Source organism: Microtus oregoni, unplaced genomic scaffold (assembly GCF_018167655.1).
Source record: "Microtus oregoni isolate MIOR12 unplaced genomic scaffold, Mior012 000015F_ref0000493, whole genome shotgun sequence".
Taxonomy (NCBI): Eukaryota; Metazoa; Chordata; class Mammalia; order Rodentia; family Cricetidae; genus Microtus; species Microtus oregoni.
Genome location: NW_024543074.1, coordinates 15,718 through 86,701, shown reverse-complemented (window position 1 = coordinate 86,701; position 70,984 = coordinate 15,718). Strand labels below are relative to the sequence as shown.

The 70,984-nt window shown below is 44.8% G+C and overlaps 3 protein-coding genes across 6 annotated transcripts in view; 1 reads left to right on the top strand and 2 right to left on the bottom strand.

The window, feature by feature from the left end:
* Nucleotides 1-2,871, top strand: part of LOC121456676 (retinoic acid receptor alpha) — a 46,572-nt gene extending 43,701 nt beyond the window's left edge. For all 4 annotated transcript variants that reach the window (XM_041665055.1, XM_041665054.1, XM_041665053.1 and 1 more), the window contains 3 exons: nt 1-64; nt 758-916; nt 1,389-2,871. The exon at nt 1-64 is cut by the window's left edge and continues 141 nt beyond it. In XM_041665055.1, coding sequence (XP_041520989.1) covers nt 1-64; nt 758-916; nt 1,389-1,606 — 441 coding nt within the window. In that variant the 3' untranslated portion in view covers nt 1,607-2,871. The remainder of the gene's footprint in view (nt 65-757; nt 917-1,388) is intronic.
* Nucleotides 2,872-13,369: 10,498 nt separating this feature from the next.
* LOC121456088 (gap junction delta-3 protein) lies at nt 13,370-14,203 on the bottom strand. Its single transcript, XM_041663906.1, has one exon. The coding sequence runs from the start codon at nt 14,201-14,203 to the stop codon at nt 13,370-13,372; it is 834 nt and encodes a 277-aa protein (XP_041519840.1).
* A 13,227-nt stretch (nt 14,204-27,430) lies between these two features.
* Nucleotides 27,431-60,560, bottom strand: LOC121456855 (DNA topoisomerase 2-alpha). Its single transcript, XM_041665343.1, has 35 exons — nt 60,403-60,560; nt 59,139-59,291; nt 58,697-58,787; nt 57,426-57,489; nt 55,109-55,254; nt 54,040-54,137; nt 53,636-53,848; nt 51,048-51,221; nt 50,818-50,919; nt 50,572-50,709; nt 48,273-48,411; nt 46,080-46,237; nt 45,510-45,635; nt 45,084-45,194; nt 44,849-44,954; nt 44,645-44,754; nt 44,329-44,421; nt 43,324-43,438; nt 43,098-43,219; nt 42,499-42,647; nt 40,082-40,313; nt 39,587-39,721; nt 39,283-39,483; nt 38,452-38,647; nt 36,081-36,172; nt 35,730-35,882; nt 35,527-35,610; nt 33,754-33,936; nt 32,809-32,905; nt 31,782-31,934; nt 30,727-30,850; nt 30,552-30,595; nt 30,085-30,219; nt 28,665-28,867; nt 27,431-28,393 (listed from the first exon to the last, which is right to left on the bottom strand). The coding sequence occupies exons 1-35, from the start codon at nt 60,421-60,423 to the stop codon at nt 28,265-28,267; spliced, it is 4,590 nt and encodes a 1,529-aa protein (XP_041521277.1). The 5' UTR covers nt 60,424-60,560; the 3' UTR covers nt 27,431-28,264.
* Nucleotides 60,561-70,984: the final 10,424 nt, after the last annotated feature.

Below are 70,984 nucleotides of genomic sequence, written 5' to 3'. Positions count from 1 at the left end.
CTGCCCCTGGAGATGGACGATGCGGAGACTGGATTGCTCAGTGCCATCTGCCTCATCTGTGGAGGTGGGTGAGGTTCAGGTGGCTCTCTGGAGGCTGGCTGCGGCCTGGAGGGGCAGGTCTGGTCTCGGGGCACTTACTCTCTCCCAGGTGACACTCCTCTACAGCATCAAGAGTGAGACCCAGCTAATATTGGTTGTTATTTTACTGTTCTTCCGTGCTACACTGATAAAGACTATATCAGTCATAGTAATGATGGCCGTGAGAGGAGAAGCTGCAGGGAAGTCCTTGCTTTGTATGGGGAGAGCTCCCCGTGTTAGCGGTTGGGCTTCCCATCTCCACCAACACAGCTACTGTGGAGAGCTTCAAACAGCCCACACCCCACTTCCTTTTAGAGTTTAAAAGCCCTGTGCTGCTGCCGGTCATTGGTGGCGCACGCCTTTAATCCCAGCACTCTGTGAGTTCGAGGCCAGCCTGGTCTACAAGAGCTAGTTCTAGGACAGGTTTCCATAGAGAAACTCTGTCTCGAAAAATCCGAAAAAAAAAAAAAAAAAAAAAGCCCTGTGCTGTCTGCCAGTCCAGAGATCCTCTCAGGCCTACCTTGCGGCCAGCCTTCTGCCCTCTGTGGCTTGGGCAGACCCGCCCCCAAGTGGCCACATCTGGGAATGCATCTGTATGCCTGCTTGGTGGAGTGGGTTTGGGTGTGGGGTTGGGGGGGGGGATGAGGGTGTGCCTGCTCAGGGGCGGTTTTATGCTCAGACCGGCAGGACCTGGAGCAGCCAGACAAGGTGGACATGCTGCAGGAGCCGCTGCTGGAGGCACTGAAGGTCTACGTCCGGAAACGGAGGCCCAGCCGTCCCCACATGTTCCCCAAGATGCTGATGAAGATCACAGATCTTCGGAGCATCAGCGCCAAGGGTGAGTCCTTCGCGTGGAAGAAGGCTCAGGACTGAGTCAGGCTGTGTGTCTTCCTCACTGAAGCTAGTCTGTCCCCGTCTGTGTCTAGGTTATGGCTCTTGCTGTCACTTTTCCATGGTAGTCCAAGGCCTGCCTCTGTAAGAGGTCATGTGGGTATAGACTGGCGGGCAGGCCTCTTGCCAGCTCCGAACCTCAGCTTCCTGTGAGGAAGGGAGCGGTGATGGTGTTTGGCAGTGCCTGCTGGGCAGTCCATGACTTGAGGCTTAGGGCCAAACCCAGACAGGCAGAAGCCTCACATTCAAAATGCTTTATCCAGTTGCCACACTGCGGGCTCGAGAGAGCTGGCTTTTGTATCAAGTCACTGAGCCCTGGATGCGGTGCATGGTAGATGCCCATATGGGTGGCATTGGTCTCCTCACCCTGTGATGCCCCCTTCTGGGCAAGTCTCTGACCTCCTCCTTCGTCCCCACAGGAGCGGAGCGAGTGATCACCCTGAAGATGGAGATTCCCGGCTCCATGCCTCCTCTTATCCAGGAAATGCTGGAGAACTCTGAGGGCTTGGACACTCTAAGCGGACAGTCGGGGGGCGGAACCCGAGATGGGGGTGGCCTGGCCCCCCCTCCGGGTAGCTGTAGCCCCAGCCTCAGCCCCAGCTCCCACAGAAGCAGCCCTGCCACCCAGTCCCCATGACCTCCACATGGACGATCCTCAACCCTGCCCTGGCTTTCTCTGCCTTCCTACTGGCCACATGACCCATCAGCCCTGCCCCGCCTCTTCCTCCCAGACAGAACTGGGAACCTTCTGCGGGGACAGGAGGGAGGAGGCAGTGACTCTGTGGACAGAGGCCTGGACCCAAGATGGACTGCCCTCTTCCGGCAGCCTGGGCTGGCATCAGGGGCCAGGCATTGAGCCATGTGAGGACCTGGGCCTGAGCCCCAACGCACCTTGCCACGTCTTTATCACCAGCAAATGCCGGGACCTGGCTTCCTGTCCTCCGAACTCAAGCCATCTCTCCCCCGTTGGGGAACTTCCCCCTGCTTCAGATGGTGACAGAGGGGGTGTCCAGGGTGGGGGAGATCCCCTGTACATATCCTGCGTACCAACCCCCCAGATATTAATTCTCGCTGGTTTCGTTTTTATTTTAATTTTTTTTTGTTTTGATTTTTTTAATAAGAATTTTCATTTTAAGCACATTTATACTGAAGGAATTTGTGCTGTGTATTGGGGGAGCTGGATCTAGAGCTGAAGGGGTGGGTCCTTGGGATGGGCAGGGCTCTGAAGGGCTCCCCTCTCCTGGATGCGCCCCACCCCGCAGCCTGTCATCCTCCCGTTCTCTCTAATACTGTGAAATACTAACTTTCCAAGGCCGCCTTCTCCTGACCTGTGCGGGAAGCAGCTTCCCTTCTCCCTCTGCCCAGCACTGGGTGTGGGCGTCCCAGGCAGCTACCCCTGGGAGGAAGGGATCCTGGCTTTGGCTTCTGCCTTTGACCACCAAGAAGTAGGGGGAGGGTAAAGCTAGGGCCCCTCGGATGAGTAGGATGCTACTCCTCACTGCCCATCAGAGCTCACTTCATCCAAGCCTCAGCCCCACTGTGAAGGGGCTGGCTAAGGGGTCCAAGTTACCCCTGCCCCCAGCCTCATAGCCACCAGCACCCCATGGGGCCCTCCAACACACACACACACACACACACACACACACACACACACACACACTTGGCCTGAGTTCCTTCATTTCCCTGGCCTCCCCCCAATCCCTCTGTGCCCCCTCCTTGCCCCGCAGGACGGGACTCCAGGGGGTCCCCTCCCTCCCCCTACACCCCTGGGCTGGGGGAGCAGGCTTACCCTGCCCTCCTGCCTGGGTGGGGTCTCACCCCGGAGCCCACTGGTATACTTGTTACTGCTGGGTTTCCACTGAATTCTACTGGAGAAAGAATAAAGTTCTATTTATTCTACAATGCCTCTGCCTCTCTGCCTCCACCCTCTCCTCTCCATATCCAGCCTGGGGCTTCGAGATGGGGGCTTTTTGCAGGCTCTGGGCCCCAGGGACTAAGCACAAGCGCTAACTGCCAAGGGCTTAGCCAGTGTCAAAGTTGCCCTGTGGCAGGGTTCAGGTCTCATAGGTCCAGTCTGGCAGTGCCCTCAAACTGGGGCTGGGAAGAATCTCTCATCCACAGCAGGGGACTCACCCTGGGAAGGAGGAGCAGGAGGACAAATGGCTCTTGCCACAGTCTGAGAAAGGAAGCCAGCCCTTGACCTCAGAGCCCCTAGACACTGAAGCTACCCAGCGAAAGACAAGTGGCTACAGATGGATGTTCCCGCAGTTGCTGGAGCCGGGCTCCCAATGCCCTAACAACAGGAGAGTGGGGAGCCTGTGGGAGCCGGAAGAGAGTGTCCTGTCCCCTTTGAGGCCCTTTGGGCAGCAGCAGAGCTTGGAGCATGAGCCTTCTGTGTCTTACTGTGGTAGTCTTTGCTGAGAGGCTGGTCGGTGTCCTTGCCCAGGGCCAGACAGTGGCAGGTTGGGGAGCGGGGTCAACACTCGGGGCTCCTGCTCAACCCAGGGTTCTCTATTGGGTTCCAGAGACTCCAGAAGCTTCACACACCCCAAGGTGATGATGCTTGCAGGTGGGCTCCCATTTCCAACACACACCAGCCTCACACTCATATTCTCTCTCTCTCTCTCTCTCTCTCTCTCCCTCCCTCCCTCCCTCCCTCTCTCTCTCTCACACCTGCCTCACACTCGTACCCCTGCCTTAGCAAGGGAGAACCAAAGGGTTCTTTCCCTGGAGGCCCTACCCATTTCTAGGTTAGCCACTAGGTGGCAGCAGCTGCTCACTTCAGTGTCTCAGAGGGGCCTTGGACACTATCTCTTCCTAGTAATTTTCTAACTTGGTTACTTAGCTGAAGTAAATGTAACATATGTGTTCATAGGTTTCCAAGAACCAATAGGCACTTGGGAAGCAATAGGAGAATTACCTACAACAAGTTCAAGGCAAGCCTAGCCCGCAACACAGCAAGATCCAGACTAGCCTGGGCTATATAATAAAACTTTGTTCTAGACCATCAAAATCCCAGCAAAATTCTTTAAAGACCTCGAAACAACGGTACTTAACTTCATTTGGAAAAGCAAAGAACCCAGGATATCCAAAACAATCCTATGTAATAAAAGAACTTCTGGAGGCATCACAATCCCTGACTTCAAACTCTACTACACAGCTACAGTACTAAAAACAGTCTGGTATTGGCATAAAAACAGACAGGAGGACCAATGGAACCAAATAGAAGACCCAGATATCAATCCACACATCTTCGAACACCTGATCTTTGATTTAAAAAAAAAAAAAGCAGCCGGGCAGTGGTGGCGCACGCCTTTAATCCCAGCACTCTGGAGGCAGAGGCAGGCAGATCTCTGGGAGTCCGAGGCCAGCCTGGTCTACAAGAGCTAGTTCTGGGACAGGCACCAAAAGCTACAGAGAAACCCTGTCTCGAAAAACCAAAAAAAAAAAAAAAAAGCAAAAAATATCAAATGGAAAAAAGAAAGCATAATTAACAAGTGGTGCTGGCATAACTGGATATCAAAATGTAGAAAAATGAAACTAGACCCATATCTATCACCATGCACAAAACTCAAGTCCAAATGGATCAAAGACCTCAACATAAAGCCAGCCACACTGAACCTTATAGAAGAGAAAGTGGAAAGTACACTTGAACATATTGGCACAGGGAACCACTTCCTAAATAGAACCCCAGCAGCACAGACACTGAGAGAAACAATAAATGGGACCTCCTGAAATTGAAAAGCTTCTGTAAAGCAAAGGACACGGTCAACAAGACAAAACGACAGCCTACAGAATGGGAAAAGATATTCACTAACCCCACATGAGACAGAGGGCTGATCTCCAAAATATACAAAGAACTCAAGAAATTGGACACCAAAAGATGACATAATCCAATTAAAAAAATGGAATACAGACCTAAACAGAAAATTCTCAACAGAGGAATCTAAAATGGCTGAAAGACACTTAAGGAAATGTTCAACATCCTTAGTCATCAGAGAAATGCAAATCAAAACAACTCTGAGATTCCATCTTACACCTGTAAGAATGGCCAAAATCACAAGCACTGATGACAAATTATGCTGGGGAGGTTGTGGGGAAAAGGGAACACTCCTGCATTGTTGGTGGGAATGCAAGCTGGTACAACCCCTTTGGATGTCAGTGTGGTGATTTCTCAGAAAATTAGGAAACAATCTTCCTTCAGACCCAGTAATGCCACTTTTGGGTATATATCCAAAGGATGCTCAATTTGTGTCACAAGGACATGTGCTCAACTATGTTCATAGCAGCTTTGTTTGTCATAGCCAGAACCTGGAAACACCCTAAATGCCCCTCAATCAAAGAATGGATAAGGAAAATGTGGTACATTTACACAACGGAGTACTACACAGCAGAAAGAAATAATGATAGCTTGAATTTTGCAGGAAAATGGATGGAGCTAGAACACATTATTTTGAGTGAGGTAACCCAGACCCAGAAAGACAATTATCACATGTAGTCACTCATAGGTGTTTTTTAAACATAAAGCAAAGAAAGCCAACCTACAAACCACAATCCCAGAGAACTTAGACAACAATGCAGACACTAAGGAGACTCACAAAGATCTAATTTACATGGGAAGTAGAAAGTAGAAAAAGACAAGATCTTCTGAGTAAATTGGGAGCATGGGGACCTTGGGGGAGGACTGAAGGGGGAAGAGGAGAGGCAGGGAGGGGAGCTGAAAAAAATGTAGAGCTCAATAAATATCAATAAAATAAAAAAAAAGAAAAAAAAAACAACAAAAAACTGCCCTAAAAAAAAAAAGCCGGGGGGGGGGAGGCGCTGGAGAGATGGCTCAGTGGTTAAGAGCATTGCCTGCTCTTCCAAAGGTCCTGAGTTCAATTCCCAGCAACCACATGGTGGCTCACAACCGTCTGTAATGAGGCCTGCAGGAAGAATACTGTATACATGATAATCAAATAAATAAATATTAAAAAAAAAAGCTGGTAGGCAATGGTGACACATGCCTTTAATCCCAGCACTTGGGAGGCAGAGGCAGGCGGATCTCTGTGAGTTGAACGCCAACCTGGTCTACAGAGCAAGTTCCAGAACATGCTCCAAAGCGACAACAGAGAAACCCTGTCTCAAAAAACAAAACAAAACAAAAATAAACAAATAAAAAGTAGATAGGAGACACATCTAGTGTCCCCAAACAGACCACAAACAAACACATTTTACAGTTTGATTCTTTTATTTCCCTTATGTGTCAGTGAGTCTGTTTGTATGTGTGTGCAGATATCTCCTTATGTGTCGGTGAGTCTGTGTGTATGTGTGTGCAGATATCTCCTTATGTGTTGGTGAGTCTGTGTATGTGTGTGTGCAGATATCTCCTTATGTGTTGGTGAGTCTGTGTATGTGTGTGTGCAGACATCTCCTTATGTGTTGGTGAGTCTGTGTGTATGTGTGTGTGCAGATATCTCTTTATGTGTTGGTAAGTCTGTGTGTGTGTGTGTGTGTGTGCAGATATCTCCTTATGTGTTGGTGAGTCTATGTGTATGTGTGCAGATATCTCCTTATGTGTTGGTGAGTCTGTGTGTACGTGTGTGTGCAGATATCTCCTTATGTGTCGGTGAGTCTGTGTGTATGTGTGTGTGTGCAGATATCTCCTTATGTGTCAGTGAGTCTGTGTGTGTGTGTGTGTGCAGATATCTCCTTATGTGTCGGTGAGTCTGTGTATGTGTGTGTGCAGACATCTCCTTATGTGTCGGTGAGTCTGTGTATGTATGTGTGTGCAGATATCTCCTTATGTGTCGGTGAGTCTGTGTATGTGTGTGTGCAGATATCTCCTTATGTGTCGGTGAGTCTGTGTATGTGTGTGTGCAGATATCTCCTTATGTGTCGGTGAGTCTGTGTATGTGTGTGTGCAGATATCTCCTTATGTGTCGGTGAGTCTGTGTGTATGTGTGTGCAGATATCTCCTTATGTGTTGGTGAGTCTGTGTATGTGTGTGTGCAGATATCTCCTTATGTGTTGGTGAGTCTGTGTATGTGTGTGTGCAGACATCTCCTTATGTGTTGGTGAGTCTGTGTGTATGTGTGTGTGCAGATATCTCTTTATGTGTTGGTAAGTCTGTGTGTGTGTGTGTGTGTGTGTGTGTGTGCAGATATCTCCTTATGTGTTGGTGAGTCTGTGTGTATGTGTGCAGATATCTCCTTATGTGTTGGTGAGTCTGTGTGTACGTGTGTGTGCAGATATCTCTTTATGTGTTGGTAAGTCTGTGTGTGTGTGTGTGTGTGTGCAGATATCTCCTTATGTGTTGGTGAGTCTGTGTGTATGTGTGCAGACATCTCCTTATGTGTTGGTGAGTCTGTGTGTACGTGTGTGTGCAGATATCTCCTTATGTGTCGGTGAGTCTGTGTATGTGTGTGTGCAGATATCTCCTTATGTGTCGGTGAGTCTGTGTGTATGTGTGTGTGCAGATATCTCCTTATGTGTCGGTGAGTCTGTGTATGTGTGTGTGCAGATATCTCCTTATGTGTTGGTGAGTCTGTGTATGTGTGTGTGCAGATATCTCCTTATGTGTCGGTGAGTCTGTGTATGTGTGTGCAGACATCTCCAGAAGCTAGAAAAGGGTGCCAGATCCCCTGGAGATGGAGTTAGGTGCCATTGTGAATTTCCTGACGTGGGTGTTGGGAACTGAACTTGAGTCCTGGAAGAACAGGATGGATTCTAAACTCCCAAGCCATCTCTCCAGCCTCACAAAGTGATTTTCCACTATGTGAATGTCCAATGGAACATTCCCAAAGGTTTGTGTGGGCTGGCGAGACGGCCGAGCTAGCAAAGGAGCTTGCACGAACCTCACAACCTGCGTCTGAGCCCCGATCCACCTGATCCACATGAAGGAAAGAGAACCGATTTCCACAAGTTGTCCTCTGACCGCTACATTTGTCGCATGGACACGCTTACACAAACACACACGTGTGTAACAAGACATTTAAAAGTTTGTGTGACAGTTTTGTGTATATTTGTAGTCTCCAACTTCTTTCCACCTTTATTTTTTGTTTGAGAATTTCATACTTGCAGCTGGGCTGTGGTGGAACATGCCTTTAATCCTAGCCTTCTGCAGGTGGGTCTCCGTGAGTTTGAGGCCAGCCTGGTCTCCACAGTGAGTTCCAGGATAGCCAGAGCTATGCAGAGAAACCCTGTCTCACAAAATAAATAAATAAATAAATAAATAAATAAAACAAAACATGAAAACAAAAAAAGAGAATTTCGTACTTGCAAATAATGACTTTTGATCAGATCTACTCCCCATTCCCACCCCTCCGGTCCCTTCCTGTAACACCCCCACCTCCAACATCATGTGCTCTTTAAAAACCCACTGTGTCTACTCTGTGCAGCCTGTGTGTATGCACACCTACTGAAACATCCCTGAAGAAAACTCCCTCCCTCTCCACGATGCTGCTAACCACCAATACTAGGGGTGGGACCTGGTGACCCCTTCCCAACCCATGCTGGGATTTTATCTGACTTGACTGGACTCCATCTTTTAGGTTGGGTCTCTAACTGATCTCGAAACTCCCAAACGTGGCTAAACTGGCTGGCCAGGAAGCCATAGGAATCCCCCTGCCTCTGTATGCTCCAGCACTGGGACTGCAGGTGTGCACCAGCAGGCCATTGTTTTCAGGAGGATGCTGAGGATCTGATCCGGGTTCTTGTGTCCACGTACCAAACACTTTCCCACAGACCAGACCATCTCCCTAGCCCCTGTGACTTATCATTTTTTTAAACTGCAGGAAGATATCTTGAGGGTCATAGTTCCTGTCCACAGAGTGCTAGCAGGAAGTCACTGACAATCTAGAAGAGGCCCGTCCATTGACGAGGAGCTGTTGACAGGGTACCCTCCCTGTGGTGAATTGCTGGACATGAGCTGTCTTCACGGATCCTCAGTTCATCGCTGTGAAGCAGTTTCTCAAGCTCTGGCACGAATGACATTTTTTTTTCCTTTCTTTTTTTGAGACAGGGGTTTCACTACGTAGCCCTAGTAGTGACATTTTGGGTGGGGGATATATATATATATATATATATATATATATATATATATATATATATATATATATTGTATTTTCCCTTCTGTGAGAGTTGTCCGGAGTACTCAACAATGGTTACCAGCTATTCTCTAGTCTTTGTTGGTCTTGCTGTGTAGCCCAGGCAAGTGTCGAATTTGAGATTCTCTTGCATTAGCCTCCCAAATTCTGAGATTACAGTTGTGTGTTTCCACACCTAGTTCACTCCACCACACCCACCCCTCTGTTTTTGGACAGGGTCTCAGGTATCCCAGGACAGCCTTAAGTTCACTATATAACTGAGGATGACCATGCCTCTCCACGCCCGCCACAATCTCTAACCTTGGAGGGCACCAGGGGTCAGAGATGTTGTGGGGTTCAATGAGGTAATGTCTGAGTGTGAGGTTAGTAGGTATGGGATCCCTTCATCTGGGCGTAAAGGGGTGCTGAGGCGGGATTCCTCTGCACCCCCGCCCAGGCTTGCTTGGCTAGACCCTGTGATCTCTCAGATTCTAGGTTGTTCTGCAGGGACAGCTCCTGCCTGGCTCTTTGTGCCGGGATGATCTCTAGGAGTCAGTCCAGTGTCCCCAAACAAACAAACAACAAACACATTTTACAGTTTGACTTTTTATTTCCCTTATGTGTTAATGAGTCTGTGTGTGTGTGTGTGTGCAGACATCTCCTTAAGTGTCGGTGAGTCTGTGTGTGTGTGTGTGTGCAGACATCTTTTTATGTGTTGGTGAGTCTGTGTGTATGTGTGTGTGCAGATATCTCCTTATGTGTCGGTGAGTCTGTGTATGTGTGTGTGCAGACATCTCCAGAAGCTAGAAGAGGGTACTGGATCCCCTGGAGATGGAGTTAGGTGCCATTGTGAATTTCCTGGCGTGGGTGTTGGGAACTGAACTTGAGTCCTGGAAGAACAGGATGGATTCTAAACTCCCGAGCCATCTCTCCAGCCTCACAAAGTGATTTTCCACTATGTGAATGTCCAACGGAACATTCCCAAAGGTGTGTGTGGGCTGGTGAGATGGCATCTTCCTGCCTCCATCCTCCAAGTGCTGGGATTACAGCCTTTTATCACCACGCTAGGGTATCAAGCCCACAGTTCCTGCATGCTCCGCAAGCACTTGGCCAAACTGAACTCCCTCAGCCGCCTCGACTCTTTGAATGCTCATAATGCTATTTGGAGGACTGTGGCCATGTCCCCTGGGGTCAGGGGAGCTCTGCCCTGTTCCATGGTCTATCCTCCATAAGCAGAGGGACTCAGGAGGTTAAGGAACCCCAGTCAGAAGTGTCTCCCCATTGAGACTCGGGAGGGAATCTTTGTGGGTGAGCGCTTGCCCACCCCTGCAGGACCTTGATGAGGTATGGGGATAATGAGGTGGCTAGGCATGATCAGAATTTATCAGCAACTCAGGTCTAGTTGTGAGAGCCAATATGGAGACAGCAAGGCTGCAGAGGCCGGGACAGGGGCCACAGCAGCAGGATTTGACCCTGAAGGGAGATTTAAGCCAGCAAGACAGGCCCTTCAGATGGAGCTAGCAGGGCCTCCTGAACAGATGCTGTGGAGGAGCACTAGGCACAGCTGACCCTGGGTAGATCAGGAGGTGATGATGATGTAGCAAAGCGAGAGGTGTGGGTGAACTGTTTCTAGTTGGTTGGCCCCACCACAGGGCCATTGCTCACTCAACTCCAGTCACTCTAGTGTCTTTGTTGGCTGTGGCACTTGCCACCTGCATGCTATTCTTTTTTTTTTTTTTGGTTTTTCGAGACAGGGGACAGGGTTTCTCTGTGGCTTTGCTTTGGAGCCTGTCCTGGAACTAGCTCTTATAGACCAGGCTGGTCTCGAACTCACAGAGATCCGCCTGCCTCTGCCTCCCGAGTGCTGGGATTAAAGGCGTGCGCCACCATCGCCCGGCCTGCATGCTATTCTTGAAAGAGCTTTACAACTGGCCTCTGGGGTGTCACCTCCTCAGGGACATCACTTTCCCCTTACCTTTTTTGTGATGTCTTTTCCACCAGAAGGCAGGCTCTGAGAGCAGAGATGCCGACCTGCAGCCCAACATCTGGATCTGTGCTGCATGTGGTAGCCACTAAGCCATGTGTGCTGAATGGGCCTACTTGACCTGGCGTGTACTTTATGTGTAAAGCTCACACAAGATTTCTGAGAAAGAATGGGAAATATCTCTGTAATACTTCTAAATATTGATGATGTTCTGGAATGGAGATGTTTTTGGGTAAAGCAGGTTAGAGAAAATACCACTTACATCCGTCTCAGCTGTTTCGTTTTTTTTTTTTCTTTTAATGTGGCTACAGGAAAATTTGAAATTACATTGCAGATTGGATGCAGTGGCCCAGGCCTTTAATTCCAGCGTTCAGAAAACAGAGAGAGGCAGACTTGGTGATTTTTGAGGCAGCCTGATCTACATAGTTCCAGGACAGCCTGGGCTATGTAGAGAGACCCCCGTCTCAAAAACCAAAACCAACCAACCAACCAAACAAAAATTACATTATGCCTCATGTACAATTGTACTGAAAGATGCTGACCTTGAACAGTATTTGTTGAGTGCCTTGTTCTCTGGAAAACAGCTGGACAGCCACATCTGTGCTTGTGTGGAGGGGTCTAGGCTGTAGCCAGATGTATCCACTGGGAGCATAGACATGAGCATACTGACGGCGAGGGCCCCCGGTAACTCTTCATTTTCTCTCCCAAAATAGCGACCACATGGAGTCTGTGCGACCATCCAGCAGAAGGGCTGGGACATGGGGTGCTGACTCCAGCTGGGGGGGGGGGGCAGGGAGAGCCCCTGCTGGAGGCACTTGCTTCCTTCAACTGAGCCCAAAGGGCAAAGGCAGGCAGCCTCGGGGGCAGGGCTTCAGAAAGAGACGACACCCGAGAGTGTGTCTAAAACTGGCGTCCGAAGTGGGTGTGAGCAAAACTTCAGCCTGGTGTGACAGACGGCAAGATGGCCATCTCGGAGGCCTAACCAAGGGAGCCCAACGTGCAGGAAGCTTGAGGGAAAGGGCTGGCTGTGTCTGAATGACAGGAATCCCCCGGGGGCTAAGGCAGAAAGCCCTCAGGCGGGTGATGGCATATTTTGGGGTGCGGTGGCTAAAGGTACGACCGGCAGCATGTCTAATGGAGCCTGAGGTTCCGGGGAGGGGCAGCCCTGCTCTGTCAGGACTTCTTACTTGGTCCTGGTGTATCCAGAGTGGCCACACGGGCGATGGAGGAAGGCAGGTGAGGAAAGCCAGGAAAGGATGAGTTAGCCATGGGGCAACTCTTTCAAAGTCTGTGATAGACGAAGGCTGGTTGCAAGGGAATGGGGACCCAGGAACAAATCTGTTTCGGGGCAGCTTTCCCTAAGGATGGAAAGACCTCAACCACATTTACAGACTATAGGGACGACGGCGGGTGGGAAGAGTAGAGATGGAAGCCAAAAGAACAACACTGCCTGCTGTATCTTCCAGCCCACTCCCAGTGAGGCTTGCAGAGCGTGGATGGCGGCATAAACCTACAAGATGACAGCTGGACAGGACTTTCCTCTCCCTCTGTTAGGGACGGGGACGGGGGCACCGATGGCCTCACAGGTGGCTGGGTTAGATCAGTAGGGAGAAAGCCATTATGGCCCCCACTGGCATTGGGTTCCAGTAGAAAATGACAGTGTTAGCAGATGCACACACAGAATGTGTGTGTATAGGTGTGCCCACAAAGCTTACGTAGGATGCATGCACACATGCTTGCACACAGAGCCCACAAGGACATCTATGTGCATGTCTGTGCATGCATGCGTGAACACAGGTCTGTACCTCTTGTGAGGTGTATACAAGTGTGCACATGCATGTGTGGACTGACCTCTCAGAGGGTGTACGCATGCAAGCACACACACAGCCCACGGAGGTTTAATGTGCACGAGCACCCAACCCATCGCAGCGTATCCAGGTGTGCATTATGTGTGCACAGAAAGCCCACTGGGAAAAGGACTTCTCTGACCAAGCAGGGGGCCTGGGAATGCTGCCATCGTTGCTGATTTTGCCCCCGGTAGAACAATCAGATCACTCATTGCCCTTGGCCTGTTTGCTTCCTCTCAAGGTCCCTGGCATCCTCCCTTTCCGCTGGGATCACAGCCTCCCCGATTCAAAGCAATCCCAGCACGCTGGTGCAACCAACATTAGGAAGTGCGACGCTACCCCGACCCGAACCCCGGTGGTCCCGCATCTTCTGCTCCGGGGGTGGGGGTGTACCCCTCTTCCCATCGTCAGCTCAGGCAGGGTCCTACGCAGCGAGAAGCCACTTCTCCCTTCTGCCTCCAAGGACCCCAGTGCTACTGAAGGTTCGGCCTCGGACCTCGCCGCTAGATGGCCAGGTCCTGACGCACGGTGGCCAGCGAAGCCTTGCTGTGGCCGCTGTCGCCCTCGCCCTCGCTGTCGCCGGCCGGTGCGCGGTGCGCGTAGGCGGGCGGGCCGAAGGGGTCGGGGTCCGCTCGCTGCGAAGGCAGAGAGGGCGGTGGCGGCGGCGGGAGCAGCTTCGCGCGCTGGCGACCCTTCCAAAGCAGGTGGCCCAGCTCGGCTACGCTGAGCAGCGCCGAGAGCAGCCCGACGGCGAAGTAGAAGACCACGAAGACCGTCTTCTCGGTGGGCCGGCTCACGAAGCAATCGACGATGTGCGGGCAAGGCGGGCCGGCGCACGCGTAGTGCGGGGCCACGCGGAAGCCGTAGAGCAGCGCCTGGCCACCCAGGAAGGCCAGCTCGGCGAGCAGGCGCAGAGCCACGCTCAGCAGGTAGCAGCGACGCGCGCGGCGGGCGCGCAGGGAGCACGGGGCACACGGGGCCTCGGGACGCCCGCGCGTGCACGGCGTGGCCGGCTGCGCACCACCCGCCTCCTTGCTGGCCTGGTGCATGGAGTAGATGACGAACAGCACCGGCGGCGCCGACAGCAGTAGGATGTGGAAGAGCCAGAAGCGGTAGTGGGACACCGGGAAGGCGCGGTCGTAGCAAGTCTGGCGACAGCCGGGCTGTAACGTGTTACACACGAACTCCTCCTGCTCGTCCTCGAACACGGCACCTCCCACCGTGGCCAGCACCAGAATGCGGAAGATGAGCATGATCACCAGCCAAAGGCGACCCACGAGTGGCGACTGCAGCTGCACCGCGTCCAGCAGGGAACCTAGGAACGCCCACTCCCCCATGACGCTGGGGACAAGGGAAGGGAGTAATCAGAGGCTGGAATGGACCGGACCCCCGCCCCTCCACGTCCACCACAATTTCTAACCTAGGAGGGCACCAGGGATCAGAGGTGTTGTGGGGTTCAATGAAATGAGTCTGAGTGTGAGGATAGTAGGTGAGTCCGTCCTCAGCTATGGGATCCCTTCACCTGGGCTTAAAGGGGTGCTGAGGCGGGATTCCTCCGCACCCCCGCCCGGGCCTGCTTGGCTAGACCCTGTGATCTCTCAGATTCTAGGTTGTTCTGCAGGGACAGCCCCTGCCTGGCTCTTTGCGCCAGGATGATCTCTAGGAGTCAGAGCGACTGCTGGAGTCCGGAATTCCTCATTCCGTTTGAGACTCCTGGGAGCAAGGGGAAGGCCAGGACGGGTGAGCCCCCACTGTCTCCTTTCTTTTCTTCCTCACCGTTAGAGGCTGAGACAGAAACCTGCTTTAGGAATTTCTCGCGGTTAATCTGCCCTTTCCTCGCTCTCCTACCTCGGGCCAAGGGGAATGGGAACAGCGCCTCCCGTAGCCCCCAAGCAGTTGTCAAGCATCTCCTGTAAGCCTCCCCTGACATACAGAACACACCATGTCCCCGTAGACCCTTGGTGGCCTCTGGATTCCTCCCGATTCTACTTACCCTGGGGCCTATGCTTAGAGCTGAGAGCAGGACCTTGGGAGACAGCTGGGACCTGTTCCTCTTGATCCCTCTTTCATTTTCCTTTTAGGATTTGGCTGGGGTGGATGACAGGACAGGATGGCTGAGAGGGGCTAGCTCTCCCCCTTCTCTTAAAGGGACAGGGTGACCCTGCTGTCTGGCTCCACCCTGGGATCAGACCCGGGACCACACCCCTTGCTGGGTCCTCCCTTTCCATCCTTCACCCCCTCCCATGCCCCCGTCCCGTAGCCGTCTGGTGATGGACTGAGGTCAGCTGGAGCCACATCTTTTGTTGAGGGAGCAGGGGAATCATGGAAACCCTCCCGACAGACTCCCCAAACTCAGAACAAGGTCCGCACAACTAACTGACCCCTTTTGAAAGAGTCAGAGGGAGATACCGTGGTTTTTTAGGAGGCAACGAATATCCGACGGCTTTTGACTTCGGCTCTAGGGCACTCCACCTTGGATGAACCATTTTGGTCACGTGGGTCAGAATCTCTTGGTCACCTGAGACAGCAAAGTGCCAAGATGCATCTTACTTTGCTCTGAGACAGAATCTCAGTGTAGTTCAAGCTGGCCTGGGCTCGGCTGACTGACTGTATAGGCCAGGCTGCCCTGGAAGTGTTGATCCTCCTGCCTCAGCCTCCTAAGTGCCAAGACATTAGGTATACACCACCACACCCAGCTTAGGTGCCCATCCAAGTTCAGGTTTCAGTTATGTTATGGAAGCTCAGAGCTTGGTGCCTGGAAGAAGGGGAGGACGGCATGAAGGTGCGGAAAGTGGCTGGCTCCCGTGGTTAAGCAAAGGCTCTGAGCTCTCTCCTTTCCAGAAACTTCTAGATTTCCTATGAAGAGTATGGCGCTTCATAAGGCCGACAGCAGTCAGAGCTTCCACCAAGGCTTCTCCACTGAGTGTCTTCCAACACCTAGGAGCAGGGGTGTGCTGTTCCGAGGAGAAGAGTTAGGAAAATCCTGAGGGGGAGCTGAGTGGGTGAGGATAAGACAGTTCAGGCTGAAATGTTCTCTTTGCCCCTCCTCTCTAGTACAGTCTTCAGCAACCCAGGTAGGGGACACTGTTTACAGCCGGGGATCCTTAGTCATAGATGCTCAGTCAGGGAACGGCAGATCCTGCTCTCGCTGGGCCTTAGCTTTCTGCACAAGTATAACACACCAGGGGACTATCCTCGCTCCCTAACCAGGCCGGCCTTCCCCAGGGTCTTGTGTGGGGCTGAGGGTGCCGGCTGCCACTGGAGGTGGCTATGCTTATCCCTGCGAAGGGGAAGGTCGTTAGTCACCCTGTTCTCTGTGATATTGCTCCCCCCAATCAGGCACGAAGGCCTGCACGGGTTTCTGTCTGTCAACAGGGGGTCCCCTGATGGGAAATGTGTTCTCTTTCCATTGGTTCAGGCAAGGGTCTAGCCCAATCTGAAAAAAACCTTTGGTTTAACTCCAGCACGGGTGTGCCCTTGACTGTTTCCACCCTCCTGCAGGGTCCGGTAGAAACAGGTCTGGGTGTGGGGGTGCTGCCCTGGATAAAATCCAAGAAAATAGCACGTGCCAGAGCCCCACATTTGGCAAACAGGATGTGAGGTGGGGTGCTCACGGTGACCTCTGCCGCTGGCTTCTGTTCTCAGCCGTGGAGGCTCGGGGTCACGTCTCATCTCTCCTAACTGTCCGGGAATGGTCCCAGCCCATCCCTGTCGCTCCTGCTTCATCAGCCTGGAAAAAACCTACCAGACCCCACCCCGCCCCACTCTGTGTGCCTGCAGGGAGGGGAAACACGTGCTAGAGCAGCGGTTAGGGTGGGGAGCCCATGGTCACCCTGCCCCGTCCTCCCACCCCCAAGCTCCTGATGCCAGAGGAGACTCTACAATCTCCAGGACCCAGGCCCCTGCCCAGATAGCACTGGGCAGGCTGGGAGGTGTTGCTGACAATACCCAGCCCTAGTGGCACTGGCCCTTCTGGGCCCTGCTTGAAGAACTGGGCTGAGGAGCTCTGTGTCCCAGACACCTCAGCCTGGCTATCGGGCTGTGGTGCCAGAGCCCTGCCACAGCCGCTCATGGTCATACACAGGGGCATGCATGCGTCTGTAACTGGCAAGTTCACGGCAGTACTGTAGCCCATACATGGCAATATTTGGAAAATGAAACAAACAAGTCACAAGCGGCTGCACAGAGTTGTTCCTGGACACAAGGCCTTCTCAGTGGCGTCGCTGTGTTCGAACTTAATTCCTATTTCCCATCCCTCCCCGCCTTTCTCCTCTGCACCAGTCCTCTGTTCAGCTAAACATGGAAGCAATGTTAGTGATGGGACTTGGGGTGCTTCCTTCCACGTCACCCCCAGCACCTAGAACACTTGGGGCCACGGTAGATGCTCTGAAATAGCCGCTGGCTGGATAAGGGGCAGCGAGAGGGACGGCAGCAAGCTTGTAGCGTCCTGGTTCCATGCCAGCTGCTTGCTCTGTTCTCCTGGGCTTCAGTCCAGTAAGCGCCCCGTTCGGTATCTGATTAGCTTGCAAAATGTACAGGCCCGGGTGGAGGGTTGGCACCCAAGTGGGGAAGGGGCTCGGGTGGGGAAGAGGTGGGTGTTCTCCGGTCCTTCTCTAGCCACCTTCCAACCTGCACAGCTCCTGAGCCTTTGAACCTTTCCCACAGCCTAGCTTCTCCCTCCTCCCAAGGTACCTCATACTTGACCTTGGCTTCCACACTCTTGGGTGCTGTATTGTATGTAGTTCTTACAGAACCCACCCCTCTCCCCTGCTTGGATACCTCCTTTGGCTCTGGAATTCTTTTTCTTCTCTCTCTCTCTCTCTCTCTCTCTCTCTCTCTCTCTCTCTCTCTTTTTGAGACAGGCTTTCTCTGTGTAGCTTTGGTGCCTGTCCTGGAACTTGCTCTGTAGACCAGGCTGGCCTTGAACTCAGAGATCCACCTGCCTCTGCCTCCCAAGTGCTGGGATTAAATGTGTGCCCCACCACCTGGATCTGGAGTTCTTTACTGTTTGGTTTTGTAGCAGCAAGAATACCAACCAATGGCTTTGTTAACCAAGAAGCTGGTGCCTTCCTTCCTAAGAAGGGTAGAGGACCGCACTGCCATGCAGTAGACACCAAGCAGTCATCACCCAAACACATAGCATCCACACAGCGTCTCAGGAGAGTCCAGGACGGACCTGTATCCATTCTTCTCATACATCTTTAGCCAGAGCGGGCTCCTATGTCTACTCCCATGGGCAAATGGAGGATGGGAAGTGTAGTCTGTTCTGGGGGCTGTACCCTCAGGAGGGGAGAATACAGTCAGGGTCATGGGTTCACTTCTGGTGCTGGCTCTCCACACTGGAATGGGCACTGGAGTCACCTGGTGTTCCCAGTCTTTGCCCTCACCAGCTGAGAAAGAAGAGAAGCCTTTGTGGACTGGCTTGTCATCTTATTCTAGACCCTTCCAAACCACTGCACTTCTTAGGCCTTTCTTCAAGGGTAGCTGACAACCAACCTCAACCCTTTTGCCTCATTACCTCACGTGAAGGCTCCATCCCTCTCAGACTTCCATCCCACTTTGGGAACGTAACCTCTGTCCCGTGAGTAGAGCCTGGGCCCTGCATTGGCTCATCTGAGTGACCAGAGAGCTCGGGAATTGGAGGTAGAGCTCTGAGACTGGGGTGTGGAAGGGCTTGAATGTTTCCTAAGATTAAAAAAAAGTTTTTTTAAATATTTATTTATTTATTATGTATACAATATTCTTTTCTTTTAATTTATTTATTTATTATGTATACAATACTTTGTCTGTATGCCTGAAGGCCAGAAGAGGGCGCCAGACCTCTTTACAGATGGTTGTGAGCCACCATGTGGTTGCTGGGAATTGAACTCAGGACCTTTGGAAGAGCAGGCAATGCTCTTAACCACTGAGCCATCTCTCCAGCCCCTGTATACAATATTCTGTCTGTGTGTATGTCTGCAGGCCAGAAGAGGACACCAGATCTCACTACAGATGGTTGTGAGCCACCATGTGGTTGCCAGGAATTGAACTCAAGACCTTTGGAAGAACAAGCAATGCTCTTAACCACTGAGCCATCTCTCCAGCCCTAAAAAAATGTTTTAAGGCCGGGCAGTGGTGGCGCACGCCTTTAATCCCAGCACTCGGGAGGCAGAGGCAGGTGGATCTCTGTGAGTTCGAGACCAGCCTGGTCTACAAGAGCTAGTTCCAGGACAGGCTCCAAAGCCACAGAGAAACCCTGTCTCGAAAAAAAAAAATGTTTTAAGGCCAGGCAGTGGTGGCACACACCTTTAATCTTGGGAGTTCTGAGTTCGAGGTCAGTTGTGTCTACAGAAAGAGTTCCAGGACAGGCAGGGCTACACAGAGAAACCCTGTCTTGAAAAACAAAACAAAAAGCTAGAAAGTATATATATATATATATATATATATATATATATATATATATGTGTGTGTGTGTGTGTGTGTGTGTGTGTGTGTGTGTGTATGTGCATGCTCGTGTGGGTGGGTGCAGGTGTGAACATGTGTGCAGGTGCCTGCAGGAGACAGCGGATCCCCCTGGAGCTGGAGTTACAGCGGTTGTAAGGCACCCTGGGGGCAGGATGGTTTGTGCTTGGAACAGACCTTGGTGACCTCTAGAAGAGCAACATATGACCCTAATCACTGAGCAATCTCTCCAGCCCCTTGGATCTTAAAAACATGATTATTACTGTGTATGTGTGTATCCTACATATGTGCCATCACATATATGTGGAGGTCAGATGACAACTTTTAAAGGCTGGGTCTCTTCTTCCTCCATGAATTCCAGGTTCCAAACTCAGGTGATCAGGCTGGCTTGTGTAGCAAGTGCTTTTACCCCCTGAGCTACCTTGTCTCCTGACGCTTTGAAATTTTTGGTTTTATACTTATAGATGTGTGTATGTTTACGTGTGAGGGACTGAGTGCATGTGTGTGTGTGTGTGTGTGTGTGTGTGCGTGCATGTACTGTAACATGCATGTTGAGGTCACAGGACAACTTTGGAAATTATTTCTCTCCTTGCAGGACGTGGGTCCCAGGAATTGAGCTTGGGTCATCAGGCTGAACCATTTCGTTACCTATGCTCCATCTTTTTTTAATTTATATAAATATTTACTTATTTATTATGTATACAATATTCTGTCTGCGTGTATTCCTGCAGGCCAGAAGAGGGCACCAGACCTCATTACAGATGGTTGTGAGCCACCATGTGGTTGCCGGGAATTGAACTCAGGACCTTTGGAAGAGCAGGCAATGCTCTTAACCTCTGAGCCATCTCTCCAGCCCTCCCCCACATGCTCCATCTTTTTAAAATTATTTTCTTTTGTGTTTTGAAACAAGTTATCTTTACATAGCCCTGACTGTCCTAGAACTCACTGTGTAGACCAGGCTGGCTTTGAGTGCACAGAGATCCTCCTGCCTCTGCCTCCCAAGAGCTGGGAATAAAGGTTTGCGCCACCACTGCCTGGCTCATCTTTTTTTTTTTTTAGACAGGCTTACAGGTAGCCTAGGCTGGCCTTGAATTTATGACAATTCTCCTATAGGTTCAAGTGGCATTGGGGTGTGTCTATATTCTTATTAGGGATTGAATTTAGGTCCTCATGCAGACTAAGGAAGCGCCCTACCAGTGAGCTATATCCAGCTTGGGGCTAGGGAGATGGCTCAGGGTTTAAGAGAACTTACAGAAGACCCGGGTCTGGTTTCCAGCACCTGATGGAGGAAGGTCATTGGTTAATTAATAAAGAAACTGCTTGGCCCTGATTGGTTAGAACATAGGTGGGTGGAGTAAACAGAACAGAATGCTGGGAGGTAAGACGCCTCAGACAGATGCCATAGCTCTGTTCTCTGAGGCAGATGCGATGAAGCTCCGACCCAAGATGGACGTAGGCTAGAATCTCCCTGGTAAGTCACCACCTCGTGGTGCTACACACATTAATAGAAATGGGCCAAGCAGTGTTTATACGAATACAGTTTGTGTGTCGTTATTTTGGGGCATAAGCTAGCCAGGTGGTCGGGAGCTGGGTGGCAGGAACGTAGCCCGCAGCCCCTACAACAAGCACCCACATGTCAGCCTGAAACCATCGGTAACCCCAGTTCCAGGAACCAATGCCTTCTTCTGTCTTCCTCAGGCACCAGCCACACATGTGATGCACAGTCATACATTTGTACACACAGACTTTACAGAAGAACAAACGAAAGAGAAGCATCTCTCAAAGCCCTGCCCGCAGGCTGGTCCGAGTTGCTGGTGTTTGGAAATGTCAAGGTATAGGCGCCCAGGTGGTATAGTACAAATGGGTAATTTCTGAAGGGGCTGAGAGATGGCTCAGAGGTTAAGAGCGCTGACTGTTCTTTTAGAGGTCCTGAGTTCAATTCCCAGCAATCATCTATAATGAAATCTGGTACCCTCTTCTGACCTGCAGGGATACATGCAGACAGATACTGTATACATAATTAATAAATCTTAAAAAAACACAAATGGGTAATTCCTGTACTGCAGATGTTGAGACAGGAGGATTGCAAGCTCTAGGCTATCCTGGACTATAGAACAAGACTCTCAAAACAAAACAAAACGCCTGTATCTCTATGTGTATCTGTATGTACACAGCCACAATGGCGGCATACTGCCTGGTCCTGTCATTACCACAGGCTTATTTTGCGGTTCTGTAGCTGGTGTGGTCGTGAGAGCACTCTGATGTCTTCTCCAGCATCTGGTGAGGAGGATGCAGGCAGGACTGCAATCTGGTCAACCCTAAACCAGTGGCTGCCACGCCCTCCCTGGAAGCAGGTCTCTACCCAAAGGACCGAGATTGAAACTGCTCCTGGAAAGTTATTGAGAAACACTGAGTCAGAGGACGAGGCTGCAGACCGAGCTTCCTTTCCTTCAGCTAAAATGACATTTGCTGGTATATCTTTTGATTTGAACTGGAGCAACCTGAGGTAGGTGAGTGTAACATTTACAAAGAAACAGGAGGAGCCAGGCAGTGGTGGCACACACCTTTAATCCCAGCACGGTTTAATCCCAGCACTCGGGAGGCAGAGGCAGTTGGCTCTCTGTGAGTTCGAGACCAGCCTGGTCTACAGAGAGCTAGTTCCAGGACAGGCTCCAAAGCCACAGAGAAACCCTGTCTCGAAAAACCAAAAAAAGAAACAGGAGGAAAATGTGAGGGTGGAGACTATGAAACCGTGTTCGGAAAGACAGCTCTTCAGTTTGTAGAGTAAAACACGGGACTGGTGATCCCACTGCCAGGAATCCCACCCACTGTGAAAAAAGCGTGAAATGGATACATACTATACAATTCACAACAGCTTTACTTACAATAGGCCCAACTGGAAACAATCCAAATATCCATCAGCAGGTGAGTGAATCAACAAACCCACACAATGGAATAATACTCAGCAATAATAAAAAGAAGCTATTTTTGTCTGTTTTGAAAAAGAACTACTGATACTTGCAATGTGAGTTCATTTTAAATTTTATTTTATTTTTTATTTTTTTGGTTTTTCGACACAGGGTTTCTCCGTGGTTTTGGAGCCTGTCCTGGAACTAGCTCTTGTAGACCAGGCTGGTCTCGAACTCACAGAGATTCGCCTGCCTCTGCGTCCCGAGTGCTGGGATTAAAGGCGTGCGCCACCACCGCCCGGCTACATTTTAAATTTTATGTAATAATTTTTTCATTTCATTTCATTTTAAAGTTTTTTTTTTTTAAGACAGAATTTGTGTAGCCCTGGCTGTCCTGGAACTCCCTCTGTAGACCAGGCTGTCCTTGAACTCACAGAGATCTGCCTGCCTCTGCCTCCAGAGTGCTGGGATTAAAGATTGCACCACCACTGCCTGCGTTGTTTTATAGTTTTAATTTTATGTATATGAGTTTTTTGCCTCCATGTATGTCTGTGCACATATGAGTGCTTGGTGGCTGAGGTGGTCAGCAAAGGTATTAGATCTCTGGGATCTGGAGTTATAGATGGATTTGAAGTAGGTGCTGGGAATTGAACCCTGCTCCTTTACAAGAGCAACAAATGTTAATCATTAAGTCATCTCTCTAGCCCCTAATATTTATTATTAAAAATCATTATTGCGGGGTACATTATTATTATTATTATCATCATCATCATTATTGAGGGTGTCTGATGTGCCATATAGCAAATATGTTGAGGTCAGGGAACAAGTTGGTGGAGTTGGGTCTCTCCTTTCATCTTTATATGGGTTTGGGAAATCAAACTAGAATTTCAAGTGTGTGGTCAAATTCCCTTACCCACTGAGCCATTCCCCAGCCCCTAACAATACGAACACAATTTAAACATCATACCAAGTTTAAAAAGGTAGGCACAACAACATAGACACTGTTATTCCATTCCTGGGAACTTGTGGAACAGGAAAAGTGACCTGCAGCTGTGGAAAGCAGACTCACGACTAGGCCCAGAGCTTGTCTGAAGAGGCACTTTAGAAATTCAGAGGTGATGCAAAGGCTTTGTCACAGCTGCGGTGACACGCCTGAGGGAGGAAGATCAAGGCCACGCTGGGCTAAAAAGCAGAAACCCATCTCAGAAAAGGAGAAAACCACCTTGTTTTCAATTCCTAAGAATGCGATCAGGTCCCAAGTCATCTCATCTCTCCAGCCCCAGAGTGCTGTGGAAAGAAGTGCTTCTGAGCTGGTGGTGGTGGCGCACGCCTTTAATCCCAACACTCTGGGAGGGAGAGGCAGGCGGATCTCTGTGAGCTCAAGGCCAGCCTCCAGAGCAAGTTCCAGGATAGGCTCTAAAGCTACACAATGTAGTGAAATCTTGTCTCAAAAAACCAGACAACCCCCTACAAAGTGTTTCTGAGCCCCACAGTTCTGGGGTATGATCAACACTCTATTTTCTTTGTTAAAAAACAAAAAACTGTTTATGTGTATGGGTGTTCTGCCTGCATGTCTGAGCACCATGTCTGTCTGGACAGTACAGGTGGAGGCCAGGAGGCAACAGATGCCCTGGTAGTGGAGTTAGACTCTCCTTAGCAGCCATGTTGAGTGCTGGGGATTGAACCTGGGTCCTGTGAAGAGAACACAGGGCCATCTTTCCAGCACCAACACTCTATTTCTGTTTTTTTTTTTTTTTTTTTTTTTTTTTTTGGTTTTTCGAGACAGGGTTTCTCTGTGGCTTTGGAGCCTGTGTCCTGGAACTAGCTCTGTAGACCAGGCTAGTCTCGAACTCACAGAGATCCGCCTGCCTCCGCCTCCCAAGTGCTGGGATTAAAGGCGTGTGCCATCATTGCCTGGCTTGGCACCAACACTCTATTTCTAAGAGGCTCCCAGATTGGTTGTTGGTCTAAGGACCACCCACTGAGAGGACAGTTTCCGGAAGTTAAATACATTGTGTTGGGTGTGGTGTTGCAGGTTTGTAATCCCGGCATTTGGGAGGTAGAGCTCAGGTTCACCTCTGGCTACTGTGCTAGTTTGGTTGTCAATTTAACAGAAGCTAGGAAGAGGGAAATTCAACTGTCTGTAGGACGTTTTTGTTTTAATATTAATGACTGATACGGGAGGGTCCAGCCAATTGTGGGTGGTGCCATCCCTGAGAAGGGGGTACTTTGTTGTAGAAAAAGGGTAGTTGAACGTGGGTTGTCTCTGCTTCAGTTCCTGCCCTGTCTTCCTTCAATGATGGACCGTGATCAGGACCTAGAAGCCCAACAAACCCTTTCCTCTTCAAGTTGCTTTGGTCATTGGTGTTTCTCACAGCAATAGGAAGCAAACACCAACAGGAGGATATTCTTTCGTTTCGTTTTTTTGAGACAGGGTTTTTCTGTGTAGCTTTGGCTGTCCTGGAACTTGTTCTAATAGACCAGGCTGGCCTTGAGCTCACAGAGACACACTTGTCTCTGCCTCCTGAGTGCTGGGATTAAAGGCGTTGCCACCACTACCTGACTGAGGATGTTTGTTCAGGGAAAAAAAAAAAAAAAAAAAAGATGTTTAGTGGCTCTATAATAAATACCTTGCTAATGAGAAATGATTTTTTTTTTCCGGGACACGGTCTTACTCTGTAGTTCAGACTGAACTTGCAGAGATTCTATCTCAGCAGTGCAAAGATTACAGGTATGAGACAAACCTGGCTCAATTTAACTAATTTTGCTGCTGGACATCAAGGCTGTTCCCAGTTTCCCACCTGTGTAAATTATACTTTGATACCTTTTGCTTAAGAGATGGAGGCTTCACTAACTGAACCGTCTGTTCTTGAACTTGAGTTACATGCCTAACTAGGTGGTCCGGGTAACATTTCTTAACTTTTATTACTTTTAATTACTTGTGTGTGTTGAGGGGAGCATATACATGAGTTGAGTTTCGCAGGAGGCCAGAGGTGTTGGATCTCCTGGGGCTGGGGTTACAGGTGTTTGTGAGCCTCCTGATGGAGGTATTGAACAGGTTCTCTGCATACAAGAGCAATTGAACCTGCTGCGCCATCTCTAGCTCTACAACACACTTACAGAGGGTCTCTTGGTGCTACAGACTAGGTGCACTACCACACCAGCTCTTGTTCAGACAAGCTACCCAAGTGGAATTACTAAGAAAGTTTTAGATATTGGATAGGTCTGAATCACTGTTTTTGGTGTGTACATTATATGCATGTGTTCATGTTTTTGGGTGGGTGCATCACCTGTATAGAGGCCAGAGTCAACACTGGGTGTTTTTTTACCATTTAGTTTTTGAGGCAGGGTCTCTACTGAACATGGAGCACAGCTGCAGCTGGACCGGCTGGCCAGTAGGTCCCCTGGTTAGTCATGTCTCTGCCATATGCACTGAGCTTTTGAGCCCCTTCTCTCAATAACTATTTGTAATAAACATTTATGAACAATGCTTCATATATACAGGAAGCAAACAATTTCTCTAAAGGGTCTAAATGCCTCTAACTACCAAACTCTTAGTGGTAGATCTCAAACAATTCCCTTGAATGTTAGTAACTTGGGTAGTCAGTGGTCAAGTCTCTAACTGCTCTACTGAGAAGCTCGTGACCAACCAGAGCACCTATTTCCGATTTTTCTTATATGGATTTGGGTTCCACCTTTGCCTTGAAGCTGCCTCTTTCCCTCAGCAACATGACAATATCAAGAGGTACAATTGTTTAGTGAGCACTCACCAAGTCTAATCCTATTGTTTGCTCCTATGTCCTTGACTGTTGGAAATTTAGGTAACTTTCCACTTTATTATTGAAACTTTACCAACTATCTCTTTGTAAAGATCCAATTTAGGCGGTCAGGTTTTGCTGGCCATCTCAGCCCACTGGAAACATTTTCTTATCCTTTGACACTAAATATTTAATCTTGGGTGGGGTGGTAGCTTTGGTTTAATATCCAGAACACACAGCAGACTTTACACCCTAGCATAAAAAGTAAAACTCAAGTGTACCTTGAGTGAATTTTGATATAAGAGGTTAAGAAATGAATTGGATTTACCGTTTTTCTCTAACCAGTTGCTCCCAATAGAGCTTAATTGGCTAAAGTAGGCTTTTTTTTTTTTCTTTTTGGTTTTGAGATAGGGTATCTCTATCTCCCACCACTCAGGAGGCAGAGGCAAGTGAATTTCTGAGTTCAAGGCCAGCCTGGTCTACAGACTGAGTTTCAGGACAGCCAGGGAGGGATACACAAAGAAACTGTCTTGAAAACCCAAAACCAAACCAAACTAAAAAAACCCAAACTTAACAGTGGCCTTGAACTCTCTTGATGCCCTTGCCTCTACCTATCTTGTGCTAGGATTACTGGCAGAAGTTACCATACTATATTTACACAGTGATAGGGACTTCATCCAGTGTCTTGTGACTCCACCAATGAAGTTACATTCCTAGCATGATACCTACATATCCTGAGTGCAGAGGACATAGACAATTCAGCAGCCATGAAAAAGATTCTAAGTAAAATTGGACCAAGCTGGGCGGTGGTGGTGGTGGACAACTTTAATCCTAGCACTTGGAGGGCTGAAGGAGATCAGGAGTTCAAGGTCAGTTTCTGCTACATAGCTAGTCTGAGGGTCAGCCAGGGCTACAAAAGATCCTATCTCATAAAACCCAAATAACAAAATAAAATATGCATGTACTGGCCAGTTTTGTGTGTCAACTTGACACAAACTACAGTCAGTTGAGAAAATGCCTCCATGAGATCCAGCTGTAAGGCATTTTCTCAATAGTGATGAATGGGAGAGGGTCCAGCTCATGGTGGTTGGTGCCATCCCTGGGCTGGTGGTTCTATAAGAAAGCAGGCTGAGCTGGGCGGTGGTGGCACACACCTTTAATCCCAGCACTCAGGAGGCAGAGGCAGGTGCATCTCTGAGTTCGAGGCCAGGCTAGTCTACTAAGCAAGTTCCAGGTATACCTAGAGAAACCCAGTTTCGAAAACCAAAAAACCAACAAAAACAAATTAACAAAAAAGCTCACATTGCCACTCTTTATTTATACTTCACCCAGCCAAAGACTGTCAGTCTTAGCCGAATCTGGCTGTAACAGTCCTGAAAGGGAAGTGAAGAGGCTTTATTTCAGACTGCGGAGAGGACATAAAGTAGGTTAAGATAAGAGGAATGAATGACTCACAATGTTTTAGAACATTTATTAAAGTACAAAATTGTTGAAATTAAGATGAATAGAAAGACATATTAAATATTTACAAAAAACATTGATAACAGCACTTAAGTAGCACATACAACAGCACAGAAAGGTCTCTGCGTTCGCAAGGTGAAACTATGCATGGAGACTTAGACTGGACCACACTTCATGACTGAGCAGTTTTGCCTCCTCCCTGTAATCTCATGTTCGAAAGGCATCATAAGAAAGTCAGGACGCCATGTAGCTGGCCTCCTTGCTGCCTGTGCTGAGGTCATGAAGACACAGTCAAAGTGACTTTCTATAGCCTCTGATGATGTTCAAAAGGGTATGAGCAATTTCTCATGGCTTAAACAAAAATGCAAAACATCATAGTTGAATACCGTATTTGTAGTAGAATTATCCAGTTCTATGTGGTGGAATTCTGCCTACACAAGTGAAAACAGAAACACCATGCTACCACATATCTGGTGGAAACAGGAAAAGAGGCAGGGGGCACTTATAGCCTAGTATATGATCAATAAGTTCTGTTATGCCGAAATGACCATATAATTATGTGGAATCCAAAAGAATTTCAAGCAAGATTTTAGAGACCAAAGAAATAGACACAAAACGTAGACAAAGCAGAAGAAAACAGTATCATGTGAGGTCACCATTGGGACAGTCTGTAGAGTACAAAGGCAAAGGTCACGTGGGCCCACTCACTAGGATAGTCTTATAAAAGTCTTCCCCAAATTAAATTCAGAGGGGGTTAGGGAAAAACTTCAAGTAACTTTAAAATGAATCCAGCTCAGTAAAACCATTCCTAAAACAATCTCCTGTCACATCAGAAAAGATCGTCCTCATCTGACTCCTCCAGGTACTTAATAGGCTTCCTTGCTCGTCCAGATTTTGCTCGAGGAGCCACAGTCTCGTCTAAGTCCACATGGAAATCCTGATTCTCTCCCTTGGATTTCTAAAAAGAGAAAATCCAAGTAATTTGATATTGTTAATGCAATAGTGTCATTCCAGACTTCACTACCACTTCCTACTAAGTAGTAAGAAAAAGGTCTAAAGCAACTGTTGCACTGACTGACAGATTTAACTTTCTTATAGCTAAATTACACATAATATAATGAATTCTGAGGTTTAAATTTACTTCTTTAAAAATATGCAAAATTTAGAGCAAAACCTAAGTTAGATGTTTCAAAGTCTCTAGAACAAAAGGATTAAGCAGCAACAAATACCTTGCTCACGGAAGCTTTGGAAGTTAGTTTCTCAAAATCAGAATCAGAATCGTCAGAAGAAGACTGCTTCCTTTTGCGGCTGCTCTTAGCTTTGGCAGGATCAGGCTTTTCAGGGCCATGAGCACTCAAGGTTGAATCTGATTTGGTTCCCTTTGGTGCAGCTCTCTTTTTAGTAGCAGCAGCAGTGGAGGTTGAAGACTGGGCTGTAAGTGAACATGAGTACTGGTCATGATCATCCTTTGGTGATTTCTCATTGTGAACTCTAGAATGAACTCTCGAATAATCGCCTTCTTTCTGAGACAAGGTCTCTCTCTCTCAATGACCTGTAGTTCCTAAGTAAGTTGGACTGGCCAGCAAGAAAGCCCCGGGGGGGGGGGGGGGGGGGCATATACCACTACACCTGGTTTATGTGGTGCTGGGGGGATCAATTCCAAGGCATTTTATATTGTAGACCAGGAGTCTACCAACTGAGCCATACCCCAGCCTTGATTTCTGAATTATCTTTTTTTTAAAAAATATTTACTTATTATTTATGTATACAATATTCTGTCTGAGCCGGGCGGTGGTGGCGCACGCCTTTAATCCCAGCACTCGGGAGGCAGAGGCAGGCGGATCTCTGTGAGTTCAAGACCAGCCTGGTCTACAAGAGCTAGTTCCAGGACAGGCTCCAAAACCACAGAGAAACCCTGTCTCGAAAAAACAAACAAACAAACAAACAAACAAACAAACAAAAACCAATATTCTGTCTGTGTGTATGCCTGCAGGCCAGAAGAGGGCACCAGACCCCATTACAGATGGTTGTGAGCCACCATGTGGTTGCTGGGAAATGAACTCAGGACCTTTGGAAGAGCAGGCAATGCTCTTAACCTCTGAGCCATCTTTCCAGCCCGATTTCTGAATTATCTTACATGGATTACTTCCAACTGCTTATAAGCTCCTTCCCTTCATGTCAGAGAAATGCGCTAGATAATGTCTAGAATCTGAGTAATGCACTGATTTTAAGCTACTACATTCATTCATTATTCTGTTTGAGTCAAGGTATAGAGCCCTGACTGTCCTGGAACTTGCACTATAGACCAGACAGCCTCAAACTCATGAAGACCTGCCTGCTTCTGCCTCCCAACTGCTGGGATTAAAGATGTGTGCCACCATCTCCTGTTTTGTTTTGTTTTGAGACAGGGTTTCTTTGTAACTTTGGAGCCTGTCCTGGAACTGCTCTTGTAGACCAGGCTGTCCTCAAGCTCATAGAGATCCGCCTGCCTCTGCCTCCTAAGTGCTGGGATCAAAGGCGTGCGCCATGACCACCCAGCTAGGATACTTAATTTCATCATCAATAGACATTTTCAGAATAAAAAATTAAAATTGACTTGGAAAAGTCAGTTAGCCCTAATAATTAACCTTCTAAGAGATCCAGGCTTACATTTGGCTACTGTCTTCTTCACTGCTGCAGTCTGTTTGGAAGATGGCTTTAACTGCTCAGTTTCAGCTGGGAAGTCAGCAGCAGCAGAGCCTGGAGAAGCTGGTACACCGTCCTTCACATCACCTTCAAGGTCAACTATTCCAAACAGGAAGGGAAATGTCAAAAAGCATTTAAAACATTCCATGTGCTGCTCTGTCCCTGACGTGCATTCTCATTATAACTTTCTTGGAATATTATCAATACTCTGAGAACTTAGCTGAATTTTTTAGTTTTGGAGGGACAGAGCTTTGCTCTATAGCACAAGTTGGCTTTGAACTTGTAATCCTCCTGCATCTAAATTCTGAGTGCTCAGATTACAGGGGTACGCTTGTTTATTATGTAGGTGCTGTGCACTGACCCACGTCCTCACGCTTGCTTAGCTGACTGAGACATCTCCCATGCACCCAGTCATTTTATTAAATACATACCAGACATGGTACTTTTCTGTGGCTTCAGTGCTTTTTTAGTATTTCTGAAAAAAAGAAAACACACAGAGAAGGCATCCTGACAATCAATTCTATATGTGGCAAACAAAGATCAATAAACACACCAGTGACTATTAAAATAGCTATGAATAAATTCTGTGTTAGATGAAATTCTTACTTTGGTGGAATTTTGGTCTTAGGTGGACTAGTATCTAATGGGAAAAAATCTTCATCTTCATCCTTTTCATCAAAACCTGAGAAATCTTCATCTGAATCCAAATCCTCTGTAAATTTGGCTTTTGCTGTTAGGAACCAAAAAGACATTTAAACATAGGCTGAATTGACATTTTACTTTTTAAATTTGTGTTTTTGTGTGTATATACTTGTGTGTTATCATAGCAATCATTTTCTTTTATGTGCATGAGTGTGCTTTGCCTGCATGTATGTTTGTATACTATGTGCATGCCCAATACCCATGGGTGCTAGAAGAGGGAGTCAGAACCCCTGGAACAGGAGTTACAGTCTGTAGTGAACTGCCATGTTGGGTGCTGGGAACTGAACCCAGGTCTTCTGGAAGAGCAGCAAGTGCTCCTAACCACTGCACCATCTCCCAAGTCCCTGACTTAACATTTTATGAATATATATAAATATATATATAAAGTTAAACTAAAGCATATAAAAGTCATCTATCTATCTATCTATCTATCTATCTATCTATCTATCTATATCATATAAAAGTTAACTTTTAACTTCTGGTTTCTAGAGACAGCGTTTCTCTGTGTGGCCCTGGCTATCCCAGAACTTGCTTCTGTAGACCAGGCTGGCTTAGAACTCACAGAGATCTGCCTGCCTCTGTCTTTCTTTCTTTCTTTCTTTTTTTTTTGGTTTTTCGAGACAGGGTTTCTCTGTGGTTTTGGAGCCTGTCCTGGAACTAGCTCTTGTAGGCCAGGCTGGTCTCGAACTCACAGAGATTCGCCTGCCTCTGCCTCCCGAGTGCTGGGATTAAAGGTGTGCGCCACCACTGCCCGACTCTGCCTCTGTCTTTCATGTGTTGGGATGAAAGCTGTGCACCACTGACCACCTAAGCTGCAGTTTATTATCCTAAAAGATACTTTGATTTTTCAAAATTTGATTTGCTGTTCTAACAGGCAGTAATCTTGAATTTAGTACCCTGAAGTTAATTGGCCATTCAAATCTTATAGCACAGCTAGCATGTTCTGTATTTTTCCTTACTTGTAGCTCTTCGTGGTTCTTTTTCTCGTGGAGGAACATCAAAATGACTTTCATTACTGCTCATATCTGATTCAGAATCGGACCAAGGGTTTCTCTTTTTTCCTTTTCTGATGGGCTTAAATGGCAATGTAGTTTGCTTCTTTGCCATGGTACCTACAAAGGAGATAGGGATTCATACTTTAAAAAAAAATTTTACATTACTGTATTTGTGCGTGTGCGTTTGGGCAAAGGTACTTGAGTGAAGGCTAGAGGACCACTTATGGGAGTTAGTTCTCTCCTTCTGCTATATGGGTCCTTGGGATCAAACTCAGGATGTCACTAGTGGTGGCAAGCTCCTGTACATGTTACACCATTTCACTGGCCCAGAAATTAACTATATTGATATACTCTGGTTTCTTCATCATTATTATCTACATAATGTAATGGCGCTGAGAGTACAACTGTGAGTAGAACAGACACATTTTCTATTCCTATATTGTACAGAGTTTGGCCATTTAATCCCATAAGTAAATGATGTTTTTATAGTAAATAATGCGATACAAATGTCTAAACATCAAAGTTCCCTAAGAAACAGACCTAGAGATATAGAATAGAGCTGATATCTCAGATCTGGAGGGTCACTAGGAGATAATTAATTCTTGTATAGTCACCTCTTGTTCTTTATGTCATCCGTGTTTGCTCACACAGATTGTAAGGGCAGACTAGGCCGTGATAATGCTTTTAATGCTTATGAATTTGCTCTCATATATCCCTTTTGTAGGCTGTTGAAGCCAAGGAAGAACAAGACAAACATGCAGGACTTCCTGGAAAGGGGAGGAGCTATTTAGATTCCAACCAAGGAATTCAAGTCACTAGCTATTCTACAAGAGTCTTTCTAAAACAAATCAAAGACAACATAAGGCTCAAATGTAAGTCACGTACAGCCTTCCTTTACAATACTTAATCCAGGCTACAAAAACATTGAATATCTATGCAGAATATATTAACACTTTGAGTTTATACCACCTTGCTCAACATGTTGTAATACCTGGCTCTTTCTTCTGCCTCTGCTTCTTCTCTAGTCTTTGTTTAAGGCCTCCTAGTTCCTGACCATCCTCAGTAGGCGTGCCCTCAACATTTTCACTCTAAAAAAACAGCAACATGTAAAAAACAAATCCCAGCAAGACAGAAACACTCAACTTCTGTCTAATTATTTGGAATAATAAAGTCAAATATTCACATATAGATAGACACAGACACAAATACAGTGAAAGAATATATTTTTCTTTGGGTTTTGTTTAAGAGATCTAGAATAGTAGAGGACAGTAGTGGCGCACGCCTTTAATATCAGCACGCGGGAGCAGAAACAGTCAGATCTCTGTGAGTTCAAGGCCAGCCTGGTCTACATAGTGAGCTCCAGGACAGCTAGAGCAATATATTGAGACTCTAACTGGAACAAAACAAAACAAATCTAAAATCGAAAGCTGGAGATATGACTCAGTGGTGAAGAGCACTGGCTACTCTTCTAGAGGACCAGGGTTCAATTTCCAGCACCCACATGGAGGGTAACAACCATTTTTAACTCCAGTTCCAGGGGATCCAAGGTCTTCTTCTGGTTTCTGTGGGTACTACACATGCATATGTGTAGACACAAATGTAGGCAAAACATCCATAGACATAAGATATTAAAGGAGATCCAAATAAAGGTGTAGTTATGATATTTTATACTTAAATATTTAAAACATCAGGTGCTTGAGAAAGGAAAGTGGATCAGAAACATGATACATTCCAAACAATAGGCTTAGAAATTTAGATATAACTTGCTCCACTTAAAAATTGTATTACACTTATTTATGGTCAGAGGTCAGTACTCTTCTCCCACCATGTGGACTGGATTTGGATTGTTCAGACTTGGGGGTCAAACATTTACCTGAGTCATCTCACTGGTTTTAATTTATTTCATTTTTAAAGAGAAATAAGCTTCAAGTATTACCTTAATTTTCTTCCTAATTTTCTTTTCTGCCTCTGCTTTCATCTCCATGGTCACTTGGGGAATAACTCTTTTTCCTCGAGGAGAAGGCAAGACTTCAGACGTTTGTGCTTTCTTCCCCTTCGCCTTCCCTCCCTTTCCAGGAAGTCCTACTTGTTCATCTTGTTTTTCCTTGTTTTCAACAACCTATAAAGGGAATTATGAGAACAAATTCGTAGGTGAAGAAAACATGATACCTAAAAAGCAACAGTTAAGAATTTGCTGTTTTTACAATTTAATGTAAATCTGTGATCAGCTTTAGTGAAGGCACAATGTGGCTGACTTTGGGAAGGCAGAGCAGGAGAACTAGGTGCCTATATCTAATTTCATCATTTAATCTTTCTGAAGACAAAGAGAAAACCGTGTTAAAGGACAAATGCTATGTGAGTGTGTATATATGCACACACACACATTTCTAATATTAAGAAACTAAGTATTGCTAAGGAGATTTATGTAACAAAGGACATTCTGAAATAGAGGGGCCACCTCTAAAAGTGATTTAACACTGGTTCTTTTCTGTAAAAATATTAATTTTAGTGTATTTCTTCCCATTATTTACTTTATGCTAACTAGTATTTAATAATGTTTCTCTCCTCCCTTTAAAAATATATTTTCATTACTGTATGTGTGAGCACATGCATGTCACAGCAAACATGTGGGAACCAGAGGATTACTTTGTGGAATCAGCTCTCTCCTTCCTCCTTATCTGACCTCTGGGGTTTGAACACAGGTTGCCATGTTTGGGCAGCAAGTGCTTCACCTGTTGAGCCATCTTGATTGCCCTCTCTGCTTTTGTTTTCATGTTGTGCAGGATGGCGTTCAAGTCCCCGTTTCTGAGGGTGACCTTCAACTCCTCATCTTCCTTACAAATGCTAGAATTACAGTCATGTGCACCACATTCTGCCTAATTTTTTCCCTTTATGTTACTATTTTTTTATGTGCTAAGCATGGAGGGCAAAAGTTTACACATGTATGGTAAATAGTCTACAATTGTATTCCTAGTACTTGGATTTTGACAGGGTCTTATTACATATATAATTCAGGCTGGTCTTGAACTCACTGGGTAACCCAGGCTGGCCTCAAATTTTGGTGTTCCTGACCTAGTCAGAGATTACAGGTTTAACATCTAAGTGGCAACCATACCCAGCCTTATTTTGGGATGTATTCGTTCTTCTATATTTCTTCTTTTATCAAATGTGAAGTTTCTTTTTTTGTTTTTTCAAGACAAGGTTTCTCTGTAGCTTTTGGTTTCTGTCCTGGAACTAGCTCTTGTAGACCAGGCTGGTCTCGAACTCACAGAGATCCGCCTGCTTCTGCCTCCTGAGTGCTGGGATTAAAGGCGTGCGCCACCACCACCTGGCTGAAGTTTCTTGATAAAAAAGGTATGCTACTCCAGGACAGGCTCCAAAACCACAGAGAAACCCTGTCTCGAAAAACCAAAAAAAAAAAAAAAAAAAAAAGGTATGCTACTTGAGCTGGACAGACGGTTCAGTGGTTAAGAGATCTCATTGCTCTTGCTGAGGATGAGTTCAGATCTTAGCACCCACACTGTAACTGTGGCTCCAGGGGACTGGCCCCTTTGGCCTTTGTGAGCACCTGCACTTACCCACACCCCTCAACACACAAACACATAAGAAAAATAAATACTTAAGAGTGAACATGCTGCTAGTTTGTAAGTATTACTATAAGTATTAATGTAAGTATAATTAATATAATATAAATTTTATAAACACATACCTCCAGTTCTTCAATAAAAACAGCCAGATCCTCCTTCCACAAATCTGATGGACTCTTTTTCTTTAATGTGTTAAGCTCTTGTTCCTTCATAAGATTACAAAAAATGGAGGTAGTAAATATGTACAAATAGTATTTTTATACACAACAGTTTTTCCCATCAAAACAATATTAACTGTTGACCATATCATTCTTCTACAACTGACCTTTTCATTTCTTTGTTTGCACAGCTCATCCTTCTTTTCCTTGGTTAGATACCAGAGGGGCATATCCAGAAGGTAGTTGAAAGTTGGTCCAGAGTCTGCTGTGGAGTCACTGTTTTCATTGTCACTTTCTTCATTTTCTTCTTCATCTGGAACCTAAAAGACAAATTAAAATGTAGAACATGAAATACAAACATATAGAGTCCTTGAATATTTTTTTACTTGTGACCTCTAGAAACGCAAGAAAAGAGATTTTACATTTTTTAATTAAAAAAATTTTCCCCCATTTTATCTTTGTGTATGGTGCTCTGCCTGCACGTGTGCCGTCCAATAGATAAACAGTAACGAAATTACCTTTTGCTGAGCTTCTTTCCAGGCTTTCACAGGATCAGAATCATATCCTCTCTGAATTAGAACTTTAATTAACTCTTTTTTAGGTTTATTTTCTATTGAGAAAAGAGGGAGAGATAGCTTTGAACAAGATTTTAAAAAAGGATAAAGTGTTTCTACATCAAGTCACAAGATTAAATTGGAAAATTTGAGCCAGGTGGTTGTGCACGCCTTTAATTCACACTCTGGAGACAAAGACAGGCAGTTGTGAGTTCAAGGCCTAATCTACAAGGGTTCCAGGAGAGCCAGGGATACATAGAGAAAGCCTGTCTTGAAAAACCAAAACCAAACAAACCCAAATCCACAAAACAGGAAATTCAGCTGTCTATGTTTTGCCTCAATTTCTGTGAAGCAGGACAAAGGTGAATTACCTGGGGATTCTTTAGATCATAGATGAGGCTGAAATCTATTTAACTGTCAAAGACCACAAAAGAATTATCCCTCCACCTCTGAAGAGTCTGTGACTCAATTATGTATTCTGGCTTTTATTGCAATGTTTCATTGATTTAAAGCTCTAGCAGTCTCCACAAAGCTTGATGCTCTTAATCACCACAGCACACGACCTCTTTCAATGTCTGCTGTATTCAGTTATGCTTTGAGGGACAGTCAAAGTCACTACCAATATAATTTTGGAGTACCACTCTTTCGTTAATTTAACTTGACATGAGTTATGTTGTTTTTTCCTCCCCCTTTTGAGCTAGGGTCTCTCCATGTAGCCCTGGAACTCCCTCTGTAGACCTGCCTGCCTCTGCCTCTTGAGTGCTGGGATTAAAAGTGTGTGCCACCACTGCCCAACCTAGGCTTTACTTATTTATAAAGATTTACTTATTTACTATGTATACAGTGCATGCCTGCCTGCAAGCCATAAGGGTACATCAGATCTCATTATAAATGGTTGAGAGCCACCATATGGTGGCTGGGAATTGAACTCAGGACCTGAGCCATCTCTCCAGCACCCTTCTAGCCTAGGTTTAAATATTCTGTGCAGGACAGAAGAGGGCATCAGATCTCTTGGGACTGGAGTTATGGATGGTAATGAACTACCATGTGGGTGCTGGGAACTGAACCTGGGTTCTCTGTAAGAGCGACTTAGCCATCTCTCCAACTTAGATTACACATTCAGACGCTCTATATTCACTCTGTAAGAAGATTGGGCTATTCCAAGCAGCCAAATAACCCCCCCCCCCTTTTCTTTTTTCCATTCTAGTCATGCCCAGTATTTTAGCCTTGCCTGAATCAATAGCATCTATCAAATAAGTTGGCTGATATGTTAAAGCTTTTTTTTAAAACAGATCCCTCTTTTTAATATTTATTTATTTATTTATTTATTTATTATGTATACAATATTCTGTCTATGTGTATGCCTACAGGCCAGAAGAGGGCACCAGACCCCATTATAGATGGTTGTGAGCCATCATGTGGTTGCTGGGAATTGAACTCAGAACCTTCGGAAGAGCAGGCAATGCTCTTAACCTCTGTGCCATCTCTCCAGCCCCATGCTAAAGCTTTTAAGTAGGTATGAAAACAAACATTATTAAGCTAAACACTTTTGTATACTATGAGAAAATTAGTCTTATCACCAGTAACTGGTGCTATTATATTTTGGGACTTCCTATAACTTTTTAATATTGCTGGCTTTCATCAGGTGGTAATGGTGCGTGCTGTTACACAGAGAAACCCTGCCTTAAGAAAATATTGCTGGCTTTCTTAGTTGGTTATGCTAGAGTTGAGCTACATCTTCTAAGCTCTATTCTTATACCTAATTTAGTCAAGACTCCTTTCTTTCTTTAAACCCTGCTAATTGCTTATAAAACTTTCAATATAACAAAATGTAAAACAAACGTCCCTAAGATTTGACTCTTTTTCAGTCTTCTTTTCTTTAAAAGGCATTTATAACCTTCTTCATTTTAAGATCAGACCAGTATCTCTTCTTGTGATCAATTAGTAAAACAAGGTCTTTTTCTCAGACAAGGTCCCATGTATGGGCTGGTTTAAAATCCACCATGTAGCCTTGAGCCTCCTGCTCCCTGTCCCTAGTGCAGTTGCTGTGGTCAGACCTAGGACCCCGTGGATGTCAGGAAGGCATTCTACCACTCTGAGATACACCCCAGTCCCACACAAGGTCTTTTAATGCTCTAGTCTTCCTATCTAAACATTCAGTCTTGATTTCTTTAGATGATCAGTCTAGGGTGTGGGGGTGAGGCTAATACAGAGTACATGCTTAGCAAGTACAAGGCTCTGAATATGAGCCCCAGAACCACTAAAACTCTACAAACAATAAACGATCTAGGAAAAGCTACCCCACACTGTAAATATTTAGTAGACATTTACATACCAATGATTATTTTGCCGTCTATTTTCTCTAGTATAAAACGAGCTTGATTATTCAGTTTAGCAGATTCTGCACCAAGCATTCCTAGAAGCCATTCTTTTCTTAATCCATAATATTTAAGCCTGAGCTCAAAGAAGTCCTTTAGAATATCCACCACAGTATCATACTTCTTTAAGCAACCTACATGGTCAAAAAGCACCTGGAAAAGAAGAAAAGATTCAATAAATTGGGTAACTTTTATAAAAGTTACCTGACATACCTTTAAAAAAGGTATTTATTTAACTTTATTTTATATGCATTGGTGTGAAGGTGTCAGATCCCCTGGGACTGGACTCTCAAATAGCTGAGAGCTGCCATATGGGTGCTGGGAATTGAACCCGGGGCCTCTGGAAGAGCAATCAGTGCTCCTAACAGCTGAGCCATCTCTCCAGCCCCCCGATATACCTTTTAAAAACCAATTATTAATTAAAAAAAACATTTTACATAAATGGATGTTTGCTTGCATGTTTGTATTACAACATGTGCTTGAAGCACTATCCCATGGAGGCCAGAAGGGGACCCTGAATCGCTCAGAACTGAGTTACATAGTTGTGAACTGCTATGTAGTTGCTGAGAACTGAACCCAGGTCCAATGAAGAAACACTAATTTCTCTTAAGTCCTGAGCCATTTTTCCAGCCTTTCTTTCTGAGACAGGGTCTGACTATACAAGCCTAAGATAGCTCTGGAATTCATTGTGATCCTTCTATCTCTGGAATGCGAGGATTATCAGAGAGGACCAACATACCTAAAAATACTAGATTTGAAAGATGTATCTTTTACAAAATAAGACATACCATTGAGTTGCAAGTGAGGCTAGTCTGCAGTTTGAAGACTTTGTGTAGTCCCACTCTCTCTGCCTCTGCCAATTTCTCTTCAGTCATCTTTATGACGAACTTCACAGTGGTGTCTGTATGGTATTCCCTATAATCTGTTATAAGAGGGGGTGTCTTCTCAGTGCCATTCAACATGGGTTCTAGAACTTGTTCTTTGTAAGTCTAAAAACCAAAAACAAAACACAGGAGCCCCTTGTTGAATAGTCAATACCAACTATTGTTGGCTTCTTTCACTTGAAAAACCAAGAAATCAACAGTTACTTACCTGGGTCCATGTTCTGATGGGAAGCTCTGAGATTTCAATGGTTGTGGAATTCAGAATTGCTACTTCTCCACTAATCACATACTGATTTGAAGCCAGTTCTTCAATAGTACCTTTGAAATTCTTGTAACTTGGGAGCTAAATTAACAAGAAAAAAGGTTTCTAAATGGTAAATCACAAATAAGTTCAAACAAATCCAAAGTACAAAATAAATCTTTTTTAAAAAATATTTATTTATTTATTATTATGTATACAATATTCTGACTGTGTGTATGTCTGCAGGCAAGAAGAGGACACCAGACCTCATTACAGATGGTTGTGAGCCACCATGTGGTTGCCGGGAATTGAACTCAGGACCTTTGGAAGAGCAGGCAGTGCTCTAAACCACTGAGCCATCTCCAGCCCCTAAAATAAATATTGTACCTGTATAATCTTTACTGTAGAATTTACTCAACTATGCCTGAGGAAAAACAAAAGTTCCTAACCCAGAACACTTACCATGGGCAGAGGCTCTTCTCCATCCAACAGTCGTCTGATATTATTTACGACTTCACGGACATCAAAATTGGGGATTTTGCAGGACCACCCGGTACCAATTCCTTCGGCGCCATTTATCAGCACCATAGGTATAATAGGAATGTACCATTCAGGCTCAACACGTTGGTTGTCATCATATAAAAACTTCAATGTGTGATCATCTTTCAGTGGAAATAACAACCGAGTCAAAGGGCTAAAGAAAGCAAAGAATATCATTAGTAAAATGGCCTTGACACTTCTTACATTCAGTTGGGCATGGTGGCACAAAGCGGAGATAGCAGGCAGGACTATGTGAGTTCCAGGCCCATCAAGGAGCATAGTGAGACCTTGCTCCAAACCCAAACAAAAGTCTGTCAAGCTCATGATTTAGTACAGGTAGATAGATAATGAACAGGTATTCAGTAGGGCAGAATTCTAAAAAAGGAAAATTATTAAAATGATTACTTGGGGCACAAAGAAATGAGTGCTGTAGCAACACATCTATAATCCTGGTACTTAGGGATGCAGTGAGAGGAGATTTTGTGTGAGGCTTATTTTGGATATATATGAAGACTGCTTCAAAGAATCCAAATCAAAACCAAACCAAATAAAAAGAGTGTTGGACTGTGCTGACAGCTCAAACTATATGCTAGCACAAGGACCTGAGTTTTAAACCTAGAATAACCCAAGTAAAAATAATGAGTGCCCAGCAGATGAAGACAGGTGGACTCCTGGGGAGAGGTGTTGCCTTAAAAACAAGAAACGGGGTGGATGCCACCCAAGTTCACCCATACATGCATATATATGCACAAAAGAATGCTGAAGTGGGTAGGGTGTTAGAAAACAGCAACAGAAAGTGTTAAGATGCAAGGCATTAGGCATATGCCTCTGGAAAGCTAACACAGAGGATTACTTCAGGTCAGGAGCTAGTTCAACCTGGATAACATATTTTAAAAAGACTTGCTGAGTATAGTTTATAGTTATTTCCAGCACTCAAGAGGCAAAGGCAGGTGGATCTCTATGAGTTGAGTTCAAGGCCAGCCTGGTCTACATAGTTAGTTCCAGAATAAGATGGTCTCAAAAAATATAAACAAACAAATAAAAGAACTATTGCTTTTTTTATTATCTTTTATGAGTAGGTATATATGTATGTGTATGCACTCGTGTAAAAGTCAGAGGACAAATTCAAGTGCCATTCCTCAGGAGCCATCTACAAGTTTGTTTTTTTTGAGACAGCATCTCTCACTAATTTGAAGCTCCACAGGTCTAGGCTGGCTGACTAGCAAATCCCCAGGAAGGAATCCAGTGTTGGGATTACAAACATTTGCCATTACGTCCCCTTTTAATAAAAATAATTTTATGTGTACAGTTGTTTTATTTGCATGTACGTTTGTGCACCGTGTGTGGCTCAAGGAGGCCAGTAGAGACACTGGATCCCTCAGAATTGTAGTTACAGACATTCGTGAGTCAACATGTGGATGCTGGAAATGGAACATCTTCTTGGAAGAGCAGCAAGTGCTCTTAACTCCTGTGCTACCTCTTCAGTCCCTACCCCCCACCAGACCACTACCCGGCCAGACTTTCCCTGAGTAAGCCCGGATGTCCTGGAATAGGGAGTTCGGTCTCCCAAGTGCTGGGATTAAAGGCGTGTGCCACTACTGTCCAGCTCTGACATTTTCTTAAAATTTTGAGTTCTGGCCGGGCGGTGGTGGCGCACGCCTTTAATCCCAGCACTCGGGAGGCAGAGGCAGGCGGATCTCTGTGAGTTCGAGACCAGCCTGGTCTACAGAGCTAGTTCCAGGACAGGCTCCAAAGCCACAGAGAAACCCTGTCTCGAAAAACCAAAAAAAAAAAAAAATTTTGAGTTCTGGATTGAACTCAGATCTACATTTGTATAGCAGGCACTTTACTGACGAAGCTAATCTCAGTCCAGGACTTGGTTTTGGAGGAAGTGTGTGTGTATATACTTTTTTGGATTGGGAGTGGCTTTTCTGAGACAGAGGCTCACTCTGTAAATTGAGATTGGCAGCAAACTCAAGATGTTCTTCCTTTTGCCTCCAGAGTACAGGCTTGCACCACCATGCCCAGCTGGAATTGATTAGGATACTAATTAGTAAGAGGGCAGTCAGACATAATTTATTTGCTCATTTGAGAAAGGAGTGTAGTTAGTAGGTCTTAGGTAGGAGAGTATTTAGGGTGGGAAAGAGGGTAAGAACACAGAACCAAGAAAGTGAACAGAGAATCAGAATAGTTGTCCAAATATTTCCAGGACAATGATTAATAACTGCTCAGTGTTGTTGCAAAAGTGGCTGGAAACTGACTATAACATTGAATGTTTAATACTTTGGTTTCATATTGCTTCAAAACTGGCAATGTCAAGTCACGAAAAGCAAACTCACCTAAGCATAGTAAAGATGTATCGAGGACTAGCCGAATCCTTGCCACCATGCAGCCTGGTACCAAACTGACCAATGGGTTGCAAGAGGTTCAAATTATTACTGCCCACAAAATTCTGAGCCAAATTGATAATGGTCATCATCAGTGACATCTGTGGAGGGAAAAGACAAATCATTAATCTAACCCAAAAATGAAAATAAATGTGTGCCTGTGTGTTCACTATCACAACTAAGTCACACAATAATCCTCTCAGTTTTAAGATTTAAATATTTATAATGATGTTTTCAAGAGAAATAGATGGCAGAAATGGTGTCCAAACATAAGACATCTAGGTGTCTAAATTTTGTTATCATACAGTAATACTAAATCTTACTGAAAAATTTATGAATATAACTTTACAGACAAGTATTCCTAATAGGAATGTTATTTCTAGAAATAGAACTATTAGTCAAAAGGTCAATCATATTTAGTTTTGAAATATTTAACAAATCGTTCTATCATGGATATAACAGTTTACACTTACATGAAATATGTTTAGAGAGTAACTTTCAATTATTTCTGCATTAAGGCATTCTAGAAGTGTTAAAGATTGTGGGTTTACCTCACCATGGTGATAAGAGGACATTTCTGCCACTGACCCAGCTAACTGGGCAACCTTCACTTCTCGCTTGTCATTCCGTTTGAAACAAGTAAATAAAACCTTTCTCTGCCCTGGTTTCAAACCTTTAAAATGAAAGGACAAGCAATCATTAGCATTTTTAATTTAGCAATTTCTAAGCACAAATCACCATTTTACGTTAAAAACAGACAAAAGCATTGGTGCTTACCATCTACCATAGATGGAATAGATCTTTCATTATCAGAATTTGAGAACAGGATAAGTTCCTTGTTTATGAAGTCATTATAGGTCAGGTAAGTGGTGGTTTGTCCATACAAATAATCCTAAGGGGTCCAAGACAGTATTAGATGATCTGGTTGAAAATAAAGTACTAGACTTAACAATGCCTAATACAAAAATATAAACAATTAGATATCATTTGTCTGATAATTCTTCAGTCCTTGAAAAAAACGATAGGTGAGCCAGGCAGTGGAGGCGCATGCCTTTAATCCTAGCACTTGGGAATGTGAGACAGGCAGATCTTTGAGTTCAAGGCCAGCCTGGTCTATAGAGCAAGTTCCAGGACAGGCAAGCCACACACAGAAACCATGTCTTGAAAAATAAACAACCAAAAAGGAAAAGCAATAGGTATATGAGGCTGCTGTTTAAATAACTTTGCAGTGTATAAAATATTAAACTTTCTTTTTGTTGGGGGAGGGGAGTAGTACAGAGAATTAAACTCCAGGCTTTCTATACACCAAGCAAACACTCAATCTCAGCTGTTGCTCCAGTCCTTAAAATTTATTTTTTTTTGGAGACTCATTGTGCAGCCCAGCCTAGCTGCTTGTCATTCACTTCATACTACAAAGGCACATACTTACAGATGACTGATTGCATACTAACTGTTTACAGCAGCATCAGCATAAACATTTGAGAAATGCCTTGTCACATAACTTTAAGACTATATTGTTGGGTGGTAGTGGTGCAAGCTTCTAATCCCAGCACTAAGGAGAACCTATGAGTTCCAGGACTATACAGAGAAACCCTGTCTTGAATAGCCCCCCCAAAATACCATTAAGAATTTTTTCAGTGCTTTCATACATAGCCTTATAGGACCACTATAGTATACTATAGTTATTACATCAAACTTTTAATTAAAAATACTATTTAATAATTTCAATTTGGTATAGCATCAATTCTAAAGTTATTTAGTGGGACAGATTAAAATTCTTACCTCAGGAAGACCAAGTAATTTCCGCTGTCGCCTGTCTTCCATGAAATGAGTTAACCATTCCTTTCGATCATCGACCTGTTTCTTACTAAAGGCCTATGGATTAGAAGGTGGAAAAATGTCCCTGGTGCTTATTGGTTCCAAATATCTTTTCCATACAAACAAACATCAAAAGTCCTGGTTTTTCAAATACCTGGTTCTTTCAGAAACATTTTATTTCATAAAACACTCTTCGATGGAAACTTAACAGGTGTAATCGACCAGCCTAGCAGTGACTTCTGAAAGCAGAATGTACATGTACAGCATGACTCAAACTCACCAGGCTGATTGCAGCATCATCTTCAGGCCCAGAGTATTTGAATTGAATACGATGTCTTTTCATATCTGCAAAATATTCCTTAGCTTCCTTTGACGTGCTGGTCCCCAAACCTATAGAAGTAAACAAAACAGGTAAGGTACCCCCATTTAGCCTCATACAACATATAACAAAACCGAGAATTTGTAGGCAGGCTTTATCACAAACCTTTGTAATATTTGACTTTCCATTTCTTATGATTTGGAGTAGAACTCTTCCATTCTTCAAACTCAGGAAGACTATAGAATGCCAATTCTTGCTTGTTTTTAGACACCTATGGTAAAAAACACATCGCTATGGCTTTACACATTGTAGACTCTCTATATAACACATCCAGAATTACAGTTCCATCAGTGCTGAACATGGGCCTTAAGAGTCTTGATACATCCCAGAACGTGTATACCTTTACAATAGGAGTAATAAATTCCTCTAGAAAACGATGTCGCAGAAGAGAGGGCCAGTTGTGATGGATAAAATTGATCAGTAAGCCTTTGATATGGGAACCATCTTGGTCCTGTAAATATTTGAAAAGCCAAAGAGCAAAGAACTGTTTAGAAATAAAATTATGACTGATTTGGCAATTTATCAAAAATTCTTCTGTGCAAGTTTAAAAAAGCCTATTCAAAGTAAACTTACTTCTCTTGTACATGTAATTTATTATGTCAGCACATCTGCTCAGATGTCCATTAGAGATAATGAGTCAGCTCTTTTTATGACAGTAAAGTAATATAACATAGGACCTGCTTAGTGAGGTACAGTGCTATGTGCTTGCAGGTGGACAGCTGAGCCCACACATTTGACATCAGTTTAAAAATCTAAAATAGCTGACCTGATCTGTCATAATCATTATCTTCCCATAACGAAGAGTTTTCAATGAATCTTCATCTTCATAGTTTTTCTTGTACTGAAGACCCACAATCTTGATGATATTGTTAATTTCAGCATTTTCCATAATCTGAAACACATTGGAAAAGAATAAAGAGATATAATTATGTATGTTGCCTCAGCATTTAGAATTATTACTTACACTTTGAAAAATCAGGCCCGTTATGATAAAACTTCAAAGTATCTAAACTCCCATTTCTCATTCTCTCTTTCTGTGTGTAAGTGTGTATGCTACTAGGGATAGAGACCACGGATAAGTACATCGCATGTATGCTCAATTTGTTCAAATAACAGTCTAAAATATATTTTAAGATGCCCAGTGAGTGAGGACATGATATACAAGAACGGATTCCTGTATTATAAACTAGATTTAGATCCCATTCCTTCCCCCACAGCACTTTTGCAGTGTTGGGGATTAAACACTGGGCCTTATGCACACCAAACAAGTGCTGCACCACTGAGTTATACTCTATCGGCTCTACATTAGGATTACAACAATAGCATTACAGCCTACCTGTTTATGAGAAGCTTCTCGCACATTGAGTATTTTTCCTCTAAGAGGAAATACCCCATATTTGTCTCTTCCAACTACACCAAGACCTGAAACTGCCAGAGTTTTGGCTGAGTCTCCCTCAGTCAGGATAAGTGTACATTCAGTGGAATTTCGACTCCCTAAAACATAAATATACAAATTAACTTTAGTATATTAAAGCAAAATAATCCATAACAAATTATCTTAGGAGTAAAGTGGACCCAACAATTATGTGTGTATACATGTATGAATGTTTTGGTCGCATGTATGCATGTGTACCACAGATTATCAGAATAAGGTTTTGGACCCCTGGAACTAGAGTTATGGATAATTATGAGCCACAATGTGGGTGCTGGGAATCTGAATCTAGGTCCTCTCCATTAGCAATAAGTGCTTTTAAGCAATGAACCAACTCTCCAACACTGCTCCCCCTAAAACATTTTTTTACAGCTAATGTTTATAGTAAATTAATACAGTAGTCCACCTTATGTATGCTTCATTTGAAAAAAAATATTTCTATTATTTTGAATTATGTGTCTGTATGAGTTTATGTGTGTGAGTACAGGTACCTGCAGAAGAAGACAGAGGCAGTGGCTTGCCCTGGAGCTGGAGTTAACAGATAGTTGCACCATCCAACATGAGCACTAGGAGCCTAACATGGGTCTCTACAAGAGCAGTACAGGAACTACATTGCCAACTCTCTAGGCCCATGGTTTTACTTTGAACATTTTCAATTAACAATAGCCTGAGAATACTAAGTATAAAATTCAAGCCCAATTATCACAGCTCACGCCTGTAGTCCCAGCACTTTAGAGAATGAGATAAAGAGAATCATGAGTTCAAGACCAGTCTGGGTTATATAACACAATTATGTCTCAAAAATAAACTAAAATAGGGCCAGCTAGATAGCCCTTACCTCCAGACCTGACAATCTGGGGCCCACATGGTAGAAAGAGAGAAACCATTATTTGTAAAATCATTCTCTGACCTCCACACCATGTGCTGAACCACATATACAAATTAAAATAAATAAAAACATTTTTTAGAGGTTCAAGAAACAAACAATTCATTAGTTTTGTCTGATGTTTTAAAACTTCATGCAATCCCACCTTTGTTAAAAGTGCTCACACACTATTTGACTGTTCGTCATTTAACAGCTTTCTCAGTTATCAGATCATTTGTCTTGAATGCAAATTCAAATAATCCTTATGTAGTAAACAAATGCAGCATCATAATGCTTGTATTACTCATATCTCTCATTATTTAACCATGGCTGGCCTAAAACTCACTATATAGGCCAGTTTGGCCTTGAACATAGAGATTTGCCTGCCTGTGTTAGAGATAAAGGCATGTCTGAACTTATTAAAATTTTTATGACATAACATTTCCAAAACCTTCATGGGATAAGTGTAGTACAATAAGACATAAGTTATTATAGTACACGTGGCTTTAACTGTTCTACCAGCTACTCTGTGTTTTTATCATCAGTATCATAATCATAAGAGAAACAACACATAACAGGGTTTGGTATTATTATCCATGGTTCTGGTGTTCACTGAGGGTCTGGAAATATACCCCCTACAGAGCACTATAACATCTCCTTTTTTGGGGGTGGGGTGGGATTGTGTGGTTATCAAGACAGAATTTCATTGTGTAATAGCCCTGGCTGTCACAGAACTTGCTCTGTAGACCAGAGTGGCCTCAAACTCAGAGATCCACTTGCCTCTGCCTTCTGAGTGCTAGGATTAAAGGCGTGTGACACTAATGCCCGGCCTAATATCTTAATTCCTCATAATATTGATGTTGCTGTTGAATATTCATTTGATTTTAGACTGCAAATGCTTGTTAGGTAGATTACTGTACTTAAAATCATCTCAGTAGCATTTAAAATGCCTGAAATTAGAAATAACCTAAATATTCAACAAGAAACTGGTTAATTTTTTGAGACAGGGTTTTTCTGTGTAACAGTTCTGGCTATCCTGAAACTTTGTAGACCAGGCTGGCCTCAAACTCACAGAATAACTTTGTAAATGCACCTGCCTCTGCCTCCCAAGTGCTGGGATTAAAGGTGTGTGCCACTACTGCCCGGCAGGAAACTGGTTAAACTTTTAAGAGTGCTATTTTGCTGCACATCCACATATGCTGCTGCTACTGAAGTAAACGTTAAATGTGTACCTGCATCGTTGGCGTCATCAAGTTTTGGGATTCCCTTGATTCTGTTATGCTTTACAGCTGAACACTTCTTGTTTAACTGGATTTGGGCCTTAAACTTCACCCAGTTTAGTATGCTTTCAACAATACCACAGCCAATTGCCTTCAAAACAGAAACAATCACATTAGCAAAGATTCAAGACAAATATAAAATGTATAAGCACCTAGAAAAATGAAATAACTCAAAAGAACTGTGATGTAGGTGGATCTTCTATCTGTTCCTTTCATTGGTTAATTAATAAAGAAAACTGCTTGGCCTGATAGGTCAGAATATAGGTAGGTGGGGAAGACAGAACAGAATGCTGGGAGAAAGAAGGCAGTGGAGCAGACGCCATGGAGCCAGCCGCCAGGTCAGACATGCTGAATCTTTCCTGGTAAGCCACCACCTTGTGGTACTACATAGATTACTAAACATGGGTTAAAGCAAGATGTGAGAATTAGCCAATAAGAGGCTGAAACTAATGGGCCAGGCAGTGTTTAAATGAATACAGTTTGTGTGTTGTTATAATTTCCGGTGCTAAGCTAGCCATGCGGGTCAAAAAGTAGGCCTGCTCGCCTCATCACTGGGTGTGGTGATCTAAACCTTTAATCCTAGCACCTGGGAGGCAGAGAGAGGCAGGTGGATTTCTAGGAGTTTAAGACCAGCCATGCTACCTAATAAGATCTTATCTCAAAAACAACCAAAAACACAAAGCAAAAACAAAACAACAACAACATAAAAAAAAAACCCTCAAAAACATTTCTAGACTGGGTAGGATGTGCGTGACTTAGTAACCCTTGGATCTTTCCATGTTAGCTCCTTACTGTGAGGAATTGGTTTCTCTTTTTTTTTTTGGTTTTTCGAGACAGGGTTTCTCTGTGGTTTTGGAGCCTGTCCTGGAACTAGCTCTTGTAGACCAGGCTGGTCTCGAACTCCCAGAGATCCGCCTGCCTCTGCCTCCCAAGTGCTGGGATTAAAGGCGTGCGCCACCACTGCCCGGCTTTTTTTTTCTTTCTTTTTTTTTTTTTTTTGGGAATTGGTTTCTCTAGTATCATTCATTCATTAGTTTTTATGGACTTATGTTATGCCAGGCACTGAGCTACTTGTTGGAGACACAGTGGCTAAAATAATTTAGGACTAGAGAGATGGCTTAGTGGCTATAGGAGATTGTTGTGCATTACCTAAGGAAACAGCAGAGAGGAATAGCAGCTAATGAATTCCAGCCTTGGGGGAGGAGACATGGAATGATCTCTGGAGCAAAACTAGAGTACTTTTTTCCTAGGTACTTATATATTCTATACATAAGTGAGATTGGCCTATTGCCCAGCTCTAAGTTTAACTGCCTCATTCAATGAAGTAGAAGAGGGATCCAGGCAGAATGATTCCTAAGATAAACCTCAGGTTCCACATCCATGCACATCCCTCACACAAGTGCCTACACTAACAAAACATGCATACCACATACACATGAAAATAGAAAAGAAAAAAAGAAACCGAACATGTCATATCTGTGCCTTCATGTAGTTGAAGGTATTAATATGGAAGACAGAATAAGAAATTACAAGTGGGGGCTAGAGAGATGGCTAGAGGTTAAGAGCAATGGCTGTTCGTCCAAAGGACCCGGGTTCAATTCCCAGCACCCACATGGCAGCTCATAACTGTCTGTAACTCTCAGTTCTAAGGTACCTGATACCCTCATATAGATGAACATGCAGGCAAAACACCAATGCACATAAATAAAAATTAAAAAAAAAAAAAAAGAAATTACAAGTGTGGCTAGGTGGTGGGGTGCACACCTTTAATCCCAGCACTCCGGGAGGTAGAGGCAGATGGATCTCAGGGAGTTTAAGGCCAGCCTGGTCTACAGATCAAGTTCTAGGGCAACCAGGGCTACTCAAACCCCACTCCCCACCAAACAAACAAACAAAAAAAAGTGTATAATTGAGAAGTTTGCTATGTAATAATAATAAAAGTTTAAAAAAAGAAAACAAAAAACAAACAACCTGTTACATTAATCTGAAGAGGCAGAGGCAGACGGGATCTCTATCTAAGGAGTGACGGTGCACTGCTTAACTCTAGCACTAGTCGGGTACAACGCAGCAGGATCTTGAGTTAAAGGCCAGCCTGAGCTACAAGGCTAGACCCTGCTATAAAAACAACAAAACACAGACTGGAAAGGTCTGAGGAAGTGTAGTGCAGCAGGCAATCTTTGTTTCTGCGGAGCTGAGGACAATGAGAAATAAGATAAGACATTTCTATTTTACTTTCCATGTAAGTACTCACAGCTTTGATGAATTTTTCACTTAATTGACATGTTGATCCAAAGCTCTTGGCTTGTAAAGTCATGTTTTCTTTCGTCTGAGAGTCAAAGGTTGGATTTTCAATCAAGCAATTTACAAAAATCCACATGTGATTTTTCACCTGTAATGAAAGTTGATACAGTCATCAAAATGTCTTATGCCCTGCCCCATCTTAGTGCTAGAGACTGAGCCTGGGATCTTGTAAATGCAAGGGAAGAGAATGCTGTACCTGGTGTGCTTTCACGGCAATTCCACCCTTGTTCTTCTTCTTCACCACATCGACAAGTTTACTCACGATCTGATCAGCTACATAATCAACATGTCTGCCACCCTAGTGAAAAAATAGCATTTCAAAATGCCTCAGAATTATAATAGTAATTACAAACATACTTTAGACAAATGTTTAAATCCATTTTATATTATTTGGTAAGTAAATTAATGAGAACTCTCAAAAATTACCTTAGAAGTCGCAATGCTATTGACAAAGCTAATTTGCTGAAAGCCCTTTTCACTCATTGTTAAGCACACTTCCCACCGTGGGTTGACTTGTTCGTGTATGACTTTCAGTGCGTTCCCAGTTTCATCTACCTTATCCTTCAAGTACATATCCACATAGCTGCGGAATCCTTTTACCTGCATAGGGATTAAAGAGAGGAGTGTCAAAATAATGGGAAATTCGAACAAACAAATAAAACACAATGAAGGAAAATGGAATCAGTAACAGACTATGAGAGGACTGGAAAGATGGTTCAGTGATTAAGAGTATATGCTGCTCTTGCAGAGGACCAACCAGCATTCAGGTCTCAGCACCCATAGAGGTTCACAACTATCTTTAACTCCAGTTCCAAGGGATCTGATGACCTCCTCTGATCCTATATACCATGCATACATAGGACGCACACATACATATGCAAGCAAATCATTCACACATAAATAAATACATTTAATTTAAAGTTAAATAGAATATGAGGGTTCAAATCTTTTTATTTTAAAAATTTAGCTTATGTGTATATGAGAAAGGGGCAGGGCAGGGAGAGAAAAATAGGGTATGCGCATGGCTGAATTGTAGGAGTCAGTTCACTCCTATCAAAATGGGTTCTAGGGCTGGAGAGATGGCTCAGTGGTTAAGAGCATTGCCTGCTCTTCCAAGGGTTCTGAGTTCAATTCCCAGCAACCACATGGTGGCTCACAACCATCTGTAATGGGGTCTGGTGCCCTCTTCTGGACTGCAGGCATACACACAGACAGAATGTTGTATACATAATAAATAAATAAATATTAAAAAAAAAAATGGGTTCTAGAGGATGGAACTCAGGTGCTGAGAGGCTTGCCTGGCCAGCACCTGTACCTGTTCAGCCACCTTGCTGGCTTAAAAAAAAAAAAAAAAAAACTCAAGCGGAGGAGTATTAGCACAAGCCTTTAGTCCCAGCACTCAGAAGGCAGAGACAGGTGGATCTCTGTGAGTTTGAGGCCAGCCTGGTTTATAGAGCAAGTTCTAGGATAGCCAGGGCTACACAGAAAAATCCTGTCTTGAAAAACAAACCACCAACACCAAACCAATTCACCTAATGTAGTGATGAATGCTTTTAATCCCAGCTTTTGGGAAGTAGAGGCAGGCGGGCCCCTGTGAGTTTCAGGGCAGTCAGAACTACATACTGAGACCCTGTTTCAGAAAACAAAAACCAACCAAACAAAATCCCAAAACAAAACAAAAAATTGTGTGAGCCATCAAGATAGTTCAGCAGGTAAGTACACTTAAGCTTCATAACCTGAGTTCCTGAATTCAATTCCTGGGACACACATGGTAGATGAAACTATTTGTATAAATTGTCCCAACCTCAACACACTTGCTGTGTCATGTGCTATGTGCACATGCACACACAAATAAATACAAAAAAATCCTTTGTGTATATGTGTGTTTACTCATGAGGTAAACTGGAGGCCAGAGGTTGACATCTGGATCATTTCTCCAACTCCAACTTAATTTTGAAATAGAATCTCCCTGAGTCTGGAGCTCACCATTTTGGCCAGATCAGACGGCCAGTGAACTCCTTAGATCCACCTATCACTGTGCAGTCCTGTGGCTCCATGACTGGCTTTGTATATCTGTACTGGAGACCTCACGCAGGCACAGCAAACACTTTACATACTGAGCTATCTCCCAGACTACAAAGATTTTTAAAAACTACTAAAATGATATCCATTGATAGGTTGAAAGAATGGTATTTAAGGAAGAGAACAAGCACATTAAAGGGCTGAAGAGATGCCTCAGCAGTTCAGAGCACTGGCTGTTCTTCAGAGGACCTGGATTTGATTTCCAGGATCCACATGATGGCTCACACCCTCTTCTGGCCTCCATAGGCACCGTATACATGTTGTACACATACATAGTCAAGGCAAAACACCCACATACATAAAAAATTTGAAAGAAATCTTTAGAAAAACTAAGTTTTTCTTCAAGAAAAATCTTTCCTTCCAAACCTACAAGAGAAACCTTGTCTTGAGTCCCCTCCCTCTCAAAAGAAAGTTCTTTTCTCTGCTTAGCATGGTGGTGCATGCCTTTAATCTTAGCACTTGGGAAGCAGAAATAGGAACCCCTCTGTAGGTACAGTCGTCTATATAGTGGAATTTTAGGTCAGTCAAGTTTACACAACGAGAGCCTGTCTCAAAAACAAAACAAAAAGCTTCCTTTACTAGTTTAAAACAAGATGATTTGCCTGTGTGTGCGTGTGTGTGTGTGTGTTTGTGTCTGTGTCTGTGAAGGCACTTCCTTTAGTTCCAGCATTTGGGAGGCAGAGGCTGGTGGATCTCTGTGAGTTCAAGGTCAGCCTGGAATACAGAGTGAGTTGCAGGACAGCCAAAGCTACACAGAGAAATCCTATTTCGGGAAAAAAATGAAAAACAAGTAAAATAAATATGAGATGGTTTTCAAAAATTGTGCTACTCAAGTTTCTTTTCAGGAACTTATCCAAGAAGTTTTAAGAAAAAGGGTGGAAAACAATGATCAAAAATTCCTTTGCAGTCTTATTACCCAGAAAAATACTCACTGGCAGCTTATTTCCATTAAGGAAGACTTTGACATCTTTAGTGGAACCAGCAATATCATATGCTCTTCTAACCATCAGTGCAACAATATCTTTATCCAGACTTTGCATTTTAAACTTAGATAAATCAGGTTGAAAGGTAATACATGTATAATCTTCTCCATTAAAGGGCTTGAGTTCCATGTCACCAGCTCTCCCCATGTTATCCATCCATGTCTATGGCAGGGAAGAACAGGAAAGATGAAAATGTCAATTCATTTCGCAAACAAACTATAAGGAAATAATTTAAGCATACGTAAAATAACTTTATGAACCTTACAAACTGTTAAATTTAGTCAAATATTAATGTTATTATAAATGACTGTTCTATAATTTAAAGATATGTTACAAGATATCTATCTGCTTACCTGTTTGAACATTTTCTTATATTCTTTACTGGCTGTTTCCACAGTAAATTTGGTGCTGAATATATTACACAGTTTGGCTCCATAGCCATTTCGACCACCTGAGCAAATAAATATAGAAAACTACTTTATTATTCAACTGAGAGTCTTTTCATTTTATTTACTTTTTGGGGGCTAGAATGGAACCCGGCCTTGCCCATGCCCAGGCCAGCAATCTACCACTCAACTTTCTTTAGTATTTTTGAGGTTTTATTCATTTTGTATTTGGAGATTTTGCCTGCATTTGCATGCAATGCCCACAGAGCTCAGAAAAAGGTGTCTGACCTCCTCGGACTGGATAGAGTCACGGACAGTTGTGAAACATCATCCGAGAGCTGGGAATTAACCCTAGGTTCTTTGAAGAGCTGCAAAGCAGCAAGTTCTCTTAACAGAGTCTTTGCTTCCCAAGTGCTGGGATTAAAGGTGTATACCACCACTACCTAGTTCTCAGTTTTCTTAGCTGCTGGCAGAACTAAGAAAGATAGGGTTTATTTTATCTATGAATCAATTTCCTCCTATCTCTCTCTGTTTTTTCCTTTGGTTTTGAGACAGGGTTTCTCTGTGTAGCCCTGGCAGTCCTAGAACTCGCTCAGTAGACCAGGCTGGTCTCAAACTCTAAATTTTTTTTTTTTTTTTGATTTTTCGAGACAGGGTTTCTCCGTAGCTTTTGGTTCCCGTCCTGGAACTAGCTCTTGTAGACCAGGCTGGCCTCGAACTCACAGAGATCCACCTGCCTCTGCCTCCCGAGTGCTGGGATTAAAGGCGTGCGCCACCACCGCCCGGCTCAAACTCTAAAATTTTTATTACACTTGTTGTGTATGAGTGTCTTGCCACATGCATGCTTGGTTCCACAGAGGTTGGAAAAGGGCATCAGATCCCCTGGAACTGTAGGTGCTCACAACTGAACCTGGGTCTTCTGCAAGAGTAACCAACTCTCTTAATCACTGAGCCATACTTTTAATCCTCACACCACACACAGTTATTAAAAGATGTTTTTTTCAGCAACAGACATTATTTTCTATCGATACTCTACCTGTTACTTTCTTTTCATCATCATCGTAGTTACTAGAGGTTAAGAGCTGTCCAAATATGAGAGCTGGGACATACATTTTCTCAACTTTGTGTTCAACAACAGGAATTCCTTTTCCATTATTCCATATACTAATTAAATTATTTTCTCTAAGAAAAAATAGAAAATTTTATTATACTATAAATTTTAAACTATGCTTAACATTTGTAAAAAAATATATAAATCCATAAGCTTCAATTTCACTGTGACTCTATATATATCCCCTTAGAAGCTAGCTAGCATAGTCAATCTTTTCCACTATGCTTAGTTCCTAATATTCCTGAAATAGCATCCAGGGATGGAAAACAGAAACCTTTTCCAACACCTGGGTAGACACTGATAATGCTGAAAAAACATGAAATTTAAAAATATTAGTATAAACAAAAGAAAATAAATTATTCTCATTTAAAAGGACAAAATCAGGAAATAATACCACTTTCAAAAGTATCATCTGTATATTTCTACTTCCCTTAGTTTTCCCACCCAATAAAAAACACTGAAAAACATTAAAAAGAAAAAATATTACCAATAATTAACTGTCTTATTTGCTATCAGAATGTTAGTCACTCAAGCGATGTCTTACAAAAGATTTTTATTTTAAATTATGTATATGTGTGTGGGCTTATTGCACATGAGTTCAAGTACCCACATAGATCAGAGGCATTGGATCACCCCACCCCCAATGTGGGTACTGGCACCAAACTCAGGTCCTGTGGATCCAGCGCTCTAGCTCAGTTACTAGGACTTTTATCTTAGTTATTTTGGGTTCATTCACACACACACACACACACACACACACACGCACACACACATATATATATAAAATTGCTAAAATGGGACACAAAAAATAATACTGGTTTAATACCATCTATAAAAATCAGTTAAAACTAGCTCAACATCTTTAAAAGATCGTTATTAAGTCCTTACGTGCAATCAAGTGCGCAGTTATAATTAACAAACACCCACAAGAACTTTAAGCATAGTTTATGTTAGCACTGATCAGGCTAATAAGAAAATGTTAAACAGGCATCCTGGCCACCCCACAAAGGAACATGAGCATTTAAAACCAGAAATGTAAACCCAAATTATTCTCTACTACCACCTGCTGGTTTTCTGTTTCAATAGCATCATAAGCAAAGGAAAAAAATAAAGAAAAAAACCCCTAAAAACCTTTTACATTTTTAGACGACTGATCAATTATTGGAAATGCTAGCTGAACCACTGCATTTAGGGATTAAGCATCATGTTTATAAATTACTTTGAAATGGTTCAGAGCAAATATAGAAATTTGTTTTGTTTTGCGACAGGGCCTCACCACGTAATTCTAATTGGCCTGGAACCCACAGAGATCTGTCTGACTCTTCCTTCTGTTGGAATGAAGGGTGTATGCTATCACATGGCAATTGTTTTTCTGTAGTACTGTGGCTCAAACCATGGATTGTACATGTGCTACCACCAAGCTACACTCTCAGCCCTTTTATTAATTTAAAACTTTTATTTTGGGACATGGTCTCATTATATGCCTCAGCCTCCCAAGGAGCGAGGATTACAGATCTATATCACCAGGCCCAGGTAGAAAACTGTTGACGACACTGGGTATGGTGGGGCTCACCTTTAATCCCAGACTAGGGAAGCAGAGGCAGGCCGATCTCTGCATTTGGCCTGCATATCGAGATTATGTAGCACGTTCTCCCTTAGCAAGAGCTACACAGTGAGACCATGTCTACAAACAAACAAACAAAAGCCAACAGGAAACAAAACAAAACAACTAATAATTGTTCGTTTTAACTGTTGAGTACCCACAGGCTGTTCATTTTAGAACGCTGTCTCTCTGAACTTTTGCAAATTTTATTTTATTTTTTTTGAAGCAGGGTTTCTCTGTGTAGCTCTGGCTTTCCTGGAACTCACTTTGTAGTCAAGGTTGGCCTTCAACTCAGAGATTCGCCTGCCTCTGCCTCCCAAAAGTGCTGGGATTAAAGGTATAACAAGTCAGCATGCCCAGCAGGAATCTTAATTTATAAAAAGCTATCTTCAGAGCCGGGCGATGGTGGCGCACGCCTTTAATCCCAGCACTCGGGAGGCAGAGGCAGGCGGATCTCTGTGAGTTCGAGACCAGCCTGGTCTACAGAGCTAGTTCCAGGACAGGCTCCAAAAGCCACAGAGAAACCCTGTCTCGAAAAACCAAAAAAAAAAAAAAAAAAGCTATCTTCACTAGTAATCAAAGCAAATATAACAAATAATATGAGCTTTAGTAAACAGAAGGCTAGTACTTAGCACTTACGGATCAATTGTGACTCTAATACAAGACATTTTGGGGTCCCTTTGTTTGTTGTCTGCCGCATTGACTGTAAGAAAATGAGACACACACTTAGATGACAGTTAAGTGCTTTAAAACCACATTAGCTCTATAATATAGAAAATAAACCCACAAATAACAAAGGAATAGCATTAACAAGGTGTTAAGTCTACAGCAACTTTTCTGGAGACAGAATCACGTGCATTTCACGCTGACTTTGAACTTGCTACACAGTTAATAGCCTTGAACTTTTGATTTTACTGCATCTACCTCCCCAGTAACAGAATTACCACCTCACTGTTTTATTATAGCAATTTTAAAAATAATTGTTTATTTTTATTTTCTGTGCATGTTTGTGTGAGAGTATCAGATCGTAGAGATACAGACAGTTGTGAGCTGCCATGCAGATGCTGGGTATTGAACCTGGATCCTCTGAAAAAGCAGTCAGTTCTCTTAACTGCTAAGTCATCTCTCTATAGCCTTCTACTATAGCAACTTTTGTTCATAGAATTCTTTCCAGAGAAAAACTTAATTTTCTGAACTTTATATGACTTTCACTTTTTTTTTTGGTTTTTTCGAGACAGGGTTTCTCTGTGGTTTTGGAGCCTGTCCTGGAACTAGCTCTTGTAGACCAGGCTGGTCTCGAACTCACAGAGATCCGCCTGCCTCTGCCTCCCGAGTGCTGGGATTAAAGGCGTGCGCCACCACCGCCTGGCTATGACTTTCACTTTTTTTTTTTTTTTTTTTTTGGTTTTTGAAGACAGGGTTTCTCTGTGGCTTTGGAGCCTGTCCTGGAACTAGCTCTGTAGACCAGACTTTCACTTTTTTTGAGGCAGGGTCTAGCTGCTCTAGAACTCACTGTGTAGACAGAGACCTGCCACCTCTACCTCTAAGTGCTGGGATCAAAAGCGTGAGCTGCCATATCCAGCCTGGCTGTTCTACTTTTGACAACTAATTACTTAAAGAGGAGCAGCCGTCTACAGAGGGTTTGGTAAGAATGCTACTTAAGAATTTGACCAGCAGGGGGCTGGAGAGATGGCTCAGTGGTTAACAGCATTGCCTGCTCTTCCAAAGGTCCTGAGTTCAATTCCCAGCAACCACATGGTGGCTCACAACCATCTGTAATGGGGTCTGGTGCCCTCATCTGGCCTTCGGCATACACACAGATAGACTATTGTATACATAATGAATAATAAATATTTTTTTTTTAAAAAAGAATTTGACCAGCAGATCTTTATATAAAAATCCTTACTTACCTAGAATCTCATCGAAGATTTTATACAAACCAGGAACAAAAGTTACTTCCCTATAGTTAATGCCAACATCTTCATCATAAACCCACATTTGCTAAAAGAAAAAAAAAAGTTATTTTTATTCATTTATTGTTTTATCATTAATAGCCTAGTCTTTCTTTTCTTTTGAGATAATATCCCACTATGTAGCACTGGGTGGCCAAAAACTGGCTACATAGACCAGGCTAGTCTCAAGCTCAGAGATCTACCAGCTTCTGCCCCCGAGTGCTGAGATTAAAGGCATGCAGCAACACATCCAGGAATAAAGTCTTCTTAGATAAAGGTTGAAATATGTGTGTGTGTTTCTGCATGTGCACGAACCATAGGTCAGTTCCGTGACCCTCAGTGAGTGAAGTACAAAACACTAGCCTGAAAAAGCAGCCATCCAACAACAGCTTGGTTTTACCTGGGTAACTAATTCCACAGAGCCAATGTAGGTATCTGGGCGGAGCAATATATGTTCCAATTGTGTTTTTTTCTGATAGATTCTTTCAATAGATAGTCTCTTCTTGGCATCTTCATTTTTCTTTTTGTTCATCTGCATATTTTCATTTACAGGCTAGTCATTGGGGGAAAAAAAAGAAAACTGATTGCTTAACCATAACTATCAGAAATGATCAACAAAATAGGCTAATGATGAACTCAATATGCTATCTCACAATTTGTCATCTGTTGATGGGTCCATAGTTTGTTTGTTTGTTTGTTTTTTTTTTTTTGGGTTTTCGAGACAGGGTTTCTCTGTGGCTTTGGAACTTGCTCTGTAGACCAGGCTGGTCTCGAACTCAGAGATCCGCCTGCCTCTGCCTCCCGAGTGCCACCGCCCGGCTCATAGTTTTAAACAAGCAATTCCATTACAATCCTTGTAACTAGGCTCTAAAGTGTTTGTGTGTGCAGAGAGGGAGATGGAGCCCGCGACGTGCCAGGCAAATGCTCTGACTTCTGAGTCAAATCCCCACCCGCCAGGCCTTTTTGGTTGTTTGTCTTTAACTCAGGGTCCCATTAAGTCGCTTAAGCCATCCTCCTGCCTCCGTCTCCGGAGCAGCTGCCATCACAAGCGTGTCCCGCTAGGTCTGGCTAGCAGGTGTCCGTTTCCACAGGTATCTTATTTCTCAGATCGAATACAGGGAATTTCTTCCTTGAACAGTATTTTGACGTCAGAAATAAACTACACTCAGTTTCCTTTCAGCCAATGGGCAAATACCTACTGCGTGCCCGCAGAGTCCCGGGCAGACAACAGACGGTGTTGCCGGCTAGCAAGGCCAGCCCGTGGCCACACTCACACCCTGAAACGGGACGTTTCCCGAGCCACACGGCCGGCCGGCCCCAGGGCAACTGTCACGCTCTGCACCTTCTGAGGTGCGGGCGGAGGAGAAAAGAGGGCCACGGCATTCAATCCCACGCCGCTCGGAAGTCACACCAGGGCGACCACGGGACGAGTGGACCCTGCCCCGCGAACGAGCAAAACGCACGGCCCCCTAGAAGTCCGTGCGGACGCTAGCATCCCGTGAGGGGCTTCGCCCTGACCACGGTCCCCCACGGTCCCCCCGCGGCCGAGGCGACCGGGTGACGGGCTGCCGCCCGGCCGGTCGCAGGCCTGCCCTCCGCCCCGGAGCCACGGATGCAGAGGCGGCGCCAAGGCCCCATCACCCAGGCCCACCCGCGAGCCGTACCTGCAGCGGAGATAACTCCATGGTGACGGTCCTGCAGGGGGGCTCGAGAGTCCCGAAAGCGACGAACTCAGAGGTGGGGGAAACGCGAGGCGGCCCGCGACCGGACGCTGCTCCACAGACGCGCGGCGGTTAGGATAGTGCTTTCCTACTTCATTTGAATCTCCGCCTAGCCCGCCCAAACCAGAGCAACCAATCACCGAGCCACTCTCATTAGAGCCGTTTAGAGGAACCAATAGTAGACGGTCTTTCATTCATACCCCCCGGCCTGTTCGAATGGACCAATTAAGTAAGGGAGGCGGGAGAACCTTCAAAATGGACCAATAGTAGTTGTAGCCCAGACTGACAGGAAATCTGACCAATGAGAAAGGTGTATGTGCTCTGGACCGAGTACTCTGAAGAGAGAAAGCGCTTCGCGAGAGCAAAGCTGTTCCTCAGCTGTCCGCCTGAAAGAAATGATGTAGAAACGGGTGTTCATTCTTTATCTCAGATTCGTTAAAATTACAGAAATTCTCCCTTAATCGTTATGTAGGCAGCGAGAGGAATGGGCATCCTTTTTTTTTTTTCTTGAGAAAACAGCGCGAGTTCTCGGTCACTTTGGTTAAGGCAGCGACTCTGAATCTGTGGGTCGAGACCCCCTAGGGGTTGCATAGCGCATCTTTACATTACGATTCATAACAGGCTTAAAAATTACAGTTACGGAGTAGCAATGCAATCATTTTATAATTTTATGGTGGGGGGTCAGCACACATGAGGAACTGTGTTAAAGGGTGGCTGCGTTAGGAAGGTTGGGAACCCCCGGGGTTCCGGTTGTCAGCCCACCTCCCCTCTCTATTTTCAATGACTAGAGAGTTCTTCCGCCGTGGTCTTAGGCTTCCATACATGCAAAATCCCCAGGAGCATAAACAATCCCTTGTGGAAGACGGTAGGATCATGACGGATAAAAGATTCCTTCATGCTTCTTCAGGGGAATGAGGGGCCATCATGAGACCGAACCCACTAGGGCCATGCACTCTGCCTTCCAGCGCAATGATCAATCTGATATGAGGGATTGGACTTGGTGGCTTCTGCCTGTGATCTCACCACTTAGGAGGCTGAGGCAGAAGGATTACCATGAGTTCCAGAGTTGAGACCCCGTCTGCCCCCCCCCACCTCCATCCAGCCTTCACCCCTGCTAATTAATTTTAAAAAACAGACATGAAGTGCTAGGTTGAATTTTTTTAATATTTTTTATAATTTATTTATTATTGTTTTATGTGCATTGGTGTTTTGCCTGCAGGTATGTCCATTCAAGGAGGTCAGATGCCCTAGATTGGAGTCACAGACAGTTGTGAGCTGCCATGTAGTTGCTGGGAATTGAACCCAGGTCCTCTGGAAGAGCAGTCAGTGCTCTTAACCTCTAAGCCATCTCTCCAGCCCCCATACGTTGAATTTTTTTTTATTACAGTCGTGTATAAATTAATACAATCTCGTTTTCAAAATAAGATCTTTCTGGGTACTCCTGGCTAGCCTGAAACTTGCTGCATAGACCAGGCTGGCCTTGAAATTCTGGCGATCCTCCTGCCCTTGGCGAGTGCCAGGGCCCCTCAGGAACGCATGACCACCTTGGCATGTCAATTTTTTTTTTTTTTTTTTGGATTTTCGAGACAGGGTTTCTCCGTAGCCTTTGGTTCCTGTCCTGGAACTAGCTCTTGTAGACCAGGCTGGCCTCGAACTCACAGAGATCCGCCTGCCTCTGCCTCCCGAGTGCTGGGATTAAAGGCGTGCGCCACCACCGCCCGGCTTTGGCATGTCAATTTTGACTGCACTTGTATTTTCCTTTTCGCTCACATGTTACACGATGCTAGACAAACATAGCAGCATAATTTGAATAACTACTAATTTGGCTGAACCAGTTCCTTCTCTCTGCTACTTGTTGATTTGAATTTCAAGAACAATTTGTCAATTGTGTCACCCTGATGGAGAAAGCGTCTTCGATTTCCTGTGGGGGGGAACAGAAATAATAATAGGCTGGTTGTGGCGTCCACACATTTAATTCTAACACTCAGGAGGCAGAGGTAGTTGGATCTCTTGAGTTTGAGGTCAGCCTGGTCTACAGAGTGAGTTCCAGGACAGCTAGGGCTACAAGGAGAAAGCCTGTCTTTGAAAACAAAACAAAACAATAAGTAAACGAAACTAAAAATAAATTTTAAAATAGTAGGCTATCATCATCAAGGAATTGATAAATTTAAACATTTTTTTCCCTTCCAAAAGAAGCCTAAAGGCCGGGAAGTGGTGGCACACGCCTTTATCCCAGCACTTGGGAGGCAAAGGCAGGCGGAATTCTGTGAGTTCGAGGTCAGCCTGGTCTACAGAGTGAGTTGCAGGACAGGCTTCAAAGCTACAGAGAAACCCTGTCTTCAAAAACCTAAAAAAAGCCTGAGATCGACCAGGTGGTGGGGCATGCCTTTAATCCCGGCATTCAGGGGGGCAGAGGTAGGTGGATCTCTGAGAGTTCCAGGCTAGCCAGGGATACATAGAGAGACCCTGTCTCAAAAAGAAGAGGAGGAGGAGGAACAACAGCAGCAGCAGCAGCAGTAGCCCGTGATCAATTATTGTTAAATAACCCTACGTGCCCAATGATGACCCTGGTGGTGAAGTCAAAGAGAAGACCAATGCAGAACCGTGATGTGACAGAAAGCTGAGGATGAAAACAGCTCACAGGCTAGGGTGCTTTGACATTGTTCCAGTCCTTGTCCTCAGTGTCTTCAGCCGTATTCTGGTCACTGTCTGTTGGGAAGAAGGGTGACATCAGTGCTTAGGGCCACTAGGTACTCAGCAGCCGGAAGACTGATTGGGCGGTGGGCTCCAGAGCCGGGGTGCCACTCTCTGCGTCAGAAGCCAGGAGTGCTGCCTTCTCCCTGAGCACAGAAGCTCGGTGGGCATGCTTCTCAAGGGTGGTGTTTCAGCCGCTTCCCCTCTTGCCCTCCACTCTTGAGTTCATTCCAGCGAAGTCCACACAGGAACAACAGGAATTTAGTAAGTTATTCCAGTGCTGTTTTCTGAAACTCAGTTCTCAAGTCTCCCTGAAGTCAGTTTCATCATGACTCTGTTTATTCTACTTTTGAAACAATTTTTTTCTTGACAGAGTTTCTTTGCATAGCTTCCAGAGGACCCTGTCTGGGGTGAGGGAGAAAAGGGGGGGGGGGGAGCGCTCCTCCTGCTTTCCCTTTGGTATTCTACAAATCCCTTCTTCCCAAACTGCCTGAACACTCCTTCCTGTCAGTAGGGAGTCCTCTGTTGGTCTTTTTTTAATGGTAGCTAGATTCTCTTAGAGTGTATTTGCACTTTTTTTTTTTTTTGAGACAGGGTTTCTCTGTGTAACTAGCTGTCCTGCCTCTGCCTCCCAAGTGCTGGGATTAAAGGCGTACGCCTTTAATAAAGCATTTGGCTGTTTCCTTCTGGGCGTTGTGTGTTTCTGGTCTCTCCAGAGCTGCAGCAAAGAGGTTAGGAGATCCTGAAAGCTCTGGGTCTCCATCATCAATCCGGGGCAGTCCTGGAGAGGGAGCATCATTTCTTCCCTGTAACCGGCTGACTGAGTGGGGTCTTTGGCTCTCTCTTCCTGTCTATCTGTCTGTCTGTCTGTCCCTGTGTCTGCCCCCACCCCCTTTACTAAGAATACCAGTCAAGTATTCTGTTGGAGTAGACCAGGAAATCCCCAGATCTCCCACAGAGTTCAGCCTCTGGGCTGCAGGTGGGGAAGGGAGAAAGAGGACCACCTACCTGGGAGGAGAGTAAGGGATGTTCCCGGGAAGGGACCCAGGATCTTTAATCCTCAAATCTACTGAGAAGTTCCCTCTGGCAGTGCGTGCACTCAACAATTCAATGTCTCAGACTTTTGAATGAAATCCCACAGCAGTGCCGAGTTGCACTGGCATTTGTGTTAGATTAGTAAAATAGCTGTAGAGAGACGGAAGGCCGAGGGAGCCTTGGGCGGGACCATGTTTATTCACAGCCACAGGGAGGGGGTATCCTTGTCACCCACGTGCATGGATGACCTAGATGAGGATGCCACCACTGCCGCCCCTGATGGGGTAGGAATGACTTCTGCAGTGCTCAAGGGAATCTGGGAAGTGTAGTTTTCAGCACGAAACTACCATTCCTAACTCTGAGAGGATATAAAAAATGCAGGGCCGACACGACAGCTGTTTTCTGCGGAGGAGGGTCTTTGTTAGTGCATACAGTTGTGAATCCACGGGTGTGTGTGGGGGGGTGGCTCTGATCAAGTAGCAGGCCTATCTTAACTTGATCGGCCATGACTGGTCAGGCGATCGCCGTCCTGTATTCCTGAAGATAATGAAAAAAATAATTATCACAGGGCTGTATGATCTGGTTAGAGAGTAAAAACGGGGGGATTTTCTGGAAGATATGGACAGAGGGAGGAGCGGAAGCAGGAGAAACGGAGTGGGTGACAGTGACTCGTCCCATTGCCGGGACGGCCACATTGAAATGAGCCAGCAGAATAACAGGGAGCTGCTGCTTTTTGCTTCTCAAGAAAGAAATTGACGACCGAGGCAAAGAATTGTATTTGGCCCAGGGTGAAAGGGATGGAGGTCATTTTAGCCTGCGTCTCCACGGCAGCGATCTAAACAGCAGACCATTTCAGCGGATGTATCAGGAACAAGCTGTCGTGGAGTGAGCGCTATTGGGAGAGCTTGTGTGAAACATTTAGTTTGGGTTTAGGGTGATGTTCAGCAAGTAAAATAAATATTTAAAAGACAGGGTAAGGGGGCTGGAGAGATGGGTCTGTTGCACAAATTGGTCTTAATAATAAAAACTCAGAGTCAGCTATCAGGGGTAAAAGCTAAAGGATCAGAGAAGCAGAACGGCCAGCCATTAGAGTTCTTACCAATGCTCAGACCAAAGAGGCGATCCTGTCCGTAGGAACCCTCAGACTGAATCTGAGCTCCTGTCTCCTCGATTTTATATTTCTCTCTCTCTGTCCAGCCATATCACTCCTGTCTCCACCTCCCTAGTGCTGGGATTAAGGGTTTGTGATCCTAAGTGTTGGGATCACCTTTGTATGAGCTCTGTTTCTCTTTTAGACAGATTCAATCTTGTGTAGCCCAGGGTGGCCTTGAACTCACAGAGATCCGTCTGCCTCTGTCTCCTGAGTGCTGAGATTGAAGGTGTGTATTGTTAAACCTGTGTCACTGGGCCCCCCAAAGACCACCGCAGAGCCAGCATCTGATGCAAACACATTGGGGTTTATTGACTACAAGTTAGCTAACCTAGACCACAATCCAACACACTGCTGCAGCAGGTGGGGGAAAAGGACCCTGAAGCTTTAGGGTAGGGGGGCTGTAAAGGGAAACATCACAAGCAGGGTGGCGCAAGCCTTGGCATTTGGGGGTTGGGTGCAAGTATACAACTTTTGAATTCGTTGGTTGGGTGTAGGGGAAATTTTAAAACAGTCAAGACAGTGGTTAATCTGGTACCTACAAGGACATTTGAAGCAAGCGGATGTAAACAGATGTTGTTTGGATACCCTGCTGGGTGACTTTGACCAGGCAGGTGTGAGGACCTGACTTTGCAAACTCTATTTTAAAAAGAGGCTTCATCTTAAACCATTTAATGAGCAGGGCCAGATCTCAGCTCCAAAAATGTGCCGTGATAGCAGAATTTGAACAGATACCCTGAAAATGGCCAATAAAGGAGATAGGGAGCAGGGCCAAAGAATTTAACGAGGTCCAGATGTTCCTTGTAGGCATCCTGATACCTTGTCAGTTATTAATGGCTTTTTTGTTAGGTTTTCGTGCCCCAAAACTGACCAATGGTTTCAGAAACTACATTACCCTACGCCCTCCTTACCCAATCCCAAGATGACAGGACATGAACTCCCCTGATTACTGCATTTCCCCTTTAAAAGTTCTGCCCTCCCGGGACTCCCTGCCAGACCATGCTGGGTGCTGGAAAGGTGCTGGTCCAAACTTGAGTTTGAATATTGAAAACCCTCATGTAATTTGCATTGGAAATCCGGTTCCATGAATTCATTTGGAGGACCAGAAACATAGGCACAGTTTCTTGGGAAAGTTTATGACTTTTCCTGGGCTGCACTCACCTCTCTAGTTAGGTCCTGTCTCAAAATGGAGTTTGTTCCACCACTGCCTGGCCTCTACGGCTATCTAGTGCCTTAGCTCTGTATTCTGATCTTCAGGCAAGCTTTATTTGCTACACCACAAACAAAAATATCACTACATGGCTCAGCAGTTAAGAGCACTGGCTACTCTTCCAGAGGACCTGGGTTCAATTCCCAGCACCTACAAGGCAGCCTACAGCTGTCTGTAATTCCTCTTTCAGGGGATTGGATGCTCCGTACAGACATGCATGCAGGAAAAACACCAATGTACATAAAATAAAAATAAATAAATAATTTCCCTGGCAGTGGCGGTGCACACCTTTAATCCCAGAACTCGGGAGGCAGAGGCAGTCAGATCTCTGTGAATTTGAGGACAGCCTGGTCTACAGAGCTAGTTCCAGGATAGCCAGAACTACACAGAGAAACCTTATCTCAAAAAACAAAAACAAACAAATAAAAAAGACAGGATAAAACCTAAATATAAGGATAATAAGGAGGAAAGAGTGATCCACAGGAAAAGGAGCCAGAGTAGGAGGGAAGCAGAGGTTTTTGTCTGGTCCCTGTGTCTTTGGGCTCCATTTCAAACCAGTTAGATTTGTTGGCATGAAGAAGTATATTGGTCATGAAGGAGGGCACAAATCCCATCCTTAGCAGTAATCAGAGCTAGTGATTTTGTTTTTCTGTTTTTGTTTATTTGTTTGTTTTGGGGGGATATGTTAGCAGTCAAGGAATTGAGGTGGTCCTGAAGGATGTCACGCTGATCTGAGCTGATGAGACAGAGAGGTGAATTGCTGTGGAAATCTTTGTACACTGTGAATATGTATTGCTCTCACTGTTAAAAAAAAAGCTGAGTGACTGATAGCTAGGCAGGAAGAGACTGGGCAAGATAGCCTGACACAGAGAGAACGCAGGGAAGAAGAACAGCAGAGGCAGAGGAGTAGCCAGCCAGATGCACAGGGAGCAGGAGACCATGTGCTGGGTTGAAAGAAGGTATGGTGGAATGGGGCTGGAGAGAGGGCTCAGAGGTTAAGAGCACCGGCTGGTTTTCTTTCTTTTTTCTTTTCTTTTTTAAAGATTTATTTATTTATTATGTATACAGTGTTCTATCTGTCTGTATGCTTGCTGGCCAGAGGAGGGCATCAGACCTCACTACAGATGGCTGTGTGTCATCATGTGGTTGCCGGGAATTGAACTCAGGACCTCTGGAAGAGCAGTCAGTGCTCCCAACCTCTGAGCCATCTCTCCAGCCCCGGGCTGGTTTTCCAAAGGTCTTGAATTCAGTTCTCAGCAACCACACATGGTGGCTCCCAGCCATTTATCTGGTGCCCTCTTCTGGTATACATGGAGGCAGAATGTTGTATACATAGTAAATAAATAAATCTTAAAATGTAGCTAGTAACAGAATGTTGTATACATAATAATAAATAAATGTTAAAATGTAGCTAGTAACAGAATGTTGTATACATAATAAATAAATATATCTTAAAATGTAGCTAGTAACAAGCCTGAGCTAGGGCTGGAGAGAGGGCTCAGCGGTTAAGAGCACTGGCTCTTCTTCCAGAGGTCCTTAATTTAATTCCTAGTACCTACATGGTGGCTCACAAACATCTGTAATGAGATCTGGTGTCCTCTTCTGGTGTGCAGACACACACCCAAACAGAATACTGTATACATAATAAATAGATAAATCTTAAAAAAGAAAAACAAGCCTGAGCTATTGACTGAGCCTTTGGAATTCATATGAAGTTTCCAAGTCACTTATTTGGGAAGTGACTGCGGGTTACTTGGGAACAGGTGGTCAGGACGGGAAAACTCAGCCTGCAGTGAAGTGATGCAAAGAAGGCTTCCGCCCAGCTGTTTTAGTTCTGAGTCCCCAAAAATTCAATGTCCAGAGTTGCAAGAAGAGGGAAGGATGAGTTGGATAGGCCATGGCTCATTAGTCCTCCTTTTAGAGGTCCCCTGACCTGCTTTTTGTAGATGGATTTATCTTTTTGGGCCACCAGCTCACAAAAAAAGGTCATGGAGATTTATTATTAATTATGAAAACTTGGCCTTAGCTTAGGCTTGCTTCTAACTACCTCTTATGATTTAAATTAACCCATATTTTTAAATCCACTTTCTTCCACGTGCTTGTTACCTTGTCTCTGTTTTCCTGTTTCCTCTCTGTCTAGCTAGCTCCTCTGCCGTTCTTCCTCCCAGAGCTCTCTTTGTCCTGCAGTCCTATCTATGCCTCCTGCCTGGCTATTGGCCCTTTAGGTTTTTATTAAACAAATCACAGTGGCACTGAAGAGGCCTAACTTAACATCAGTCCAGCCATGACAGGCTGCAGACAACAATACTGGACTAGGCATCACCCTTACAACAACCAGGAAAAACCACAAACTTTACCCTGCAGGGGACCAATCTGAATTGAGACAAACAGTACTAGATGCTCCAGAACATTAAGGGTAGTTTGCATAACTTGTAAATAGGTTGCCAATTTCCTTGCAGCAACGCCAATACAAATCCCTTGGGATTTGACAAGATTTCTGTTGCTCCATTCCTGCCCAATCAGGAGTTCAATCCCCGTCTGAATCCAAAATTCCCTACTCCTTAAAAACCCTGCCATAGCTGAGCTCAGGGCTCTCCCTGGTCCAACTGCTGTGTCAGAACAGAGAGCCCAAGCCGGGACGTAGGGAGGGGAAGCCCCCTTCTCACCCCCACTCACCCGAGGAAGGGCACAGTGGGAAAATCCCTGCACCACGGACTCAGTCGCCTTCCCCTTGAGAATGATAAGACAGAGTTCAGATGGAGATGATATCTATCAATATTGCTTCTTTGCCACTAGTGACCTCTACAAATGAGCAAAACCGGAACCCCAACTTTTTTGAGAGCCCTAGGACCCTCATTTAGTCTTTTAGACTCTGTCATTTTCACTCACCGACCTGCCTGGGATGACTGCCAACAACTCCTTCAGATTTTATTTACCCTCACTGGACAGCCTACCCAGGTCCTTGAAAGACCCTACAGACCCCCTCCTCAAAACCCGCAGCTAGCATGCTCCGGGGGAACGTCCTGTTTGTTTTAAACAAATCTCCGGATCAGCAGCCAGCCTGCTCCTGTTAGAACATCCCAGGTGCCTGAGAGAACAGGAGATAGAGATAGGAAGACTGCAAGGCAAGATGTCAATAAGATAGGATGTCAACAAAGCAGGTTAGCTATAAGATAGGACAGGATGATTGTTGCCAGGCATCCATGCTGAGAGAGGAAACCTTTCATGCCCCCCGCCGCATTCCGATAACCACCCTTTTGCTTCTGTAAACTTGCTTCTTGCTGACACCCATGCTAAGAGGGGAAACCATTCATGCCCCCGCCTCATTCAGGTCGATCGATAACCACGCTTTTGCTTCTGTAAACTTGCTTTTTGCTCTTCCCTATAAAAAGCCCGCCCTCCAGTTTGCAGGTGCGCAAATCTTCCGAGAGATCTTGCTGCCCACAGGTACCTGTGTCTACTCAATAAACCTCTTGCGATTTGCTTCCGTGCGGCCTCGGCCTGTTCCTTGGCGTTGGGGAGGTCTCCTCCCGAAAAGAGGTCCTCGTCGAGGGTCTTTCATTTGGTGCATTGGCCGGGAAATTGAGACCCCCCACCCAGGGATCACCGACTCACCAACGGGAGGTAAGCTGGCCAGCTCTGTTAGTTGTCTTCTGTGTTCTTTGTTCAGTTGTCTTCTGTGTTCTTTGTCGAATTCTGTACACTCAGGTCTGAGTGCGCTGTACCTGGCGGAGGGAAGGGGGCTGACGAGCCTGGTACTTCTCCCCCGCAGTCCGTGGAAGACGTTCCACGGACATCGGAGTCAGTCCGCAAGGACTTCTGGAGCCCGATTCTTCGGAGCTCAGCCCGTATCCGAAGGATACGTGGTCCTAGTTGGAGGAGAGGGATCCGGACCCTCAGGGCCTCCGTCTGAGTTTTGCTGTGCTGCGCATCTGTTCTGTCTGTCTGTCCTGTCAGCATCTGTTCTGTCTCTGTCTGTCCTGTCAGCATCTGTTCTGTCTCTGTCTGTCCTGTCAGCATCTGTTCTGTCTGTCTGTTCTGTCAGCATCTGTTCTGTCTCTGTCTGTTCTGTCAGCGTCTGTTCTGTCTCTGTCTGTTCTGTCAGCATCTGTTCTGTCTGTCTGTTCTGTCAGCATCTGTTCTGTCTCTGTCTGTTCTGTCAGCATCTGTTCTGTCTCTGTCTGTTCTGTCAGCATCTGTTCTGTCTCTGTCTGTTCTGTCAGCATCTGTTCTGTCTCTGTCTGTTCTGTCAGCGTCTGTTCTGTCTCTGTCTGTTCTGTCAGCGTCTGTTCTGTCTCTGTCTGTTCTGTCAGCGTCTGTTCTGTCTCTGTCTGTTCTGTCAGCATCTGTTCTGTCTCTGTCTGTTCTGTCAGCATCTGTTCTGTCAGCATCTGTTCTGTCAGCATCTGTTCTGTCAGCATCTGTTCTGTCTCTGT

Bases quoted from the DNA above. Each gene is read 5' to 3' on its own strand.
- LOC121456088 (XM_041663906.1), bottom strand. From the start codon at position 14,203: ATGGGGGAGTGGGCGTTCCTAGGTTCCCTGCTGGACGCGGTGCAGCTG.
- LOC121456855 (XM_041665343.1), bottom strand. From the start codon at position 60,423: ATGGAGTTATCTCCGCTGCAG. The intron at 46,238-48,272 runs GTACACATTTAA...TTTATGTTTTAG, and splicing joins TGATGACGCCAACGATGCAG to GGAGTCGAAATTCCACTGAA. The intron at 42,648-43,097 runs GTAAACCCACAA...TTCCCTCCACAG, and splicing joins CCTCTTATCACCATGGTGAG to ATGTCACTGATGATGACCAT.